Raw genomic sequence first — 60,948 nt, 5'->3', positions numbered from 1 at the left:
TTCCCCCACCCTACCCCCTCCCCCACATACACTTACCTGCTGAGGTGGGTGTCAATGTCTGTGTCTGCATGTCTGTGCCTGTGCGTCTCTCTGGGGGCCTGTTGCGAGGAGCATCAGGAGGGCCGTTGAGACTTTAGGGGGAAGTGCAGGGCACCAGCAGCACTGTGCGGGGCCTTTAATTTTTATCATTGATTTTGGGTTTTTAATCAGAGCATTTGCAATTTCTAACCAGAGAAAACCAGAATTTCTGCTCATGACAGAGGTCACTCCAAGTCTGACCCAGTTGGAAATGGGCACCTGGGGAAGCAGAGCCAGGCGGATGTGATGGTGGTATCAGCGGTGATGGTAGGGGGTGGCAAGGGGCAACTGCCTGTAGGGGGTGCACCACCATGCTCAGGGTGCACGTGCACCCCCTGTGCATTGCCAATGGTCTGCAGTGTGCCTTTTAATTAAGCAGAAGAAGAATCTCTACTGCGTTTTTCAACCCTGATGCTTTACAGTCGATGCCCTTAACAGGTTTCATCGTGAAGCTTAAACTACTCAGTGATGTTCTTAAAGACCTCACTCCCAGATCCAAGGGTCTGGATGTACAGGGCCAGGCAGTACCTATTTCCTGTTACGCCTTTGGTGCCTCTGAACTGCCACTCACCCAGAGACAGCAACTATGATGAATGCCTTCAGCTCTTAGGAGGGAACATGTACATCCCCCAAGGCACAGAACTAGGACACAGACAGAAAGAAACTGGTACTGATTAACTCAAAGCCAATCCCAGAGAGACCAGACAGGCCTCTTCTGCCCTGCTGGTCTGACAGCACTGAGAACTGGCCACAGCCTGCAGCTCCCACACACATAGCGCAGGGGCAGTGACTGTTCCCCATGCCTGCCCCATTGCAACCCCATGGCAGGCACAGAGGGGGACTGCCAAGACCTGTGGTGCAGGGAAGGTGCAGGGAATCTGTGCTGACGGGGTTCTCTACTTCCCTGCAGCCACTTAACCTGGGCACATCCAAGAGGCACAGCCAGCCCAGGTGCCACCTGTGGCCTTCTTGGTGTTCTAGTAGCAGATCAGGTCCTTGAAGATACTAAGCTTGGCACACTGGGGCATCAAACCCCCCAGCAGCACCACAAGGAAGGTCAGCAGCAGCAGCCAGAGGGCACCAACTACCCCCATCATCTCTGGGCCCCTCTGTGTATTGGGACTGGGTTGGGGCTAAAGCTGCAGCATCCAGTGCCCCCTCAAATTCTGCTCCCACCTGGGAGCCTCCCAGACATGAGTCCTCTCTCTGTGTCTCACAGGGCATATACGTGTGTGTATATATATATATATATATATATATATATAACCAGTTTAACTATAGTCTTCCATCTCCTTTTATGTTATGCCCTGTGCTTCCATCTTGTTGCATCCTTGCCTATCCTTTCCAGGTCAGTTTTTATGTTATCTTCCTGTTATTATTACCTTCCTCTACCTTGAGGTCTGATACTTTCCATCTGAGGTTCCAAAATTTGCCTTACACGCTTTCTCTCCTTGGTTCTCACAATTGTCCTGTCCATTTCATTCTCTGCACTCTTATCTTGCCCAGGACATCACATCTTTTGCAAAGATGTGTAGCAGGAGACCCCCACCTCTGCTACTAGAAGTGTGGGAGTGCAACACTACAAAGAGGCTAGCTGTAGGGCAGTTGCTCTTTTGCCAGAGGAGATAGGCAGCAGGTGATGGGAGGTAAAGTGACAGGCCAAAGCAATAAGCTTGGCAATCAGAGTGGAAGAGGAAACCCCTGAACCCGACCCTAAAGACCAGCAGGCAGGTGACCAGAAGGGGGTGGACAAAGGGCTATATAAGCCTAGCCCAGGGCATTTTCAAAGGGGATGGAGTTATGTTGTTCTCAGGGGTGGTAGATGACTGAACAAGAATCAGTGGTCTCAAGTTACAGCAAGGGAAGTTTAGGATAGGTGTTAAGGCAAAAACCCCTCCCCAAAACCACAAAGAGGGTAGAAAAGCACTGAAACATGTTACCCAGGGAGGCAGAAGAATCTCCATCCTTGGTGGATGTTAAGACCCAGCTAGACAAAGCCTTGGCCAGGATGATATATTTGGGGATGGTCCTGCTTTGAGCAGGGGGCTGGATTGGTTGACCTCCTGAAGCCCCTTCTAACCCTAATTTTCTATGCTTCCTGAAGGAGGAAGAAATTATGGAATTCCTCCTCAAGAAAAGTACTGTTAAGTTGTTTATAGCCGGACAAGCAATAGGATAGCTGGGAAGCCATAGGCAGGGTACCTGGGATGCACCTTGAGGTAGGGGAGCCAAATGGCTGGGATCCTGCAAGGGTTTGGGATCCAAGGGGGTGGTGTGGGGCTGAAGTGGGTGGAGAGAGAGAGGCAAAAGTCCAGGAGAAGCATCCTGCTAGGGTTAGGGACCCAGAAGTTTGCATGGGACTAAAGCTAAACAGAAGAGAGACAGACAGACAGACAGACAGAGAAGTGGTACTCTGTACTCCCTTTTCTTATACTGCACCAAATATTTTCCTTAATACTGTTTTTACACTTACAGCCTTCTGCTTTGTCTAATGTTTGGTGTCATTTTATTTTTCTAATGTTGTCTGATGCTGAAATAATTAATAATTGAGCAGCCCGTCTATAGATGTATTAAAAGCTTTGGCACACATTGGCAAAAATGATGGTTTTAGGCCATGTCAGAAAGGTTCCATACTAAAACGATTGTTAATGTTTCACCGTTCAGTAGGGAGCTTGGGTTTGTCGCTGCCGTCGACAACATTCCAAACCTGCATAGAAGTCAGGATTGCTCTGGATAACAGCTCCAGAGAGAAAGGAAACGAGTTCAGGCAGCTCATTAGAATGCCAGGCCAGGTTTGCATACATGTGTCAATACCCCTGTAACTGTTTCAATTAGGGAAGTGATTAATATAGTCTGGTTAATATAGTCAGGACAGTACACTCAGTAGTATATGGGATTATGGAGACAATTTTACTTGTATAATGACTATCATGGTAGTTTTCGCATTTCCCATATGGAAGGTCTGGAGTGTGGCTCCTTGATAGGGGTCAAAAGGTTCCTTGGGAAAGGGGGCATGACAAAGGGTGAGGGAAAGCAGTGGCAGAGGAAACCAGCCACCAAGGAAACTGGCTGTAGCAGCAGCTGAAGGAGGGGGATGAGTGGCGGATTCACTGCAGTAGGGCATAAACTGAATTGGGGCTGAGCCCTGCTTCAGTGACTTCCAGCCTATTAATGACTGCATCAATTAAACTTGCAGCGGGTGGGGGAATAAATTAGGTCATGTCCAGATTGCAAGATTTTGCCAAAAAGTTCCAGGTAGCGCAGGTGCGCCAACCCCACAGCCCAGAAACTGGCATAATAAACATGGAAGAGTTCCAACACTTGTACAAAAACAAAATCACAGGGGTTAGGGCTACAAGTCAACAAGCCAAAGGAAAGGAACAGGTAAGAGATAAAGAAACATCAATAATTGTGACAGCGTATAATCAGTACCTTAATATCCACCACCCCACACATCCCTGGAGGTGTCCCCAAACAAGCTTGTAGTACCAGAGTGCTCAAACAGCAGCCTAGTTGTGCCCCCAAGTCTAAAACTGGCTCTCTCAGAACCATGCAGCCTTGGCTGACCAAGCCAGTGGGATCTCCAGCTGCACTGTACAACCCTCTTGTGTAGGACTCACCAGAGCAGTGGTGTCCAACCTTTTTGAATGTGGGGCTGGATCACGAACTTTTTATCACCCAGTGGGCAGCGAGCCATATTCAAAGACCTCACAGGAAGTGGTATCACATCAGGAAGTGATGTCATGTGACTTTTGACACCAAGGAAGGTCTTAAGAATACATAAAAGGGTCATGAGCAAACTTTAAAAGTGGGTTTTCCTTTAAAGGAGAAAAATATATAACTGTGGCTTTTCATTTGTAGGCTGGCAGAGTTCCCGCCTGCAATGGGGTTACTTGGGCCCCCCCCCGCCCCACACACTGGGCTCTGGGCCGGGCAGCACCTCAGAGCACAACGAACGCAGGCTCCACCCAAGCCCGGGGCTGCTCCACACGGCGCGGTCAATGCCGACAGCCTGGCGGGAGGGGGCACCTGCCCGCGCCGCCCTGCCTCAGCCAGCGACCCCGGGCCGGCAGCCAACCCGGGCTGCCTCTCGCCTGCAGGCGGGGAGTGGTGGCTTCCCCACAAGGTGCTGGGGATGGGAGGAGGCGGGCTGGGTCTGCCTTCCTCTTCCTACACCCACTGCATCAGCAAAGTCAAGCTGATGCGGTGCGTGTGAGAACCTTGTCCCTTCCCCAGCCCTTCAGCAGCCATTAGGAAGCTGCTGAGGGGCTGGGGGAGGGACAAGGGGTGGGAACGAAAGTAAACCAGGTTTCCTTTCATTTCCCGTTGCAGCACCGCGGGCCGCAGAATATGCCGTGGCGGGCCGCACGTTGGACAAGCCTGCACTAGAGTCCACGTGTAAGCTGCCTTTTCTTCTTTCCTCCAGCCCCATGATTCATTTTCCATTTTTTTCCCTAGCCCCATACCGGCAGGTTGAGAGTTGAGTTCCTGGGAGTTTAGTCCAAATGAGCAGTCGTCATAGCTCTTTAGACAGCTGTGATGGAACCCCTGGTTCCACCTGATGTTGTACCCATTACACACGCTTATCTTATTTGGTAGCTTACATGCCAGAAGCCACTACATGGCTGTCTCTTTTAGGACTCTTTTTGACAGTGGTGTGTTGGCAGATGAACCATAAGTACCATCAATAGGAAATTTATGGTAAAATTCACCAGTGTAGTCATTTTCTGCTAATTTGTCTGTCAGAAATGCACAATGCTCATAGACCTGTTACATCACATTTGTGAACATGACAACCTTTGTTTTCAAGTTCAGTCCAGTTTACTTGGGGATTTCAGTTAAAATACACAAGTTGAGCACAAGAGGCAAGTAGACCTGTAGTTGGAGCCGTCAGGGCCAACTCATACTGCAATTGATTCCTCTTAGTATATTTTAAATTCCCACTGGCTTAGTTCAGATTGGTAAATTGCATGGAAATTATTTTCACAACTCTTTGATTTAGTTTAATGCTCTCATACTACTTTTTCTCCTGTCATCTGTATTGGATTAAAATATAGCTCAGGTGATAGTTAACTTGAAGGTTTTTAAGACCTCAGCTAGACAAAGCCTTGGATAGGATGATATTGCTGGGGATAGTCCAGCTTTGAGCAGGGAATTGGACAAGATGACCTCCTGAGGTCCCTACTAACCCTAATGTTCTGTGACTCTATGAGTCAGGCTTCAAATAATTTGTCCATTATTATTGCTTTTGATTTTTTTTTAAGGTCATGGAAGAACTTTAATTTGTTTTCCTAATTTAGAACTTAATCTTGAAAAGTACCCATATTTAACACCCTGAAATTAAATATGGAAGTACAATATCTCTACTTACATTATCAGGGTTATTCACTATTAAAATTTATGTATAGGTCTTTGTATAAGTTAAGCACCCCATTTTAAGATACACAGTTGAAAGATGTGTATTCAATGAAATAAAACATGCCTCAATATCACTATTTGCTACTGTCCCCTATTCTTATGTTCAGATTATTTTACATTTGCCTTTTCCTGTACAGCAGCATAAAATTTAAGATTACCAAACTACTCTCATATTACCCAAAGGGAAACATTTGCAGTCAATGCACCATATTCCTGAACAATTATAGTTTCCAGTGGAAGACACCCAAGGAGAAGAGAAGTAGGGAAGGGAAGAAAAATATTTTTAAAAATAAAATTGAGTTAAAACATGAAATTGGGTAGAGACCACTGTATTTCAGGACTGTCCTCTATTCTTTCCTTGTCCACCCCCTAGGCTAAGATCATGTATAAGGCACATGTTTGCATATAAATTGCTGAAGTGGCAACTAAAGCATCTTATTCATTATATAGGGACATAAAATACAAAAAGGCCAAACATCAGCAGGTCTTGTATTTAATTTTATGTTTTTCATATTAAAGTTGTACAGAGGCAATTCAAACTTTTAAAAGTAAAGTCTGTACATTATTAAACACTCATGTGCATCTCTGAGCAGAACCCAGACAAAGTTTTGTTTAACCCCAGTTTTGATTACACCTACTCCTATTCCCTTTTAGATGGTTTGTATTAACAAATATCCTAAAAGAGGAATGGTATAAATGCTTTTCGATGCTTTGGATAGGAGCTGAATGTGGCTAGGTAGAACTCGTGGCACAAAATGGCAGCCAATGCCTGATTAAACAGTACAAACATCACTACAAGCCACCAAGTCAAGTTGTAAAATCCAAATGTGATGGCTAGGGAGACATATATTAGGAGTTCTGCAAAATAGTGCGGGCAGGAGACCCTCTCAAACCAGTCTCCAAAAGGAATACTGTGATTCAAACTTACAATGTTTCCTGCAATTAAATAGAGGGAAGAGTTAGTTGATAGAATATACATTAAATAAGCTTTAAACGTTAACCCATAATTATGGAGTAACGACAAACACAGCCACTTCCCGGAGTTCAGTGGGATTTGTGGGTGCTTACCACTTGGCCTTAAAACACTTTGCTCCCAGTTTTTGAAAATACAGATTGAAGTAACTACATTGTAAGGCCAGGAGCGGGCACTTTTTGTTTTGGCTTCAGAAGTTACTCAATGCCCTTGAGCTAGATAATGCTCTTTTGGGTTCAACATTCATAAATGAAGATAATAAACATTTATCAGGGCACTGCATCTTAAGGGTTCATAACACATTTTGAAAACATAAATATTTATTTTATTCTAGGAGGCTAGCTGTTAGAACTTTGTTTTAAACTTTGCATGCTGCAATTAACTGGGTATTACTGCCTAAAAAATCTCTTCCACACTCACGCACTGGAAAGTCTTATACGTATTCCCTTCACTGTGTGCATGGAAAACAGTGTTCACTGTGACCTACATTTCTAATGGCAAGAGATAAAATGCATAAAGAGCTTCCAGTTGTGAAATATCTCACCTGATTTATTTTTTCTCAGCTTAGCTAGAATTACATGACATCTGTTGTGATGAATAGAAGCCCAAATGTACAGTGTAATTCCCAGGATGTGACACCAGTGGATTTGCATCCAAAGGCTTTCCCCTGAAATAAAAGGTCCTTCATGAATACAAAGTAGAAAAAAATGCATTAACTCCCATACCACTAATCTCAAAGCACTAGACACACACCTTTTCTAAGAGGCAGTGCCACATCTCAAGTCAAGATACTATTACTATTTTATTCACACTAGCAAGAAAGGAAAACCACTAGATTACAGACGATTCTGACCTGCAAGTCAGTTTTCACTGGCACTATCTCTGTGAAGTTGTAAGGCTAGGCAGGCACAAAATAGGCCAAGCCAGAGCCACCTAAGAAAAGAATGTTTCAAGATTGCGGTCAAATTAATAAAAAAAAAAAAATTAGTGTGGAGAACAAAAGATATTCCACAGATCATTCCAAGCGGCTTAAAAGGCCAAAAAGTTCTGCATCTAGTACAGTCTGCTTTGGAAGAGTTATCCATGGGGAAGGCATAGCTGACATCTTCAGCATTCTGGTCCCGGAGACTCCTGCATGGCCAAGCAAATGGTAGCTCAGCTGTGGAAATTAGTGAGATGTGCTGGCAAAAACTGGTATTCAGATCTCTGTAGTATTAGTGGCAATGTAATTAGTCCAAATAGCAGATTGAAAGGGCACAACATGAAATGTATAGTCAACTGGAAAGTACATATTGTATGGACAAAGAAACTGGCCAGAGTCTGTCAGGTTCATACTTAAAGGAAGGTCCCCAGCAGAAAAGAAACTTCAGCTCACAGTACCCATCTAGCCAGGGAAATGCTCAGCTTTGCTGAACTAGTGTCAACTGGGTATTCTTTTGTAAGGCTGAAATATCACAATTTTGCCATGGAGATGCATCGGCCCTGAAAGCCTATGGGACAAGGTGGCTTGCAGGGAACAATGTCACCCAACTATATGGCAAAGAAATACATGTAGACTAGGGATAAGTATAAAATATAGGAGTGGTCACTGACAGACTACATTAACCATTGGTGACCTGATAAAATGTGTCATTTTAATGCCAATAAGCCCTTTTACAGATTTCATATACTTTCTCTCTTATGCAGGCTAGGTAAAATATTTGGCACACTATCAATTTTCCTTGTATACAAATCTTGTAAAAGGGCAAGCAAATTTAAAAAAACAAACAAACACAATTTCAATACTTCTAAGTAGGTTCTTACCATTCCTGACACTAACTGGTACTTGACATAGCACAGTTAATCCAATGCCAATATAGTAAGCAAGTCCCAAGCAGTAGTACGCAATGTGAATGACGCCATTGGAGAACACACTAATGCAGAGGCACTCTGTTAGTCTTCGGATACTGTGCAGCCATACTAGCAGGAGAACCAAGAAGGCAGACAGGTGCTCATAACCTACAATCAAGCAGATATGAAAGGACTCAAGCTTGCTGCCTCTCTTCATAAACCCAAATGCCTTTGAAGTCCCTGGCTAGAATCTTTATCATTTTTAGGCTCTAAGTCCTTTAAGGTAAGATTTGCTAGTACATGTGGGAGCTCGATGCTGAATTATATAGGACTGAATTAAGCACAGGCTAAGAACTGTTCAATTAAAAACTTTTATTGTTTCACAAAGTCATAAACTAAAGGAGGTCTGTTGGTTCACGAGGTTCCCAAATCAAGCCCTTGCTCTCTAACCCGGAGGCTAGGTGCAGCTGCCTGATTCAGTAGTCTCAGAACTGGTCAACAGCTCATTTAAAAGGAGTCCCTTATCTTTTTTTAGGCAAAAGATACAAAACTGTCCCCATGGTGGAAGCGAGGCATCTAACATAACTTTACTATTATTTATATATGATAACACTTATACATATGCATTTTCTAATTCTTCTATTGGTTATTTAGTTAACTTATCTATATTATAATATCAGGTGATACGCTTTGTATTATAATCATTATGCTTCTTATGTTAATTCTTAATGACCTTTATGTTTCTTATGCTAATTTTCTATAACCTAAATACATTATTCATCTATATGTTTTGCTGGTTTTTGCAGGGTTACAATGTCAAAACTGACATAATATGTGGTTGTTTTTTCGTCACTGCGGTTTAGCCATGCAATTTCCTATTCTTAACAATGTAAGCGGCATGTCTGCTATTTTTATCATTGTTTAAAGGTCAGAAGTTCAGTATTTTTATCTAAGGGTCAGAAAGTGATTACCAGAATGTCAATCGCTGACTCCTCAACCTCCTTGAAGCATTCTGGGAGTTTTAGTGCATTTTTTTTAATGTTAGGCCTTGCTTAGCATAAGCACTCTCTCACAGTACAGAGATGTTATTCTCCAAGCCTGAGTTTTTCTTTTGTTCAAAGTTTGGGAGAGCAAAGCAAATATCCTTACTTCTGCAGTTCTGCAAGTGGATTGGTGCACCTGCTGCTGTGCAGGTGGGCTCTGATCCCTTCAGAGTCCTTCCAAAAATCGACACAATAAACTACAAGCAGACTTGGGTACCTGTAGCCTTGCCTCTGTTTTGTTGGGAGCTCTTCAACCAGTATTCATAACATAAGACAATAACCTTTAGTCCAAACAAACAGAGTAACGTAAACCTTTAGCCTTTTTCCAAGCAGCGGGAGAAGTCCTTTAACCTAGCCCTTCCTTGATTCTAGCTCCTCTGGCCTTCAGTCTGCTTCTTAGCAACAAACTGCTCTTTTCCTTGGGCTTTTAAGTGACAGCTGATCACCTACAGCTTGACTCCTTCTCCAGCTATCTGCCTCCCTTAAACAGTCAGACCATGCTGTTTCAGGTTCCCAGACTTGTGACTGAAAAAACATAGTGCAAGCAAAAAAACTCTTCATCTGCTATATGAAGCCTCTAACAATGAGCTATACAGCTTATTTGTTCCCACAGACTGGATGTGGCTTCTTCAGCAGCTGACCCACCCCAAACAATGGAGCAGCAGTGTCTTGTCAGCGTGGCTTATCTACTCTCCTGACTCCAGAACACAAGGGGAAACACTGCGATCACTCATGCCCCCCTCCACACTCCGGGTTACCAAGTTGTACTAGCAAGACCCAGGGGCCACAATTCAATCCACCAAAGGTTACATTTAGCCTACGGACCACCAGCTGGAAAGCCCAGATATTATACATAAACATATACACACACACACACACACACACACACACACACACACGTATATATTATTACAAAACCACTTGGAACCTAGATTAAACATTATATAAAACCCCCCAAACACTCAGGGATGAGTAGCTGATACATTCTCCACAAAGTAACAACATAGCAGCAAAGTAGAGAGGTTCTGCTTTCTGAGTGCTATTAAGCATGTTTGGACTACTTGCCCTGGTTCTGTGAAGACCCACTGAGAACACTGAGCAGATCCTGAAGCCAAACCGGAAAAGGCCTTTCTAGGAACAGAGCTTGAGTAAGCAGGAGCAGCAAAAAGCCATTCCAGGTCACAGAAACCACATAGAAGTGAGTAAACCACCTGTGGAAAGAAGCAGCAGCAGCATTAGCAGTGTTCTTCATAACACTCCTTACTTCAACACTGGAATTCAGTTCAAGGAACTCAGAGGAAAAGGTTCATTCTCTTTTGACCTGGCCTTGAATGATTTAGGGTCCAAGACCCAGTTTATGGAACTGGATCTACAAGACGTCCACTATTGCCTAACACAAAACTGCCTTCCTAGTTAAAGGTTTGCTTACAATAATAACAATAATAATATACAATCTCTCATCCCGGCACCTTTTAGGCACGGCGCTGAGGCGCAGCCAGGCTGGGCCAGGCCTGAGCCAGGTCCGGATCTTCCCAGAGCACAGCAGCCCCTCGAGGACACTGAGCCCCGCGCTCCCCTGCATCAGCCGTGCCAGCAGCGTCATGAAGGCGGCAGTGGCCATCAGAAGCCAGAGCACAGGCAGTGGCACTAGCATCCTCTACGGCTCCCGAGCAGCGACTCCAGGGGCAGCGCGGCGGCTGCAGAACCTGGTACTGTGCCCGCCCTCGCGCCCGCCCACAAGGGGAGGGCCTCCCCGAGCTCGGACCCACCTGCCAGCCTCCAGGACCTGCTGTGCCTAGGGTGGGGCTTCCTAGACATGCGGGGCACAATTGGAAGGACAAGAGGGTCCACGTATTCTTCTGCCCTCACCTGAGGCCGGTCACAGGTCCGTGTCCCGACGTCGTGTTCAGCCAGGATCACACATGACATGTCTGAGGTGGAAACTCACCTGCTGTCAGGGCAGGTCCAATGCCTAGGGCACCAAAATTTGGGGGGCACCAAAATTATATGTAGAACAAAATAACAGGAACATCATTCTAAATAAGAGCCCTGGCCGGCCACAGCGCCACCTAGGCCTAAAATAGACCTTTTCATTAAGTAGGAGATGAATCTCTACTGCGTTTTTCAATCCTGATGCTTTACAATCGATGTCCCTAACAGAAGATTTCATTGTGAACCTTAAACCACTCAGTGATGTTCTTAAAGACCTCACTCCCAGATCCAAGGGTCTGGATGTACAGGGCCAGGCAGTACCTGTTTCCTGTTACGCCTTTGGTGCCTCTGAACTGCCACTCACCCAGAGACAGCAACTATGATGAATGCCTTCAGCTCTTAGGAGGGAACATGTACATCCCCCAAGGCACAGAACTAGGAGACAGGCAGAAAGAAACTGGTACTGATTAACTCAAAGCCAATCCCAGAGAGACCAGACAGGCCTCTTCTGCCCTGCTGGTCTGACAGCACTGAGAACTGGCCACAGCCTGCAGCTCCCACACACATAGTGCAGGGGCAGTGACTGTTCCCCACGCCTGCCCCATTGCAACCCCATGGCAGGCACAGAGGGAGACTGCCAAGACCTGTGGTGCAGGGAAGGTGCAGGGAATCTGTGCTGACGGGGTTCTCTACTTCCCTGCAGCCACTTAACCTGGGCACATCCAAGAGGCACAGCCAGGCCAGGTGCCACCTGTGGCCTTCTTGGTGTTCTAGTAGCAGAACTGCGTCCAGTTTTGGGCTCCACAATTCAAAAAGGATGTGGAGAAGCTTGAGAGAGTCCAGAGGAGAGCCACGCACATGATCAGAGGTCAGGAAAACAGATCTCACGATGACAGGCTGAGAGCCATGGGACTTTTTAGCCTGGAAAAGCGCAGGCTCAGGGGTGATCTGATGGCCACCTATAAGCTTATCAGGGGTGACCACCAGGATCTGGGGGAACTTTGTTCACCAGAGTGCCCCAAGGGATGACAAGGTCGAACGGTCACAAACTCCTGCAAGACCGTTTCAGGCTGGACATAAGGAAGAATTTCTTTACTGTCCGAGCCCCCAAGGTCTGGAACAGTCTCCCAGCGGAGGTGGTTCAAGCACCTACATTGAACACTTTCAAGAGTAAATTGGATGCTTATCTTGCTGGGATCCTATGAGCCCAGCTGACTTCCTGCCCTTTGGGCAGGGGGCTGGACTCGATGATCTCCCGAGGTCCCTTCCAGCCCTAATGTCTATGAAATCTATGAAATCAGGTCCTTGAAGATACTAAGCTTGGCACACTGGGGCATCAAACCCCCCAGCAGCACCACAAGGAAGGTGGCAGTCAGCAGCAGCCAGAGGGCACCAACTACCCCCATCATCTCTGGGCCCCTTTGTGTATTGGGACTGGGTTGGGGCTAAAGCTGCAGCATCCAGTGCCCCCTCAAATTCTGCTCCCACCTGGGAGCCTCCCAGACATGAGTCCTCTCTCTGTGTCTCACAGGGCATATATGTGTGTATATATATATATATATATATATATATATATAACCAGTTTAACTACAGTCTTCCATCTCCTTTTATGTTATGCCCTGTGCTTCCATCTTGTTGCATCCTTGCCTATCCTTTCCAGGTCAGTTTTTATGTTATCTTCCTGTTATTATTACCTTCCTCTACCTTGAGGTCTGATACTTTCCATCTGAGGTTCCAAAATCTGCCTTACACGCTTTCTCTCCTTGGTTCTCACAATTGTCCTGTCCATTTCATTCTCTGCACTCTTATCTTGCCCAGGACATCACATCTTTTGCAAAGATGTGTAGCAGGAGACCCCCACCTCTGCTACTAGAAGTGTGGGAGTGCAACACTACAAAGAGGCTAGCTGTAGGGCAGTTGCTCTTTTGCCAGAGGAGATAGGCAGCAGGTGATGGGAGGTAAAGTGACAGGCCAAAGCAATAAGCTTGGCAATCAGAGTGGAAGAGGAAACTCCTGAACCCGACCCTAAAGACCAGCAGGCAGGTGACCAGAAGGGGGTGGACAAAGGGCTATATAAGCCTAGCCCAGGGCATTTTCAAAGGGGATGGAGTTATGTTGTTCTCAGGGGTGGTAGATAACTGAACAAGAATCAGTGGTCTCAAGTTACAGCAAGGGAAGTTTAGGATAGGTGTTAAGGCAAAAACCCCTCCCCAAAACCACAAAGAGGGTAGAAAAGCACTGAAACATGTTACCCAGGGAGGCAAAAGAATCTCCATCCTTGGTGGATGTTAAGACCCGGCTAGACAAAGCCTTGGCCAGGATGATATATTTGGGGATGGTCCTGCTTTGAGCAGGGGGCTGGATCGGTTGACCTCCTGAAGCCCCTTGTAACCCTAATTTTCTATGCTTCCATGACTCTGAAGGAGGAAGAAATTATGGAATTCCTCCTCAAGAAAAGTACTGTTAAGTTGTTTATAGCCGGACAAGCAATAGGATAGCTGGGAAGCCATAGGCAGGGTACCTGGGATGCACCTTGAGGTAGGGGAGCCAAATGGCTGGGATCCTGCAAGGGTTTGGGATCCAAAGGGGTGGTGTGGGGCTGAAGTGGGTAGAGGGGGGGAGGAGGGAGCAAAAGTCCAGGAGAAGCATCCTGCTAGGGTTAGGGACCCAGGAGGTTGCACGGGACTAAAGCTAAATAGAGCAGAGAAAGACAGAAGTGGGGCCAAGGGGTTCAGTAATAAAGGGAGACAGTGGTCTGGCCAGGGACAAGGACCCAGTGAGCTAGGAAGACTGAAGCCAAGGAAAAGGGATGGGACTATGGGGGCAGAAATTGAACTCTGCAAGGGCCAGGGGCCCTGAAGACAGAGACCCCCTTGACACACAGTCAAGGCCTACACAGCCACTATTTGAGCCCATAGAACTGCCTGGTACTGGTAGGACCCGGGTGCCCTTGCCATGGAGAACAGTAAAATCCACACATGCATCATATGGCTAGAGGCGAGAAGTTTCTAGAAGTTGCTAAGTCATGACCTACTTTTAAGGTCTGGGCACGTGCAGTGTATGATGGTAATGCAACTGTTGATCAATGCTGGTATGTTAATTATGGTAATATTGCTGGTATTGGGTTGAAATATTTTGATTTTTGACCTTGTGAAGGAACACCTTGAGAAGCTGGATACCTTCAAGTCAGCCGGCCCTGACAACCTGCACCCCAGGGTACTCAAGAAGCTGGCGAGTGTCATAGCCCAGCCCCTGGCACGGATCTTTGAAAACTCCTGGCGCTCTGGTGTAGTGCCTGAAGACTGGAAGAAGGCCAATGTGGTGCTGATCTTCAAGAAAGGGAGGAGAGTGGATCCGGCTAACTACAGGCCCATTAGCCTGACTTCTATCCTGGGGAAGATCTTAGAAAAGTTTATTAAGGAGGCCATCCTTGAGGGACTGGCCCAGGCTAACATCCTGAGGGATAGCCAGCACGGGTTTGTTGTGGGTAGGTCTTGTTTGACCAATCTCATTTCCTTCTATGACCAGGTGACCTATCACCTGGATAAGGGAGAAGAGATTGATGTCATATATCTTGACTTCAAAAAAGCTTTTGATCTGGTATCCCATGATCACCTCTTGGCCAAACTGCCCAGTTGTGGCCTTGGCTCCACCACGATCCGCTGGCTGGGAAATTGGCTCCGTGGTCGGACCCAGAGGGTTGTAATTGATGGCAGTCACTCATCATGGTGCCCTGTGACCAGTGGGGTCCCTCAAGGCTCTGTCCTTGGACCCATACTGTTCAGCATCTTCATTAATGATGTGGACATTGGAGTCAGGAGTGGACTGGCCAAGTTCGCCGATGACACCAAACTTTGGGGCAAAGCATCCACGCCAGAAGACAGGCGGGTGATCCAGGCTGACCTGGACAAGCTCAGCAAATGGGCAGACAAGAACCTGATGGTGTTTAACACCGAAAAATGCAAGGTTCTCCACCTTGGGAGGAAAAACCTGCAGCTTCCTTATAGGCTCGGCAGTGCTACGTTGGATAGCACTACAGAAGAAAGAGACTTGGGGGTCATCATTGACCACAAGATGAACATGAGCCTGCAATGCGATGCTGCGGCTAATAAAGCGACCAAAACGCTGGCGTGCATCCATAGATGCTTCTCGAGCAAATCCCGGGACGTCATTCTCCCCTTGTACTCCAGCTTGGTGAGGCCACAGCTGGAGTACTGCATCCAGTTTTGGGCTCCACAATTCAAAAAGGATGTGGAGAAGCTTGAGAGAGTCCAGAGGAGAGCCATGCGCATGATCAGAGGTCAGGAAAACAGATCTTACGATGATAGGCTGAGAGACATGGGACTCTTTAGCCTGGAAAAGCGCAGGCTCAGGGGTGATCTGATGGCCACCTATAAGTTTATCAGGGGTGACCACCAGGATCTGGGGGAACGTTTGTTCACCAGAGCGCCCCAAGGGAAGACGAGGTCGAACGGTCACAAACTCCTGCAAGACCGTTTCAGGCTGGACATAAGGAAGAATTTCTTTACTGTCCGAGCCCCCAAGGTCTGGAACAGTCTCCCAGCGGAGGTGGTTCAAGCACCTACACTGAACACCTTCAAGAGTAAATTGGATGCTTATCTTGCTGGGATCCTATGAGCCCAGCTGACTTCCTGCCCTTTGGGCAGGGGGCTGGACTCGATGATCTCCCGAGGTCCCTTCCAGCCCTGATGTCTATGAAATCTATGATTGGTCCTTTTAAATATTGCGCAGGTTTGAATTTGTTTGGGTATTGTGCAAAGGGCGATGATTGGACCATTGGGTGAGTGACAGGTGGCAGGATTAGAAACCCATAAATCCTGTCCGAAGCAGGCAGCAGTAGCTCGGAGTGGGGGTTCAGGCTTGCTTGTTCTTGCTTACTCACTATGGTTGGACAGTCCTGACTCAGGGCTCTCAGGAGGTGGGAGTTCATTGAGCGCAGGTTTCTTGCTGTGACCTGCTTGTTGGGTCACTGAGGTTTACCTGTCTTATGTTCTTTCCTTTCAGCTTTGGCTTTGGAAGCTGCAGTTGAGCGAAGTATCACCCTTTCCCTATCTGAGGTGCTGAATACGTCCCCAGGGAAAAGCTAGAAATCCTCAGGGACTGTCAGAGGGTTTTTCCTGCTGACTTGGCCCAGGGTGTTCTTGCTGCCATCTGTGGTTTCTGGGTTGTCTGTGAAGTTGCACAGCAGTTAACTGTGTAGTGACCGAAGCTGATTGTAATGTGTAGTTGATAGGTTGTGACCATGGACATTGGGTTTGGGGTGTGCATTGGGTTATTGTCTCATCGAGTTTATTTTATTGTCGCAGCTTGGGTGTTACAGGAATATTGCGTCGGGTAATTGTTGCATGGGTCTTGTTGTGTAATACAGCTTACATTGTTCAACCTACCTGTGTTGTAGGGTCTAGCTACTCTTCTTAACTCTGAGTGGGGTCAGGCTGTAGATCAATGCTCAGGGAAATTAACTTACTTTAATGCCCCAAACCTGATTACCTGTGGGTCATAGAGAATTAACAATCCTTTGGATTAAGTAGTTAACTGGCATCCCCACAGGTGGTCCTTCAACCAGGTATAAGGGGCAAACAAGAGGTCATGGGATGTGCAACCCAGAGGCAAGGCTTGCAAGTCCAGAGACTAGAAGTGAGGCACAGCCAGGGAACCCACAGGTGAGGGAAAAGCCAAAAGTGTAAGGTCTGGCTCAAGTGGGGATCAGGTTCAGGAGGAGACCGCCTAGGGATAAGCAAGACAAAACAAAGCACCAAGGGCTTGCACTGGTTTCTGAAGTTATGGCAGAAAAATATAGGCCAGTGGCTTGAGAGACCCTGTGGGGCAGGACAGGGATTGGAGTGCCTTTTTTAGGATCTGCCTCCAGAGGACAGCTGTGCTCTTATCCTATCACAAGGTCTACAAGCTCTTCCGTTTTCTCTCTATGCCCTTTTCTTATACTGCACCAAATATTCTCCTTAATACTGTTTTTACACTTACAGCCTTCTGCTTTGTCTAATGTTTGGTGTCATTTTATTTTCCTATGTGGTCTGATGCTTAAATAATTAATAATTGAGCAGCCCATCTATAGATGTATTTTAAGCTATGGCACATATTTGGGAAAATTATGGTTTTAGGCTGTGTCAAAAAGATCCCATACTAAAATGATTTTTTTAAATGTTTCACCATTCAGTGGGGAGCTTGAGTTTGTCACTGCCTGCCAGCAACATTCCCAACCTTCATAAAAGTCAGGATTGCTCTGGATAACAGCTCCAGAGAGAGAGGAAATGAGGTCAGGTAGCTCATTAGGATGTTAGGCAATGTATACATACATGTTTCATACCCCTGTAACAGTTTCAGTTAGGGATGTGACCTGGTTACTATAGTCAGAGCAGTATACTCACTAATATATGGAGTTATGATACAATTTTATTTGTATAATGGTTATCATGGTAATTTTTCTGTTTCCCATATGGCAGCTCTGGTATGTGCCTCTTTGATAGGGGTCAAAAGGTTCCTTGGGAAGGGGGGGCATGACAAAGGGCAATGGGAAGCATTGGCAGAGGAAAACAGCAACAAGAGAAACTAGCTGCAGCAGCAGCTGAAGGAGGGGGATGAGTGGCTGATTCACTGCAGTGAGGCATAAACTGAATTGGGGCTTGAATCCTGTTTCAGTGACTTCCAGCCTATTAAGGACTGCATCAATTAAACTTGCAGCTGGTGGGGAATAAATTAGGTCATGTCCAGACTGCAAGATTTTGCCAAAAAGTTCCAGGTAGCGCAGGTGCGCCAACCCCACAGCCCAGAAACTGGCATAATAAACATGGAAGAGTTCCAACACTTGTACAAAAACAAAATCACAGGGGTTAGGGCTACAAGTCAACAAGCCAAAGGGAGGGAACAGGTAAGAGATAAAGAAACATCAATAATTGTGACAGCATACAATCAGTACCTTAATTTCCACTCTCCACACCTCTCTGGAAGTGTCCCCAAATGAGCTTGTAGTACCAGAGTGCTCAAACAGCAGCCTAGTTGTGCCCCCAAGTCTAAAACTGGCTCTCTCAGAACCATGCAGTCTTGGCTGACTAAGCCAGTGGGATCTCCAGCTGTACTGTACACCCCTCTTTTGTAGGACTCACTAGAGTCCATGTGCAGGCTGCCCTTTCTTCTTTACTTCAGCCATATGATTCATTTTCCATTTTTTCCCCTGCCCCAAAGTTACAGATTGAGAGTTGAGTTTCTGGGAGTTCAGTCCAAACTAGCAGTCATGATAGCTCTGCAGACACCTGTGATGGAACCCCTGGTTCCATCTGATGTTATACCAGCGGTAGGCAAAAATACAGCCCGGGGGCCCGATCTGGCCCACAAGGCCATTCTATCTGGCCTGCGGGGCTCCTAAAAAATTTAGAAAATGAGTATTTCTCTGCCCTTGGCTCCTGTCAAAAATGACAGGAACCAAGGGGAGTAGGACCCAGGGGAAGCCCAGTGGGGCCTACCTGGCCCCACCCTCCCAGCTGGGGCTTCTAGGCTGGGACCACATGGCTGCCCTGCATGAGAACCACAGGAGGGAGGTCGGGGGAGGGAAGAGCAGGGAAGGAGCCCAGGGTAAAGCAGCTTAGGGAAAAGCTGAGCGTGGGAGGGAAAAGCAGCTCTTTCCCTACCGCATGGCTAGCACCCCCACGTTGCAGCCACTCACAGCCCACATGGGGCTGCCTGTGCCTGCTCCGGACAGCCCCACAGGCTGCAAGTGGCCGCAGGAGACAGCAGCTGCAGCACCCCCTGCTTGCTGCGCCGGGTAGTGTTTGCCACTGCCGCCTGTGTGCTGTTCAGTGCGCACTCTGGGTGGCCAGCAGCCAACACTGAAGCAGCTGACAGGTGAGCCTGGAGCCGGCGTGGAGCAGGGGTGAGTTACAAGCTGGTGCTGAGCACAGGGAAAAGCAGCACCTCACTGAGCCTGGGGCCGGTGCCCCACACTGTAGCTGCCCACATCCCACAGGGCTGACTGTCTGCTCAGGACAGCCCTGCGTGGGCTGAGAGTGGCTGCAGCAGGCAGCACTGGCCATGGGGTGGGTGAGGGGCTGCTTTTCCCCCGCACTCAGCACCAGCTTTCCTGCTGGCGAGCAGGGGTCTGGGGCTGTGCACTGCCTCCCGCTTGTACTGCAGGGCTGGGGGGCACTGCAGGTGAGTGGGCAGGGAGCCAGCAGGAGCACAGGGCCTGCACTGGGGGTCCCAGAGCAGGGTAGCAGGAGCGTGGGGTCCCAGCTGGCAGGGGCTCTATGGATACAGGCTAGCTCCCCCTCTCCCTGCTGGTGCAGCCCAGCCTGGCCCCACAGATCCCTGCAAAACTGTGCCCTGCTTTGAGCCCCAGAGGTGCTGGTGCTGTGGCATGGCACCAACGTCTTGGGACCAAAGACATTAGTCCCAAGATGGTGAGCTGGGGGCGGGGAACCTGTCAAGGGGCGGGGCTACCAACGCGGCCCTTGACAGCCTGCCAAAACTGGATAAGTAGACCTCTGCCAGAAATAATTGCCTGCCTGTGTTATACCCATTACACACACTCATCTTATTTGGTAGCTTACATGCCAGAAGCCATTGTGTGGTTGTCTCTTCTAGGACTTTTTCTGACAGTGGTGTGTCTGCAGATGAACCATAAGTACCATAAATAGGAATTTTATGATAAAATTCAGCAGTGTAGTCATTTTCTGCTAATTTGTCTGTCAGAAATGCAAAATGCTTATAGGCCTGTAACATCACAGTGATCATCATAACCCACATTTGTGAACATGACTACCTTTGTTTTCAGGTTCAGTCCAGTTTACTTGGGCATTTCAGTTAAAATACACAAGTTGAGCACAAGAGGCAAGTAACCCTGTAACTGGGGCCGTTAGGGCCAACTCATACTGTGATTCCTCTTAGTATGTTTTAATTTCCCACTGGCTTAGTTCAGATTGCTAAATTATATGGAAATTATTTTCACAACTCTTTGATTTAGTTTAATGCTCTCATACTACTTTTTCTCCTATCATCTGTATTGGATTAAAATATAGCTCAGGTGATATTTAACTTGAAGGTTTTTAAGACCCCAGCTAGACAAAGCCTTGGCTGGAATGATATAGCTGTGGATGGTCCTGCTTTGAGCAGGGAATTGGAAAAGATGACCTCCTGAGGTCCCTTCTAACCCTTATTTTCTATAATTCTATGAGTAAGGCTTTAAATAATTTGTCCATTATTACTGCTTTTGATTTCTTAAGGTAATGGAAGGGGAATTTTTACTTTGTTTTCCTAATTTAGAACTTAATCTTGAAAAGTACCCATATTTAAAACCTAGAAACTCAATATGGAAGTACAATAGCTCTACTAAAATTATCAGGGTCGTTTATGATTGAAATAAGTATGTATAGGTCTGTGTATAAGTTAAGCACCCCATATTAAGATGCACTGTTGAAAGATTCATATTCAATGGAATAAAACATGCCTCAATTTCACTATTTGCTACTGTTTCCTATTCTTGTTCAGATTATTTTACGTTTGCCTTTTCCTGTACAGCACTGTAAAATTTAAGATTACCAAACAAATCTTGTATTAGCAAAAGGGAAACATTTGCAGTCAATGCACCATATTCCTGAACAATTATAGTTTCTAGTGGAAGACACCCAAAGACAAGAGAAGTAGGGAAGGGAAGAAAAATATTTTTAAAAATAAAATTGAATTAAAACATGAAATTGAGTAGAAATGACTGTATTTCAGGACTGTCCTTTCTTCTTCCTTGTCCACCCCCTGGGCTAAGATCATGTATAAGGCACACACTCACATACAGATTGCTGCAGTGGCAACTAAAGCGTTTTATTCATTATATAGAAACATAAAATACAAAAAGGCCAAACATCAGCAGCTCTTGTGTTTAATTGAATGGCTTCCATATTAAAGTTGAACGATGAGGGTCCAGAGGAGGGCCACATGCATGATCCGGGGACTATGGGGCAGACCCCACAATGAAAGACTGCGGGACCTGAACCTGTTTAGCCTTCACAAGAGAAGGTTGAGGGGGGACCTGGTGACAGTCTATAAACTCACTATGGGGGACCAGAAGGGTTTGGGAGAGACCTTGTTTCCCCTAGCGCCCCCTGGCATAATAAGGAATAATGGCCACAAGTTGTTGGAGAGTAGGTTTAGATTAGACATCCATAAGAACTACTTCACAGTTAGGGCAGCTAGGATCTGGAACCAGCTTCCAAGGGAAGTGGTGCTGGCTCCTACCCTGGGGGTCTTTAAGAGGAGGCTTGATGCCTACCTAGCTGGGATCATTTGAGCCCAGTTTTTTCTCCTACCCTGGCAGGGGGTCGGACTTGAAGATCTATAAGGTCCCTTCCGACCCTACTTCTATGATTCTATGAATATATAGATACAATTCAAACTGTTAAAAGTAAAGTCTGTACATTCATTAAAACCCTCACGTGAGTAGAACCCAGACAAATTTTTGTCTAACCCCAATTTTGATTACACCGACTCCTGAGAACCTGTCTTCTATTCCCTTTTAGATGATTTGCATTAATGAATATCTTAAAAGAGGAATGGTATAAATGCTTTTCGATGCTTTGGATAGGAGCTGAATGTGGTCAGGTAGAACTCGTGGCACAAAATGGCAGCCAATGCCTGATTAAACAGTACAAGCATCACTACAAGCCACCAAGTCAAGTTGTAAAATCCAAATGTGATGGCTAGGGAGACGTATATTAGGAGTTCTGCAAAATAGTGCGGGCAGGAGACCCTCTCAAACCAGTCTCCAAAAGGAATACTGTGATTCAAACTTACAATGTTTCCTGCAATTAAATAGAGGGAAGAGTTAGTTGATAGAATATACATTAAATAAGCTTTAAACGTTAACCCATAATTATGGAGTAACGACAAACACAGCCACTTCCCAGAGTTCAGTGGGATTTGTGGGTGCTTACCACTTGGCCTTAAAACACTTTGCTCCCAGTGTTTGAAAGTACAGATTGAAATAATTACACTGTAAGCACAGAAGCGGGCATTTTTTGTTTAGGATTCAGGAAGTTACTCAATGCCCTTGAGCTAGAAAATGCTCTTTTGCGCTGAACATTCATAAACGAAAATAATAAAAGGCACTGCAGATTAGTTTATGTTTTCAAAATGTATTATGAACCCTTAAGATTTATTTCATTCTAGGATGCTAAGTGTTAGAACTTTGTTTTAAACATTGCATGCTGCAATTAACTGGATATTACGCCTACAAATATCTTCCACACACACACTGGGAAGTCTTATATGCATTCCCTTCACTGTATGCATGGAAACAGTGTTCATTGTGACAAATATTTCTAACAGGAAAAAATAAAATGCATAAACAGCTTCCAGATGTGATATCTCTCACCTGATTTATTTTTTCTAAGCTTAGCTAGAATCACATGACATCTGTTGTGATGAATAGAAGCCCAGATGTACACTGAAATTCCCAGGATGTGATACCAACTGATGTGCATCCAAAGGCTATTCCCTGAAATAAATAAAAAGATGGTTCATGAATACAAATTAGAAGGAAATGCATTAACCCTCATACAACTACCTGAAAGCACTAGACACACACCTTTTCTCATCTCAAGAGCTTGTCCCAGGGCACTGTGTTCTCCCTAATGTCTTGATCTGTGCTTTTAAGCCTTGCTCATGCAGACTATGAACCAGTTGATGATTAGAAATAAGGGATAAAGCACATTACAAAGAAGGTAGTTAGGACCTTCACATTCTATTTGTAGTCTAACCAGTTTTTCACAGTAACGGTATACATAAGTTAAAAAAAAATTAGTGTGGAGAACAGAAGATACTCTACAGATCATCACAAGTGGCTTAAAAGGCCAAAAAGTTCTGCATCTAGTACAGTCTGCTTTGGAAGAGTTGTCCATGGGGAAGGCACAGCTGACTTTTTGAGCATTTTGGTCCAGAAGACACCTGCATGGCCAAGCAAATGGTAGCACAGCTGTGGAAATTAGTGAAATGTGCTGACAGAAACTGGTATTCAAAGCTCTGTAGTATTAGTGGAGATGTAATTAGCCTAACTAGCAGATTGAAGGGACACAACCTGAAATGTGTAGCCATCTGGAAAGTACAAAGTGGACGGACAAAGAAGTTGGCCAACAGAGTTTGTCAGGTTCATGGTTAAAGGAAGGTCTCCAGCAGAAAAGAAACTTCAGCTCATAGTAGCCGTCTAGCCAGGGAAATGCTCAACTTTACTGAACTAGCGTCAACTGGGTGCTCTTTTGTGAGGCTGAAGCATCTTGTGGCAAAATTGTGATATATCTGCCCTGAAAGCCTATGGGACAAGGTAGCTTGCAGGGAACAATGGCACCCAACTATATGGCAAAGAAATACATGTAGACCAGGCACAAGTATAAAATACAGGAGTAGTCACTGATGGACTACATTAGGCATTGGTGACCTGATAAAATGACACATTCTAACTCCAGTAAGCCCTTTTATAGATTTCATATACCTTCTTCTCTCTTATGCAGGCTAGGTATGACTTTCCTCTCTAGGCAAAAGGTAACTTACTTGGCACACTATCAAATTTCCACATATACAAATCCTGTGAAAGTTCAAGCGAGAATGCCATTTAAATAGTTCTAAGGAGGTACTTACCATTCCTGACATTAACTGGTACTTGACATAGCACAGTTAATCCAATCCCAATATAGTGAGCAAGTCCAAAGCAGTAGTGCACAATATGCATGACGCTATTGGAGAACACACTGATGCAGAGGCACTCTGTGAGTCTTCGAAGACTGTGCAGCCAAAACAGGAGGAGAACCAAGAAGGCAGACAGGTGCTCATAACCTATAATCAAGCAGAAATGAAAAGTCACAAACTTGCTGTCTCTCTTCATAAATCTGAATGCCTTTGAATTCCCTAGCTAGAATCTCTTAGCATTTAGGCTCTAAATCCTTTAACATTTCTGTATTATCAAATCTTACCCTGTTCCCCAAGCCTGAGTTGTTCTTTTATTCAAAGTCTGGGAGAGCAAACCAAACATCCTTACTTCTGCAGTTCTGCAAGTGGATTGGTGCACCTGCTGCTGTGCAGGTGGGCTCTGATCCCTTCAGTCCTTCCAAAAATCGACACAATAAACTGCAAGCAGACTTGGGTGCCTGTAGCCCTGCCTCTGTTTTGTTGGGAGTCCCCAGTATTCATAACATAAGACAATAACCTTTAGTCCAAACAAACAGAGTAAAGTAAACCTTTAGCCTTTTTCCAAGCAGCGGGAGAAGGTCCTTTAACCTACCCCTTCCTTAATTCTAGCTCCTCTGGCCTTCAGTCTGCTTCTTAGCAGCAAACTGCTCTTTTCCTTGGGCTTTTAAGTGACAGCTGATCACCTACAGCTTGACTCCTTCCCCAGCTATCTGCCTCCCTTAAACAGTCAGACCATGCTGTTTCAGGTTCCCAGACTCATGACTTAGAAAAAATGTAGTCCAAGCAAAGAAACTCTCCATCTACTATAAATAACCTCTACCAGTGGGCTGTCCACCTTATTTGGTCCCACAGCCTGGAAGTGGCTCCTTGGGTGGCTGACCCACCCCGAGCAATGAGGCAAAAGTGTCAAGTCAGTGTGGCTTATGGAAATCTGCTCTCCCAACTTCAGAACACAAGGGAGGAACGCTGCAATCACTTGTGCCCGCCTGCCCACCCCGGGTTGTTGAGTTGTACTGGCGAGCCCCACGGGCCGCAATTCAACCCACCAAAGGTTCCATTCGGCCTATGGACCACCAGTTGGAACTCCCCGATGTTATATATGGAGGATTTGGCTTATATCTGCAGCACCTGCTCAACCAAGGACCAACTTTTTCCTCTGATAAAAGCAAATCTTTGCCCTGTAGTGAGCGTATTTCCAGGGAAAGGGAGAACATGCGTGTGTATCAGGGCATATGCTGTTGACAGCAGCAAAAGAGCAAGAAGACCTGAGTGAAAGCAAAAGAAAGTAACCAACCATTAGAAGTGATTTTTTGCTCACTAGGTAAAAATAGTTTTACACAGAATCATAGCAAAACCACTTGGAACCTAGTTTATACATTATATAAAACCCCCCAAAACACTCAGGGATGAGTAGCTGATACATTCTCCAAAAGTAACAACACAGCAGCAAAGTAGAGAGGTTCTGCTTTCTGAGTACTATTAAGCATGTTTGGACTACTTGCCCTGGTTCTGTGAAGACCCACTGAGAACACTGAGCAGATCCCGAAGCCAAACCGGAAAAGGCCTTTCTAGGAACAGAGCTTGAATAAGCAGGAGCAGCAAAAAGCCATTCCAGGTCACAGAAACCACATAGAAGTGAGTAAACCACCTGTGGAAAGAAGCAGCAGCAGCATTAGCAGTGTTCTTCATAACACTCCTTACTTCAACACTGGAATTCAGTTCAAGGATCTCAGAGGAAAAGGTTCATTCTCTTTTGACCTGGCCTTGAATGATTTAGGGTCCAAGACCCAGTTTATGGAACTGGATCTACAAGATATCCACTATAGCCTAACACAAAACTGTCTTCCTAGTTAAAGGTTTGCTTACAATAATAATATATAATCTCTCATCCCTGCTTATAGTTATCTCAGGTAACTGGAATAGAAGAGGACTGAGTAGGGATCATACAAAACTTGAGTATTCCTCAAGGCTTAAGAAATAAATCACAGATCACTAAGTGACCATGTAATGCTGTTTTTTAAACCCAAACAACTAAAAGGCTGACAACAATAATTTTCATTGCACAGCTTTAGGCCTCACTGAAACATTGATCAATATATATACAATACTCACATAAAGGGTTTGCTAAAAAATTGGCCAGCATAATCAGGACCAGAAAACCTGACCAATGGCATGTACTCCTTACGTAAGCATAACCTCACTTATGGGCCATATGGGCACTCCTGCCAGAAGCTAGGAGGAGGAGATAGCTGTACAAGTTGTAGGATCTCCCAGTACCCGCATGATCTGACTAGGACAGGGACATCCAGGCCAGGATGTTGAAAGAGGCTAATGATACAGGATGATCTGAGATATTCAAGATGCAGAAAGAATACAATATGTAATTTGTTTTGACAACTGTATAAGAGGAGGGTTGGAAAGTATCTTCTCTTCTGGACATATGACTAAGAGGTTCCACCAGTTTGCAACAGTCTGTTGTACAATCACCCACAAGCCTCATGTACTCCACTGTACAGTGCAGTGTTTGGTCTCTTTCCAAATACATGAGTCTTTATATGTACTGCAGAAAATGGGAGAGACCTCTTAACAGGCATCAAGGCAAGACTGGATGCCTTTCTGGAAGATATGCTTTAGTCAGTCACAAGTTACTGAGCTCAACAGAGAGGTAAATAGGAGTTAACAACCAATGTTATACAGATGCCTTTATAGTCCCTTTGCCCTTAAAAATAAATACTTCAAATAATAATAAAATGAAAAAAACCCGACTCCTGGCAACATCTGCAATAAGATAGATGTATAAGAAGAGTGTGCTCAGCTTCCTTTCAGCTCTACTCCCAGGATGACTATACCAGCAGAGCTCCAACAGTGCGGTCAAGACAGATTTTACATAGCTTGAGAACATATTAGATCCTACAAGGACTGTGCAGGCTGCCATTCGCACTTGATAACTTCTATTTTTTTTCTTAAATGAATGACTTTGGGAAGTCATGCAGGAAAGGAAAGGACTTCATTCTACAGTGGCAAAACCTTGGTGTCTAGAACCTTCCTTAGAGTTATTAAATGAGACCTTGAAGGTAATGGGAGCAAATGAAGCAAGTTACTCCCAGACAGTTAAAGTGGGAATGTTTTGTCACATTGGCAAGTCTCAGAGGGCAACATTAATGTCTCTGGATGGACAACAGGTCTTCTAGTTCAGATTCCATGCAAGAGTGCTGGGCTGACATCCAGCGTTGACACCATCTGGGAGCAGGGTATTGGCCACTGAGAAGGAAAGTGAGAGCAAAAGAGAGCACACTGTAGGACGCTGATAATTCAATCAGCAATAATCAAACCTACTAGCATGGAAGCTAGAAGCCTCGGTATACAGACTGAAACCCTTTGTGCCAAACCCTTGTTGGCAGTCCTAGCAGGTATAAGATTCATGTCCTTCTCAGTCTAGTCTCTGAGCAAACAAAACAGCTGCAAAGTATTCGCTATGTAGCTTGTCACAATAAAATAGCACTAGTAGCTTAACCAAACAGAATCCAAACTGCTATGCCTGTTCAGAAAGGCAGCTCCTGCTTAACCTGTCTTCAGGTCAAACTGAATTTTAATCAGCTGACTCTGGCCACACACAGGTGCTCTCCCAGTAGGAAGTACAAGCACTGTTACATGTGCTCCAACATGTTCCAGTTAGAGTGCATCATAACAGACTGGATTAACAGAGTGCTCTAATCCGAGCGTGCTGCAGCATCTGGTGTATTCAGCATCCCCAAGCTTCAGAATAGCCACAGGAGCTCTTTAACTAAAGCTTGTTCAAGAAGCTTTAGTTAAAGTGCCCTGCTGCCATTTTGAAATGTGGGATCCTGAATACACAAGATGCTGTGGGTGTTTTAATCAGAGTGGCTCTTGGCAGCCTCTCTAATTAACCCTCCCCCTCCCCTGCAAAGCATGTGTTCAGAAATCCCTTGAACATGTAAGCATTAGTTTAATTTCTCCCAAAGGAAACCCATCCTCTGGGAAGAAAGGTCTTCCAGGTTGACACCTGGGAAATCTCCCTTGCAAGTTTCTCTTCCCAGAATGGATGCCCATATACATTAGTTGATTTTGGGGGAAAAGACAGGGAAGGGAGAGGGGACACCAAGCAGAGTGCACTCCACTGTAGCTTAGTCAGGTCTCAGAAGCTTTATCACAAGAGGATGAGGCAGTGGGCTGGGCAGCTGGTACACCAAGGCCTCATCGCTAGGTGGCAGCTGGCTCTCTGCAGCATGCCACGAACCTGACGCTTTGAAGGCAAAACTCCTAGTCGCAAGTTTCACGTGGAGCCTCACAGCGCTGGGGGCCCTGGTGCAAGGCCGGGAGCTCTCGGGAGGCAACACAGGGACGTCCCGGGAAGGGAAGGGAAGGGAAGGGAAGGCCAGGTCCCGCTCCCCCACCCCTCCCCGGGGATGAGCCCGCCCTGCAGGCCGGTCAGCGGGGGACCCTGCTGGCGCCACTCCCCGCCGCGCACCTCTTGGGCACGGCGCCGAGGCGGAGCCAGGCCGGACCCGGCCCGCAACAGCTCCGGGTCTTCCCGTAGTGGAGCAGCCAGTCAAGGACGCCGAGCCCCGCGCGCCCCAGCACCAGCCGCACCAACAACGCCACGAAGAAGGCGGCGGCCAGCAGCAGCCAGAGCGCGGGCAGCGGCGCCAACATCCTCCGCGCGCATGCGCCGCCCCGCCCCACCGGCCGGCGCCCGGACCAAGCGTTATCGCTCCGCAGCGGCTCACCCGGAGGAACTAAGCAGAGCTGTTTCCGCAGCGACTGAAGTTCGGGTGTACCGCGAAGCAGGGATGTTGCCAAGATCCGGTGCTAAATTAGAGAAAGTCGTTAAACGTGCTCTTAGCTTTAACCTCAGCACACTAAATAAAATCAAGGATTACGGATCTGAAATCCTTCTAAATTAAATATCGCCTGAATTATAGTTTAATGCAGAGCAAAAAGAGTAGGGAAGCATTGTCATTGCTAGTGATACCTCTCCAGGGTCTTGAGATGACAACAGTGGATCATGTCTGTTGAGGACAGTGGGGGTAAGGAGTAGGTTGTACACGTGGATCTTGGTGTCTTTTTGCTTGGTTTCAAGATCAACAAAACACGCTTAAGCAGTTTTCCAAAGGAGGCACTTGCACGCTGAACCCTGTGCTGGATCTCCTCATCGGTGTTCACTCTCTGAGAGAGGTGCCCATGGAGGTAAGTGAAGTGGGTGACTACCTCCCGGGTCTTCCCCTCAATGGTAATTTCAGGAGGGGCATCACCTTCCTGGCCTGGAGCAGGCTAATACAGCACCTAAATCTTCTTGATGTTGAAACAGAGGCCCAAACTTGATAGGCTTCTGCAAAGAGATGTGTGCAAGTGTGTGGAAAATCAGGAGATTTTCCACACTGTATGCAAGCTTCTTGATAGTTGGGGTGTGCTGCACAGACAACACAAATCATAACAGCACCTAGCTCAATACAAAGGGCAATAGGAAAGGGGGAGGTGGAGTGTCCCCTCAGCTCATCCCTGGCTGGCACCTGAGACCTAGTGCCCAGGCACCTCTCCCCCCTTACACACACACGTGCATATGCCCTCCCCCCCAGTGCATTCTACACCTCCAAAACTCCCAACAGAGCAGGGGCATGCAGGGAGCAGACTGTGGTTCTGCCCTTGGCCCTATCCTCGTGCTGTTACTGCCCTGCAACGTCACCCTGCGATCCCAGCCTCACTGGCCCATCCCACTCCCAAACACCACTCCTGTCCACCTGCGGCCCCATCCCACATAGGGAGTTTTGGTGAGTTGTTGTGGCGGTCGGGGGTGGTGGAAGGGTGTGCTGACCTGGCCGGCGACAACTTAAAAAAACTCCGTGTGGCCTCTGGGCCCAAGTAATTGCCCACCCCTGCTTTAGTGTGACTGCTAAACCTGTCAATTTACACCTGCATTTTAAATGCTTGTGAGAGTCAAGGATGTCTTAGGGTGATATTTTTATTGGATAATTTCTGGACCATTATATGCATAATTTCTGGACCATCATGGCTACGTCATTACTTTTAAAAGCTTGTCAGGCATCTGCTGATACTGGGTGAAATTTCTATATTGTGGAGTAACGTATATACAGAAGAAATGGGCACTGATACGCCACAAGATTTAGGCCTTGTTACACATTGCACTTTGAGCTGCTCAAATGTTGATTGGTGTTAGTGCTAGCTTGAGTTCAGAGCAGTCTCATGTTAAGTCTCAAAACCTTCTGACTGTCCCCCACCTTACATAGCTGGGACTTGCCCCTTGAGGGCTGATGATCAATGGCAGGACTAGGACCTACAGCTGTAAATTGCCACTAGAGGGCTGGTAAGCCAGGACAAGCTGATCCCTGTTCTAGGTGGCAGTGTGTGTGAGAGGTTGGGGGGAGAAAGTGGGGTGGGAACATGAAGCTAGGAGTGTTAATGGGATGGGCTGAATGGGTGGGAGGCAACTGGGAGCTGGAGCCAGAGCCCCATGCACTGGAGAGAAATAGGAGGTGGAAAAGAAACAAGGGTGGGGAAATGAAGGAAGTCAGCCACTGAAGGATAAAATAAAAAGAAGTGTAAAAAAAAAAAAAAAGGAAGTAAATTAAAGAAGGTCTCATGCTTTATGAAATTGGGATATGGGATTGTGGTGTGCAGGGTGCTGGTTGTGCTTCCTGGGGAGGCTGGCAGGTAGGAGGGGTGATGGAAGGTGCTTTTGGGAGAGTTACTGCCTCAGTCCTGGGAAGGGAGCCCCAGTTTATGGGGACCTAGTCTGTTCCCCTACCTTGCTCCCCCTCTTCCATCCTTCCCAGTTCTGGACCTGTCCATACCCTGTGACCAAAGTAGCTGGCATGTGCCATGCAGTCTGCTTACACAGGTTTACACCTGTGGGTGGGAAGGTTGCACCCCCAGGGGTGGGATGGGAAGCTGGCTTAGTGTCAGAACCTCCCCTTGAACAGTAGAGTTGAAGGGGTGGAAAGTCTGTCCACACAGAACAGGAGGGTGGGGAGGAGACACTGCATCCTGAGATGCTGGAGGATTGCAACTTGAGTAGCTCTTCTGTGTGTAGGGGGGCGCACATTAATGGAGCATGAGGTAGGTAACACGGATCAGAGCTAAACCTGCTCTGGAGTGGCATATCTTTAAGCTGTCTAAAGTGTGCTTAAAACTAGCTTCAGGTGTTAATGTGTAGACAATCCAGGGGTTAAAAGCTCCAGGAGCTGCCTAAAATTAATGCATAACAAGGCCCTTATCTCTTTTAGTACTTGATTCTTACTGAAGAATTAAGTAATCCTCCTTACTCAATAGCAGTTTCAGTTGTATTGCATTATAACTTTGTGATAATTATCAAAGGGCTTAGGTACCTTAAGCAGGTCTTGGGCAAAATATACCTACATAAAAGATTGTGAACCCTCCTTGCTCAGCTGCCACCACCTTTAGAGGCATGTGAACTCATTGGCACATCCCTGTTTCACTGGATTCTGCATGCCCAGAACTGTTACAGTGTGAACAGCTTCGTATCTATGCAATCAGGATTCATAAACTAAGCATTCATCTGCCTCCGCCTCTGAGGAGCCCAATCCAGTGGAAGTTTTCTGAGAATGCCTAGCACAAGCACAGGACCAGAGTCTATAAAAAATGGAATTATGAACACTTTCTTTGAAAGTATAGCTGGTATTGGGGCCAGAGGCATAGCAGGTAGCCTGTGCACCCTGGACAGCAGCGATGCACAGGGTAGCTATGCTGCTACTGTGTGGATTGCCGTGGCACAGCCAACCACCAGCTGTGACAGCAGTCATTTTTGTGCCTTCCTCCCAAAGGCAGCCCCTGGGGTTTGTGTCCTGGCTGCCCCCCTCCAGTTAAATTACTTGTGGTGTCACTGACCACATTTCCACAGATCTCATCCAGAATGTGAAAGGTTACTGAGTACTAGGCCTTCTTCAGCTGGAAGGGATTCAAGTTCATGCGCTCCCAAGACAATTCCAGAAAGTGCCCTAGCCATGAGGTTGTTAGCTAATACAGAAGGTGACAGAGACTTTCCCTCCTGTTGAAGCTGGGTAACAAAGAGTTCCAACATTCATTGGGCCAGAGAGAAAGAGCACTTGAAGGAACGTGACTGTAGCCAAATAGTTATATAACACATCTGAGAGAGGGAGGTTCCATTCTCTGCCCCAAGGACTGTATATGAATTTTACTTTAAATAGTCCTCTGAGAAAATACATAAATAGCCCTTGGAGCAGAGAATAGAACCAACAACAGCCCCTCCCTCCTCCTCCTCCAACTGTATTCTAAATCAGAAGAACAACAGGATTTGATGCTATGGTCCCCTCCCTGTAGCCCTGAATCAGGCATCTAAGCTCCAGTGAGAGGTAGGTAAGCCTAAACACATACCCATTTTCTATTGGCTAGCTCTAGCTGCCCCCTTCTCAAAGTGCAGGTTCTCTTGGATTTATCCTGAGGTGCCTAACTTTCCCCACATACTATATGCAGAGCCCCAGTGCCTAGAACAAGGTTCTGGATTCTATTCAGAAAGGTTAGACATGGGAATATCTGGATTTGAGGTTTCATAGCAAATTAGCAATACATGAATGTGATGCTGTGATCATTCTGTGCACAAGAATCCACAGCGCAAGCTCTAAAATGTAACCAATACCAATGCCAAGTACAAAAGGATTTTGACAGTCATGGATCGAATCATTTTGATAAATGTGGATCAAATCAGATTATTCTCTCAACTCCACCAGCATGTAGGGATAGAAAGGCGCAGCAAATTATAAATGATTTTCAAACTTTCCATACAAGTAACAGTCTCCAGGTGGCACCAAAACTCTTCAAGTCCTAAAAGCAAGTCATTCTCTTGAATTGCTTATGGGTGTTCTACATAAAATATAGGATTTCTGTGGCTTAACATAAGAAAGTTCAGACCATAACTTATCTGAATTTGAGCTGATAGTTTGTAGAAGCTCCTCTTTCAGAGATACTGTAGAAATTATCTGGCTAAAATATAGAATCTCTAGCTAATATTTCCAATTGTTTAAAATTATGAATGATTAAGTTTGCATACTATTCTTTGCGCCTATTCTTTCAATTCAATATCAGCTGTTATAGAATTGGTCATAGTTTAAAATGTAGGCTGACACTGATAGAGTTGCTGCTAGCATTTGGTGAATCTCAAAGCATGAAGTATAAAAAAATGCCTGATTATCCAAGATTATCTAGACCCTTTGACCTAGAATTGGGTCTTTTCATGACTCTCATGAAAAGAAGCTTTTGGAGATCAGGAAAAGTTTTTTATTTTCCAGGAGCTTTGGACAAGTCAGAGGGACTTCTGGTTTGTCAGGTTTCCTGCCTGCTAGAAGAAAACAAAGGGAAGGGCTCTGTGATGTTAGGTACAATAGCACTGATCTGCTGGTTGCAGAGGAGGCTAAGTAGGAATGGAACAAAGAAAACTGAGCAGCCTCAGATCCAGACTGGGAAAAAAAATGTGAGTGTCAAGCAGTAGAAATTAGGTGGGAGGACTAAACAGCTAGTTGATATGAACCGCATAAATGCCCTAGAGAAAATGTGAGAGCTAGACAAACTGTGTCACTGAAACAACAAGGTATTGGAAGTATGCCTCTGAGCTCAGTAGCATAATGATTGGGTGGGTGAGTGGGACATGAACCGCAGGTGCTGCCCATAGTGGGGGGCACTGGAATGGCACAGGGGCTGGGGGTGTATGTCACCTTCCCTTCCCTTGCTTCCCCCTACACCCTGCACCTTTCCTGCAGGAGCTCTGGCTATGGCAGTGGGGAGGGCAGAGATGCAGTAGCAGCGTGCAGTGCAGGAGCAGCATCTAGTGGTTTGCTGCTGCTGGGGCAGATGTCACCTCCTTTTTTGCTGCCACTGCCCAGGACACAGTACTAGCCAGTTATGCCCTTGAGTTTTTCAGTGACAGTCATAAAGTTCAAAGAAAGTTATCTCTGTCAGAAAGGCAAGCAACAAATAAATGTATTGGCCAGGCCAGAGTAAGTTGCATTGAAATATCTGGATACTTATAAATTTAACAGCCTGTGCTGCAAGATAGAAGGGTGTTTTGGTGGCAGGGTTTGGAGAAAAGAAATGAGACTGCAGTCGGATAATTCGAAACAGAATAGGAGGGGTTTTTGTTATTCAAATAGTAAAAAAAATTGCAAAATGACAACTGGCACTTTCTTGATGATTTCTGCTAAATACATTTCATTTTGATATTTCACTTTGGTTGCAGTCTTTTAATAGCAAATTAAAGCCCCACCTTAAGCAGTCATAAGCATGCTTAAAGTCAAGTTCACATGTTTGCAGAATCAGCAGCTCAGCTGCTACTACCACTTCTGAGTAATTTGATTTATAAAGAAAATTTAGATTGGTTCAAATGCAGACTTTCAAAGGCAGGTAGCCTGAAGAAGAATGCACTGCATTGAAAGCTTGTCTAAGTCTATCCCAGCTATGTGGTTGGTTCAAGAAAAGGTATTGCTTACAAAAATCCTTGTACTATAAAGTACTGTTCAAACTAGCTCAGTGTGAAATAATAATTTTACTGGGAGTTTCAGTTCTGTGATTTGTTGTGATTAATTTAATAGCAAGACAAATAATTTTAAATGATTCTACTAGGCCCAGAGATGCTTCATATGTGTCATTTGTGTCCAGAACCTAACACAATGCATACTACTCCATGACTAGGGCCCCTAGCCCATGGAGTAATAAATACAAAAATAACATGTATATAAACACTGGCCTAATCTAGATTAAAATACAAATTAGGATTTCAAGCAGAGAAAGCACATACTGTACCCTTTCAGAAAAACATAGGGAAAAAAGTTCCATGTAAAAAAATGGATGTTTTTGGTAGAAATTCTTCAGAGAAATTAGAGCCTTCACAAATCTTTGCATACCATAGTTATAAGAAGAGGTAAAAAGGAAGGTGTTAAGCAATGACTTTCCCTGCAGCAGTGTATTTTGGTTACTGAAGCACTGAGCTACAGAAAATAACTCAATGAAGGGGAATGTACACTGCAAGCAAAATACTTATCTCAGTTTCTTCTTTGGATATGCTTTGTATTTAGATTTGGATTGGGAAGAAAATGCTTTTCCAGAGACTTTGGTAACGAATTATTAGTCCTTCTAAAAGAATATTAGGACTGAGGAAGTTGCTCTCTCAGAAGAGAAAGGCCTCTGTATTTGGAAGCAGCTTAGGGTGGTTATTTTTTAACGTGGCTGTCAGCTGACAGGTGAAAAGTACAGGTAAAATTGGCACGCAAAAGGCTAGTTCTGTTTCATAGATTTCATACACATTAGGGCTGGAAGGGACCTCGGAAGATCATCGAGTCCAGCCCCCCACCCAAAGGGCAGGAAGTCAGCTAGGGTCATAGGATCCAAGCAAGATAAGCATCCAATTTGCTCTTGAAGGTGTTCAATGTAGGTGCTTGAACCACCTCTGATGGCAGGCTGTTCCAGACCTTGGGGGCTCGGACAGTAAAGAAATTCCTCCTTATGTCCAGCCTGAAACAGTCTTGCAGTAGTTTATGACCATTCGACCTCGTCATCCCTTGGTGTGCTCTGGTGAACAAACGTTCCCCCAGATCCTGGTGGTCACCCCTGATAAACTTAATAGGTGGCCATCAGATCACCCCTGAGCCTGCGCTTTTCCAGGCTAAAGAGCCCCATGGCTCTCAGCCTGTCGTCATAAGGTCTGTTTTCCTGACCTCTGATCATGTGCGTGGCTCTCCTCTGGACTCTCTCAAGCTTCTCCACATCCTTTTTGAATTGTGGAGCCCAAAACTAGACGCAATACTCCAGCTGCGGCCTCACCAAGGCCAAGTTCAGTGGGAGAAGGACATCCTGAGATTTGCTTGAGAAGCATCTATGGATGCAAGCCAGCGTTTTTGTTGCTGTACTAGCCACAGGATCGCATTGCAGGCTCATGTTCATCTTGTGGTCAATGATGACCCCCAAGTCTCTTCCTTCCGTAGTACTAGCCAGCGTAGCACTGCTGAGCCTATAAGGATGCTGCAGATTTTTCTTCCCAAGGTGGAGAACCTTGCATTTTTCAGTGTTAAACACCATCGGGTTCTCATCCGCTCGTTTGCTGAGCCTGTCCAGGTCAGCCTGGATCACCCGCCTGTCTTCTGGTGTGGATGCTTTGCCGCAAAGTTTGGTGTCATCGGCGGACTTGCCAGTCCACTCCTGACTCCAATGTCCACATCATTAATGAAGATGTTGAACAATATGGATCCAAGGACAGAGCCTTGAGGGACCCCACTGGTCACAGGGCACCATGATGATTGACTTCCATCAATTACTACCCTCTGGGTCCAACCACAGAGCCAACTTCCCAGCCAGCGGATCGTGGTGAACCCAAGGCCACAATTGGCCAGTTTCACCAAGAGGTGATCATGGGATAACAAATAGAAGGCTTTTTTGAAGTCAAGATATATGACATCAATCTCTTCTCCCTTATCCAGGTGATAGGTCATAGAAGTAAATGAGATTGGTCAAGCAAGACCTACCCGCAACAAACCCGTGTTGGCTATCCCACAGGATTTTGGCATTGGCCAGTCCATTAAGGATGGCCTCCTTTATAAACTTTTCCAATATCTTCCCTGGGATAGAAGTCAGGCTGATGGGCCTATAGTTAGCTGGATCTACTTTCCTCCCTTTCTTGAAATAAAGAACCACATTGGCCTTCTTCCAGTTTTTGGGCATTACACCAGAGCACCAGGAGTTCTCAAAGATCTGTGCCAGCGCCTGGGCTATGATGCTTGCCAGCTCCTTGAGTACCTTGGGGTGTAGATTGTCAGGGCTGGCTGACTTGAAGGTATCCAGCTTCTCAAGATATTCCTTCACGAGGTCAGCATTAATAGAGGGAAGGGGATCTCCCTCACCTGGACCTCCCTGTCCCGTAGCGGGCATGGGCATCCTGTGGGACTGATGAAAGAGCGACGCAAAGTACCCATTTAATAGGTTGGCTTTTTCCTGGGTGTCAGGTGTCATTTGTACCATCTGGTTCAGCAGGGGTCCAGCGTTGCTCTTGCTTTTCCTCCGGCTCCCCACATATCTGAAAAAGGACTTTTTATTGTCCATGATGCTCAAAGCTAGTTGGAGTTCAGTTGCAGCCTTGGCTTTCCTGGTTTACTCCCTGCAGGACTGGACCAGTGCAGAATAATCCTCCTTGGAGGTGAATCCCATCCTCCATCCTTTGTAGGTCTTTCTTTTTAGCCTCAGGAGGTCTGCTAGGTCCCTGGAGAGCCAGGGAGGCTGGTGTGCCCTCTTGCTGCCTTTCCTCTGAGATGGAATAGACTTAGCTTGTGCATTGAGTATCGCTCCCTTGAGGAGCAACCGCTCTTGTTGAACTCCCCTCTCCCTGGGGTCATGGTCCCTTAGGGCCTGACTGACAAGCCTCCTGAACTTTCCAGCTTTCCAGCGGATGGTGAAGGTGATCAGCTCGTGGTCGCTGTCACCCAGCTTCCCATCGATCACTAGGTCGCCTATTAGGTCATCCCCAGTAGCCAGTACCAGGTCGAGCAGCGCTTTGCCTCTTGTTGGTCCATAGACTTCTTGAGTCAGGTAGAGGTCATCCACATACAAGAGGAAGCTTTGCGACCTCTCAGATTTTGCTGAGTGATCCTTCTGCGAGATGTCTAAGTAATTGAGGTCACCCATGACAACCGTGGTCCTGAACTATGCAGCCTCAGCCAGTTTATAGGCGAACTCCTGGTCAAGCTCAGGACTTTGGCTGGGAGGCCTATAGTAGACTCCCACTGTTGTGCCCCCTGTGTCATGTTCCCCACGGATTTTAACCCAGAGGGTCTCCAGTCGTCCACCCTGGTCGTTAATATCAGCCTGCAGGGAAGCGTAGAGAGAGAGCTACAGCCCCGCCCCTTTTATCTACACAATCCCTCCTGTACAGGGTATAGCCGTCTATACCCATGGTCCAGTCATGGGTGGAGTCTCACCAGGTCTCTCTTATCCCTATGATGTCATAATTATTTGCATTGAGCAGGAGGATGAGCTCCTCCTGCTTATTCCCCAAGCTCCTGGCATTTGTGTACAGGCAGGCAAGTGTCCCTTTGGGGGCTCTTGCCTTGCCCACAGTTTGTACCAGGGCTGGGGCAGGGGTAGGCTCCCTTAAGCGCCTTGGCCTGCTGGCTTTGCAAAGGTTGCTTGGCGGGCCAGCAGTGGCAGTAGTTCCCCCTGTCCCCAGGCGGGCTTAGTTTAAAGCCCAGTGGAGCAGGTCAGCCAGTCTGGCTGAAAAGAGCCTCCTCCCCAGGGGAGAGAGGTGGAGGCCATCTCTTCCCAGCAGCTTGCTGCCTCTCTCGCTAAAGTGCGGGCTGTCGTCATGGAAGCCAAAGCCTTCCCGATGACACCAGCGCTGCAGCCTTTGGTTGACTACATGGATCCTCCTCTCCCTCCTCAGCCAATAGCCTGAGACTGGGAGGATCAACGAGAACACCACCTATGCCCCCAGACCCTTTAGCCCCGCTCCCAAATCCCTGTAGCGCCTCATGACCCAGCTGGGAGCGCTCCGAGCCGTGTCATTGGTACCCACACGAATAAGGACCATGGGATAGTGGTCTGTGGGCTGGAGGAGCTTGGGGATCTTCTCTGCAGTGTCCCGGATGTGGGCCCCTGGGAAGCAGCAGACTTCATGGGCTAAGGGGTCGGAGTGGCAGATCACCCCCTCAGTCCCCTTCAGGGTGGAGTCTCCCACAACAGACACCTTACGTTTTGTCTTGGGAGAGTGTGGATGGTAGCTGCAGTTGAGCCTGTGTTGCCTGTGGGAGCTGGCAACTCAGCAGGCTCTGCTGGAGCAGGAAGAGGTGCGTACCTGTTGCTAAGCTCCGGCAGGGCAGGGGCCTTGGTGCAGTGGGCCTTAGGGCCCTTGACCACCTTGGTCCATGTCCCTGACTGGACAGAGTAGGAGGTCCCGGAGTCCTCCTTTGTCTCTTTTATCAACAGCTATGGCTCTGAACTGGAGAAAATACAAAAAAGTCGCCAAGGAAACAAAGGCCCTCTGTATACTGCTTTATATACTCCATGGATGCGGGGAGGATTAGTGGCCCTTAACTGATCCTTCTAGACCTTCTAAATGAAATGAGTGGTGTCAGAATGGTAATCCTTCAGTGAAGCTTATCTGTGAAACATGAGGGGATTCCTGGACCTGGTTGCTCAGGTGCAGGATGGTCAAGTTGTGGCTGGAGAAGTTCTGGGCAAGTAAAATTAGTAGTGATGGGAGTCGTGGTGGGGGAGAGGGGGTTAGAACAAATCAGTAGAGAATGTTTTGGTGCAAGACAATGTCCAATAGTTCGAGCATGTTCCCACATCAAAACCAGCTTTTGATTTACAGGAAAATATTTTGCAGTGATGGGTAGTAAGAGCTCCTGCAGTTTCTGCAAACTGGTATGAAATAATGTTTGCTACATAAAAGCTCTTTCTCACTTGGAGTCTACCATTAAAACCTCTTAACTTTGAATTTCTTTTTCTGGTCAAGGCTAGAGAGAGAAGCCCTGGTGCTACAGATGCTGAGTTAAGTAGGTTTCAGATGTGAACTCAGGTTAGCCAATGAACCAGGCCTGCAATTTCTAAGCAAGTGTTTTGAACACTAGATGATTATGTAAAAAATGAGGAGTACCACCGACTCGGTGGGGTGCCTGCCCTTAGAAGAGCACCCTGGGTTCTCTGGATTCCAAATGGACAGAGGTGCCTAAATTCTGGAGAGGGCAAGAGTTCAGATGCCTACCATGGTTCAGATTTACCTATTGCTGGTTTCCTATTCAGCATCTGGGCTCTCTGAATTGTCCTTAGGAGGTGCCTAACTCTCCCACTTGACTGTGTCAGGAGTCCAGCTATTGATCTCATTCTTTGACACACCCTTCTAGACCAGGGACCTGCTTTTTAAACATGCCATAGCCTAAAATGGAGGCACCTGAAGCGTCAATCTGTATTTTGCCCTTATGCCCATACATAGGCAGCTAAGTAAAGTGCCTCATTTCCAGATCATCATCCTACAAAGTTTTCTCTCTCTCTCTCGGTGGCTGATACCCTGCTCCCAGATGTAGTGTCCACACTAGATGTGAGCCCAGCACTCTTGCAAGATATATGAACTAGTATACCCACTGTCCATCCAGAGATATTAATCTTGCCACCTTAGACCTGCCAATATGACAAAACATTCCCATTTTAACTGGCTGGGAGTAACTTGCTCCATTTGCCACTGCTAGATTGTCTCCAGGCATGCCCCTGCATCCACGCTGTGGCGCATGGCAAATTGCCCCGGATGGGGTAGGGGAGGCTGGGGCCAGCACCTGAGCTGGCCCCAGCAGCTTTATTTGGGGGCTCCTGGGACTGCAGCAGTGCTGACCGAGGCATGCAGAGCCTGGCCAGCATCTGGAGTGTGGCTCTGGCTGCCCAGGCTCTGGTTTCGGGTGGCACAGGCTGCAGCCACGTGGGCTGCCCCACCTTTTTTTAGTGCAGCTTTTTTTGACACCAGGATCTTTGTAACCCTTCTTTCTTCTGCAGCTACATTTGAACTTGTTTCTGCAGCCCACTAGCCAATACGCTGGAGAAAAAGACTTCAGCTCTGAGTAGTACTTCCCTTGTTGGCACAGTGTTTAATTTTTTTCTATTCCTTTCTTTCAGATGTTTGGTTGATTTTTGTTTCAGTGTATTTTTTTAAAGAAAGAAAAAGGCAGTGTGCTTCCTGTCAGAAAATCTTTAGTAAATATTTATTGAGAAAATGTTATGTTAGTAGTTCTCCCAATAAATATTTATTAGAGGATTAGACCTACTAACCCCTGTACAATTATGGTAAATATTGACTACTGCCAATAGAAAACCGACTCTGAGATACAGTGAACACTTAAGGTGTGGTGGGACCCAGATAAGCTGAGATTTGATCTTACTTTTGAAGTCACATAGTAATGGCCTCTACTTGATGATTATTATGCTGCAGGACCTTAGTGAATTTGCTTGGGCTGCTTATATTGAGGAAAGGGTCATTGAATCAGATTGAGGTACACAATTAAGGGCAAATTTTGCTTCCAAACTGCAAAACATTCTGGGAAAATTCTCAGCAGGTGTAAATTGTCATTACTCATCACTGAATTAATGGAGTTTATACCAGCTGAGGGTCTGTCCAAGCTGTTTTTCCTCTTTGGATGATGGTATGTGTTTATTTACTAGAAGGAAATGAGTTTCTAAACATGTCTTGTTTACTTTTATTACAGGCATCATCCTCATAATGATGGATTATGGATCTCATGTGGGCATCGCAAGCCCACATGTGTTTATGTCTTTAAATACAACAACCCCCTGCTTCACAAAAAACATTCATACAGTTACAGAGGGCTGTGTCACTCACATTAACGTTACTGAAATTTACTGCCCCATCATCCAACAGAGATGGGCATACTGCAGCATTTAGCATTAGTGTCCAATCTCATTGCTTAGGTTCATTGTTCAAAATGCGGTTACAGCTTCCACTGGTAGTAAATATTTCACTGAATTTTTTTAAACCTGAAAAAGATAAGGAATTGTCTTTATGTGTAGCCAGATTTGGATAGAATTATATGGGTGTTTGTGTGTGTGTGTGTGTGTGTGTGTGTGTGTGTTGCTTAACATAAAGATAAAAAAATAAGTGTGATAATACCAATTAAAAGTCCATGAGTAAGTTAAGTGTTTATAAGACCTTAACTAATGGTTTGTACTAACGTAAACCACTGTGTTGCCCTAAGAATTTTGAAGGCTAAAAAAATAAACCATTATGAAAGACTTGGTATGGGTTGGGGCATTCAGGGTCTCTGATAATAAATAATCTAGACCTTTGTGTTTGAATACTGAAGGAGGCTTCAGCTAATGCCACAGCTTGCTTGCCAAACTCACTGTGCACTTGTCAGCAATCAAAGTACCCTGGATAACATTTAACAAATGTCCATGCTGTCCTGATTCAAAACAAAGGCGATATTCATTTGGGGCTGGCATGGTTACCTGCTAAACAATGTGGACGATGTTATTTCTCCAAAATTGTTATTTCTTCACTATAATCATAGGACAGTTACCATGCAACCTGTGGTGATAATATCATATCTAGTCTCAAAATATGCATTGAAAAAATGCAGCAACTTGTAAGTAGCATCTCAACTGATATTTATAATCTCTTAGGTCAGGATATTAGATATAGGTCATGTTTTCCTTGTCCTTTGTTTTGTTGTTTCCTTCATGTAAGGAACATCATATAACCACATCAGTAAGAAGATTAGAGTTGAGACTGATGCACCTTTCTTCACTCACTCTGCTGTGTCTGGGAACTGCAGAATTCAACGACATGTCTGGAACCTTATGAGCTACGGTGTTTAGGTAAAACAAGATGGACTGAGGCTAGGCTATCAGCCTTTGTTATAAGCCTCATAACTATTGTCAAATATCGCTTCTCTTCATTTTGTCAGTGTGTCACAAATTGTTCATTCTTACATACAAAATAACAATCTTCCTTCTGTATAAAATACTGCAGTATTTTACCATAGTCACCTCAAACACTTCAGTATCTGAATAAAGAAATATCAAAAGATATAATTTTTGGACCATTGCCCTAAACCACTCTAGTACTTTGATATATGTGATTAAGTGTAATTTTTGCTTTGATAAAACGGCTACAATTTTAAGAGCAAAAGTAAGGCAGGATTATGACACATCTAGGGGTAGAGTATCCAAGGACATGTGTGGCCTGAAGAGGACAGTATCTGTTGATCAGCACCCCCTCTGTGCAAGCAATACCAGTACTGCTAAGGAGGATGAAAGTTGCAGAACAGGAGGGCAGCAAGCTGAAGAGGAGGGAAAAGCTCTCACAGCAGGGACCTACACTGTAGCATAGTGGTCTCCAGCCTTTTTAAGTAGGATATCACCTTGTGAATTAAGAAGCAACCCAGGATCTACCTTATGGAACCCCTCTCCCCTCCCCCCAATTAGGTCAGTATGTGGGGAGGGGAGGTGGGGCAAATTGAGGCCGAGAGAGAAAAACCATATTTTGGGGTGCCCCTCCAGCAGGTAAATCTGTGGGGGAAGGGGAATGGGTCATGGAGGGGGGAGCAGATCAGGGCCCCAGTGGTGAGGGAGGGAGTGGGGCACAGACAGGAGCAGGATATAAGGTGAGTGGAGGCCTGGCCAGGCTGGGTGGTGGGACAAGCGGAGGCCTAGTGGGGCCCTACTTACCTCAGCCACTGCTCCTACCTGTGCCCCGCTCGTTCTCTTACCACTGGAGCCTCAATCTGCACCCCCCCATGGCAGTGAGGGAGAGAGTGGGGCAGAGTGTGGAGTATGCCCAGCACGGGGAAGCGGGGTGGCTCCTGCTGCTGTATGCACACTGGGAGGGCATGGGGGCCATATGCCTGGGATCTGCATGCAGAGGAGGCCTGCTGTCACTGCAGGCTAGGCCAGGGCTGCTCTGGGCTCTTCCTGGCTCTTCCTCCCTCTGTCCCTCACTGTGGGCCCTCGGTCTGGCCTCCACTCCTTTTCTCCTCCACAGACTGAACTGCTGAGCTGGGGGGTGGGGGCAGCTTGTGCATGCATGTGCACATGTGCTCAGCCCCTCTTAGCCTCAGATTGACTCTGGGAGCAGGGCTCAAGGGATCACGGCCCCCCAGGTGGTCATTTCCTCTGTGCTTCCAGTGCCTGTTGTAGGCCACAGTCCTAAGAGGGAAGGATGCATTGAGGAAGTCAACTGACAACTCAGATGGTGGTGTCACCAAGAGGGCTTCGACTTCCTCAACCACAGCATGCACTTCCGGGACAGAGAACTCCTGGGAAGGGACAGCATCCACATCACACAGAGAGGCAGGCAAGTCTTTGTTCTCAGCCAGGATGGTCTACCTTCTAGATACAGCTTTAAACTAAGATTGCTGGGGGATGGGGAAACACCGACTGGAGCTTGCCTGGGGCCCAACATACAAGAAAGCTCCATAGATAGGGACACTAGTAGAGCCACTTTTGCGGGAGCTGAGGAAATAGCTCTCCTTCAGCATGACAGGAAGCCAAAGGTCTCAATAGGAGGACTCAGGTGCCGGTGCACTAATGCCAGGAGTATGGGGAAGAAGCAGAGGGAGCTAGCCCTCCTGTTCTCTGGTGGGCATTAGGACCTAGTAGGGATTACGGAGACCTGGTGGGACTCCTCACATGATTGGAGCATAGCCATACAGGGTATGCCCTTCAAAGAAGGGACCAGGTAGGGAAGAAAGGTGGAGGGGTAGTTCTCTGTGTGGGAGCAGTACACCTCCTTGGAGGCCGATATAGGCTCCAAAGAAGAATGCTTGAAACCCTCTGGGTCAAGCTGAGGAGAGTGGGGGCAGGGCCTGGAGAGACCTAACTGTAGGTGTTTACTACAGACCACCAAAATGGGGAGGAACTCAATCTAGAGTTTGCCCAAGAACTGATAGAGGCTGCATGTGCATGGGACATGGTTGTCATGGGCAACTTTAATTATCTGGACATCTCTTGGGAGGAACACTTGGCCAAGTCAGACCAGTTGCATTCCTTCCTGACCTGCTTTGAAGAGCTCTTTCTGGCTCAGAAGGTGCACAGGCCAGCCAGAAGTAATACTCTCCTAGACTTGGTCCTGGCCAAAGGAGATGACCTGGTGACTGACTTAAATATAGAGGGTAGCCTGGGCGACAGCAACCGTGAAACCTTCACATTCACTGTCCATCACAAAGCAGTCAAATCTGATAGCAGGGTTGAATTCTTGGATTTCAAAAATGCAAATTTCAATAAGCTCAGGTCACTAGTAGGGGAAATGCTGCGGGACTAGGGACCAAAGGCAAAAGGTGTGCATGAAGAGTGGTCATTCCTTAAAGACATGATCCTTGAAGCACAAAGGAAGTCTGTTCCCATGCAGAGAAAAGGTAGCAGAAGGACTGAGAAGCCCTTTTGGCTAAACAGGGAAATCACGGTCCTCTTAAGAAAGAAGAAAGAAGCGTACAAACAAGGGAAGCTGGGGACAGGCCCCAAGGATGGCTATACAACAAAGACCCACACTTATAGGGAACAAATTAGGCCAAGGAGGTGACTGAACTTAGATTAGCAATGGGAATCAAGGACAGCAAGAAGTCCTTCTTTAGATATGTAGGGAACAGGAGGAAAACAAATGGAAGTGTAGGGCCATTGCTCAACAACTCAGGACGGCTGATTACTGACACTCAGGAAAAAACTGAACTCCTGAATGACTACCTTGCCTTGTTATTTTACTGGGCCAAGGGGAAAATCATGACAGATAGGGTACAGAATGAACAGGGCAGGAATGACTGCCCTCCTACTATTGCCATAGAACTGGTGTGTGATCAGTTAAAGAAATTGGACATATAAAAGTCAGCAGAGCCAGATGACCTTCATCCAAGGTGCTGAATGAGCTGGCTGAAGTCATCACAGAGCCCCTGGCAAAACTGTTCCAAAACTTGTGGCACTCCAGAGAGAGCCCTGGGGACTGGAAGAGGTCCATCTTTATGCCCATCTTCAAGAAGGGGAGGAGGGAGGACCTGGGTAACTATAGGCCATTAGCCTAACTTTTATCCCAGGTCAAATCTGGGAAAAACTCATTAAGGAGCCTATGTGCAATAGGCTTGCAGAAGGTAGGATTCTGAATAACAGCCAGCATGCTTCATCGTGGGCAGGTCTTGTCTTACCAACCTCATCTCCTTTTATAATCAGGTACCTTGCACCCTGGATAAGAGAGAGGATATTGTCATTGTATACCTTGACTTCCAAAAAACCTTTAATTTGGTATTTCACGATGTTCTTGCAAAAAAATTAGAGGATTGTGAGCTTAACTGCAAGACAGGTGGGTATGAAGCTGGCTGTGGCATAGGACCCAGAGTCCTAATGAATGGATCTGTGTCATCCTGGTGAGAAGTGGCCAGTGGTGTCCCACAGGGGTCGGTGCTTGGTCCACATCTTTATCAATGATTTGGATGTGGGGGTGAAAAGCTCATTGGCCAAGTTCACGGATGACACCAAGTTATGGGGAAGCATGGTCACACTTGAAGATAGGTTACAGATACCAGCAGATCTAGACAGGCTAGCAAGTTGAGGAAGTCAGAAACAGATGTAGTTCAACACTGAGAAATGTAAAGTGCTCCATTTGGGGACAAACAACCCCCTGCACACCTACAGGCTTGGCAGCGCCAAACTGACTAGCACCACAAACGAAAGGGACTTGGGTGTAATAATAGTCCACAGTATGACTATGAGCCAGTAGTGCAATGTTGTTGCCAGCAGGGCAAATAATACCCTGGCATACATCAATCAATGCATTTCCAACAAAACCAAGGAAGTGATTCTTCAGCCTGAAAAAGGGAAGGCTGAGGGGACTTGGTAGCAGCTTACCGCTACATCAAGGGAGTACTTCAAGGGCTCAGTGAACAACTGTTCACCAGGGCACCCTTGGGGGATACCAGGAGTAATGGCCACAAACTCCTGGAAGATTGTTCAGGCTCAACATTAGGAAAACTTCACAACTAGGGTGTCCAAACTGTAGAATAAGCTCCCTCCAAAGGTGGTGCAATCACCTACCCTGGAAATCTTTAAGAGGTGATTGGACAGTCACCTTGCTGGGGTCACCTGGCCCCAGCCATCTTTTCTGCCTGGTGCAGGGGGCTGGACCTGATGATCTTCCAAAGTCCCTTCCAGTCTTACAATCTATGGGGCCCATAATGTATAGAGAGGCAAGGTCCATTCATGGAACAATAACTTGCTAAGGAACAGCAGCCATAAATGCTGAGATGCAACTTGACTGGGATGGCTTAGTAAGGCCTGCCTTAACCAGAGGAAGTTGGACTAGATGTCATCATGATATCCCTTCCAGCCCCATGATCCTATGCTGCTCTGATATAATTTTTAAAAAATGGTTCAGCTCCCATTAGCTCCAATGAGCTCTTTTACAGATCTGGCCAATTAATCTAAGTGTTTAAATGGGGGCTGTTAGGTCTTAAGCAAGTTTGAAAATTGGCCTGGTGGGAGAAACACATATCTAATATTCTATTTCTTAATTTCAACCTATTTCTTAGTCTGAGTGTATCATACTCTGTGTCTAGCCTCACAATGGATTAAATGGCATATTCTGAAGTTGTGTTATGTAAGATCTTTGGGAATGCTGCAGTTTATTTTTCCCCTGTAAAGACTAGATTGATTAGTAGAGTTTTAGGGCTGACCTGTTTTCAGCATTTCGAGGGCTACATTTATTTTCATCCCTTTCTTAAAGAGCAGCTGGACATTTTGCTGTGTTTGGATTTTTCCTTTTGCCTACCCAGAGCATCTGTTTTTATCGACAGCTGAAGACTGTATAAACCGACAGTACAATAAATGTCTTAATAAAAAGAGACAACTTTGGAGAAAAAAAGAAAATTGACACTCAGTTGTTCTCTATGACTGTTTAATGACTTATTCTAAACAATGTACAATTACACACAAGACAAGTACCAAACTTCTATGCTATAGGCTGTTGAAGTGCCAAAAGGAAATTCAGGACATTCAGAGATGCAATCATTTTTTTCCTGGAGCTTTCAAATGTATGTAATTATTTTTAGATAATGCTATATGCACACCAGGGTTGATACTGCCCCTCATGAGAGTTAGGTTGGGATATGGTCCATTGTGCATAAATATACAGAGACCATATTCTCATTTACACTAGGTTACACTGGCACTATGGTGAAAATGGGCGTTAATGTAAATGAGAGTCAGACACAAATAGTCCATGGGAAATTACTTTATTGCCTCTAATTTTACCTAAGTTTCTTTCTACTACAAAAACAAAACTGCATGTGAAAGAGACTGGGGCTACTAGGACTGCTACTACATTACACATATTAAATGATAATGATAATGGGACAGATTCTTAGCTGATATTAATCAAGATAGCTCTGTTAATTTGAGTAGAGCTATAGATATTAGATTTGCTCTATTAAGTTGCTGCATTTAACTTTCATGTTGAACTATATATTTTTTTCTTTCCTGTGCAAAATCTCCCCCTCTCGTTTTTTTTAAAGCCCTGTAGGAAATGTTTTTCAATAAAGAGTCAAGAGACTCACGTCTGGAATTTGTATGTACACCAGAAACCTAAATGAATGGTACAAGCTGATAGTGAATAATCCTGCCACACCTCTCTTCTTTCTTTAAAAACTTTCTACAAATATCTGATTTCAGTCTTAGATTTATGGCATAAATAAAAAAATTCTACACTGTAGAGACATAAAGATGTATCTTGGAAAGTGAAACAAAAATATTTTGTTAGACTTTGGAACATTTCTTAGTGAAACAAACAAACAAACAAACAAACATAATATTCATATTTCACAAGCTGCTGTTTTTATATATAGATATCAGTTATATATATAGAACCCGGTCCTGCACCATCAACACTTTTATTGATCTCCTTTGGAGTTATACATACTGAAAGGAATGCAGGATTTGGCTTGTATGTAGCATTTGCAATAAATTTAGGGGAAAAGCTTCAAAAGCTTCTGCACAGTGGGTGCGTCTACATGTGTTGCTATAGTGATGTTACTGCGCTGTGATTTAGTACTTCCTTTTGGAAGTACTAAATCATGGCTCAATAACAGCCCATACTGCACAGTGTGTGCTGCACATAGTTATTTTTAGCAGCTACTTTGTTGTAGTGGTGCACTATAATGGGGGAATGCATCACTACACAGAAATAGCTGCTGGTCACGTGTAGACACCCGCGGATGCTACATCACTGTAGCGCATTACTATGGGGATGTAACATTAATGTATAGATATGCCCACAGTGTCTTAAACTGAGCAGAGCATCTAAAGCCGACTGGGATTTCTTTATTACAAAAAAAAAATAAAAAATCCCTCAATAATGACCAATTTCTTGCACATTAAATATTTTATAGAAATATGTCAATTTTGATGAATTTTCATTTTGAAGAAAATGCAATACACTTTGGACCTCTGCCGGAAAACAGTTTTTGTTATATACTATGAAATAAACAATTTAAACAAAAAAACATTTATTGAAATAGAATTGAAACATTTGGATTTTAAGGGAGGATATGCTTACAAACCTGAAACAACATTTTGCCCAACATTTTCTTTCTTGGGAAATTTTGAATTATTTTAGCTTGTTTAATTTTGGAATGAAAAAACCCCCCAAACAACCAGCAAATGTCTTGTAAAACAGAAAACCCATTCTCTCCCATTCTCTGTGTACCTGTCAATGCCTATTTGTCACCTGGAATATGTATAACCAATCTCAACTCTTACAGACGTTTAGGGCAAGAAACAACTTTTATAATCTTTTATTCTGACTGCCTGGCCATGTGTACATGAGACGCTGACCACACAGTTGTTACTGTGCAGTCATTTAGTAGTTGAATACTCAAGAACTAAATAACTGCTCAGTAAATAGCATTACTGTGTAGTAGCATCTGTGCACAGCTTCCTGGTGATGCTGACTGTGGAGTACCTCATTACTACTGAGCAGTAGCGTCACCACATGGTCCATGCCCTGCGAGCATAGGCCCCTCAAAATTTTTCATAGACCATAATGCTTCCTTGTCAGCACAAAAAGTCTGAGAATTTTCAATATTAAACTCTACCTAAATATATGTGGGTCAACACCTTGTTGAAGTCAATACAGAGATTACACTGGTTTTAGTAAAGAGGGGATTAGGTTTTATATGCATTTTTAAGATTAGGTACCTTTATTGGCTCTATTCCTTATATATGTACTATTGTTTGACCTCAGTTTCGAAATTGGAATAATAGGAAGGTTTATATAAGGCAGAATCTCAAAATAATGCTTTTGAAAAATGTGAGGTGCGAGTCCATTTGACTTTACCTGTATGATCCTGCTGAAGTCAATGAAATTACTTATGCAAAGAAATTGTGGCGTATTTGGCCCCAAACAAGAGGACTAGAAAGTTGAAAGTATCAAAACTAAGATGCAGAGCACAAACTAGTTTAAAATATACCAATAGTCACCAATAACTAGGGACCTACCTAAATTGCAATTTTGAGTGGGCTCCATGAAAAAGCATGGGCTTCATGCTTTTGACAGTCTCTTTGAACACCCCCCTCAAAAAAAAAAACTTACTGAAAATAAACTTGTGGCTGCTGTGGCCTGGCTGCACAGCCCACTGGGGAGGGAAGGAGGAAAGGGAGCTGCTGGCATGGCAAGATGGCTGCCACCTCCACCCCTCACAGCTGATTGGCTGCAAGGGCTATCTGCCATCTAGCCCCATCCCTCTCCACCAATTGGTGGTGAGATGCGGGGCTGTATGATGGACAGCCCTCACAGCCAATCAGCAGCGAGGGGCAGGGCCACTGGTGTGGAGGTGTGGGGGAGCCTCTGTGCTTGGTTTATGACAATGGCTGCCAGCCCCATGGTTTGCCCACGAAATTGGCCAGCAGCCATCCTGAGTTTGGTAGACCCCTACTCATAGCCTGCAGTCATAGATGTGATGGTGATTATCATTGTCTTTTATGAAATGCAGTGATGATCTCAGTTAATTTCCTAAGACAGCTGTCCACACTGCAAATCCAAAATGACAACTGCGTACAGACAAATCTGTGTTCAGGGGTGTAGGTTGTAGCCGTGTTGGTCTAAGGACATAGGCAGACAAGGTTCTTTGAGTAAATCTGATATCTTGTATTAGACCAACTCAAATAGTCGGAAAAATTCTTCTTAGCAAGCCTTCAGGTTTAAATACCCTTCATCAGGTTGAGGAAGCATCTGCAGTTGGTGTGTGTGCTCTTTCTGGATGGAATGAATAGTAAAGAAGCCAGAGACTGGTGTGCATGCAAGAAAGGCAGTCTGAGTAGGCATCTTCACAGAAAGCTATATAGACAGAGAAAGGATTACATAGCTATGGACGCTGAACAGTACACTTAGTCCTGAGACCTCACCAAGGGTACTGGATGCCCAAAAGCTTGTCTAACAACTCTCCCAACTATACATTGATCCAATAAAAGAATCACTAAACGTCCTTGCCTTTCATAAACTTATCCTTCTATGAATACTTGTCCAGGATAAAACTGATCCACATTAGTGAGGAAAGGTAGGGAACATTACACTGCTATTGTCTGTGGATAATATTTTTAGTTTTGAAACTATGGGTCTGGTCCCTTTCAAGAGTACTAATTTCACTTAAAAAACATTCAGATCCAAATATAAAATGTAAACGGGCCCTAAGAAATGAGATTGCTATGAAGAATTATGTAACTCTAAAACCTGACCTCAAGCTTATCCAAACCTTCAAGAGCAGCCTCATCTTTACAGGGATCTACTTAAAGCCTTAAACTACCCATGGCTCTGTAAGTTTGTTACAAGCACGTAGTAAATATGTCCAAACATAGCTACTGTCCGGAAGTTAAATAGAGTACTAGTAGGCTTTAAAAAGTGCATTGATTTCAATTTTCATTTTCATGTTTTAATACTGTAGTAACTGGACAAAATTTAATCATTTTACTTACATTAACTACTAAAACTTATTACAATTCTATATAGCCAATTAGCACAAATATATAAGGTGTTTAAAAGTACAAGTAAAAACCAGTATAAAAATAAAGCATTATTGATGCTCATTACATTTAATAAAAATAAACTTTATGCAGTCAGCCATGGTACTGCTGAATAAATATATTAATATAGTTGCACTGTTATGGTCTGCTTCTGTGGTTCCACTTTAACAATGATTTCCCATTAACACATTGATGTTGACAGAAAAAGACCAAAGGAACCCTTATGACTTTACCAAAATGTCATAACAAAATGAAAGCTTGACCTGTTTCTGAAGGATCGACTTTCAAGCAGGAAACTGAGTTATTTTGGAAACTGAGCTAATGACACTGTTATTATATCTCCCAAGTGATAAGGCTGATGGATATATACCACTTGTATTTTGCCTAATCCTTTTCCCAATGCTGAGGACCTGTCACTTAGTGATCATCCAGTGTGACTTATCTATGTATGACCTATCTATGCGTATAAATGTTCTTGCTCTCTCATTTTCATATTTGAAAATATTTCAATAGAGCCATCTAGATCAAAGCATAATTTTTTTTCATGGGAAATAGATAAATTCTGGTCTTTTCAAAGGGATACCAGGGAATCAGGCATTCAGCTCTCATTAGGCATCTCAGAAATCCAAGCCAAAAGAAATAAATAAGACCTGCTGCAGTGTAATATCACTTCATGTCTCCCTGGAGAGCGTGAGCTTGTATACAAACAAAGTACATGTGTAAGGACTCCTGAACAGACCCAGGAAAATATAAAAAAGACAAACAATAGTAGCTATTACAGGTGTTTCAATTAAACTTCCATTAAATTTACAAGGGTCCAAGTTTTGAAACTTAAGCTACACTTAAAGCATAAACTATTACATTTAGTATCTTGTTAGAAGCAACAGTAGGTTACAGAACTCTGCAATAATTGTTTGCACTCCTTACATGTTTTAAATTATATTTTTAGCTGATGGTGAAAAGTTTCTACTTGAAAGAAATGTGCAATAAAAACATGATTTTACCATCTCCCAACACTTCTTAAAGGTCAGAAGGGCAGATAAACAACTTCCTGCAGCTGTGGCTACATCTGGCACACGACTGCTGTAGAAATGTGCTTTGGAAAGATAAACATATCAGGTTGTATCTACTTGGTCTCCTACACTTTGGGATAAAGCTTAGCGACTGAACTTGACCCTATAGGTCCATCAGTAATTAATATAAAAAAACTACTTTGACACTAATGAATCAAACTCAACTGAGATTGTATACATTTAAAATCAGCTTGGCCCAGTGGTTGAGTTTCCTTGATCCTCCTGTGGATGGGGATAGCCATTTGTTACTCCTCTACAACTCATCCTCCTGGCATACTTCTGGTGATTTCCTCATCTTATATCTACAGGAATGGTCAGCTCCAGTCTGCCATTTTGTGTTTCAGGGGATCCATACTGTTTGTTGATGTCTTTGAAATTACAGATATGAAAGTCTCATGGTTTGAAGTGTGGGAAGCAGCTCTTTTCTTAGATGTAGGTGAATAGAAGCTTCCCTTGCCTGAGTGAAAAGAAGTTCTGCTGGTTATTTGGAGGCCTCTCTCTTTGCACGTCTTAAATCTAGTAAGCCATGTTGGTTCTTTATTGAGAAATACTATGAAACATATTGTTTCTTTCCCAACTAAACTGGTTGTTCTGCTGAGGGCTCCATGAATAACTGTTATTTTTGCTTCAGTGGTGAAACAAACTAAAATCCATTGTTTGACATACAGTGTGAATCAAAGCAATTAGGCTGAGTTCAAATAAAAAGTGTCATTTGGCTCAAAATGAATGGCTTAATTTTGTTTTCAGATATTTTTAATCAAACCAAAGAACTAACCACACTAAGGACTAGCAGGAAGGAATTGCTTCCCCAATAGCCAACTTGCAAACATGCTTCTCTAGAAAAACAGAGACCAACATTTCTGGTAGGCATGATACAGATTAGCTCTGCACCTTTCCTTAGTGGCAATGCCTTTCCCTTGACCAATCTGTGCCTCTGCTTTCTGCTTCCTACCCCTATGCTCCCTGCCTGATTTCCTGCTCTGCTTCCTCCTCCCTGCTTTATCTACCACTGTGCTGCTTGTCTCCTCCATGACATGTGGTATGTCACACAGAGCCATGCCACAAATTGGCCATTCCTGCTCAAGAAAACAATATACCGTACCTAGATTCAAATCCCTTTTCTTCCTTACAGATCAAGAACTTGAAGCAAGACCTCCATCCCCTCAGGAAAATGCCCCAGCTGCTGGATAACAAGGCATTCTAGGATGGAGTTCTTTTAGAGTTGCTCACTCTGTGTAAATAGTTATTTATTGGAGGAGTATCCTACCTCTAAGGAGGTTGCCTTCGCCAATATAATACAAAGTATGCTTATGTGAGCTTCTCTCTCACTTTCCTCTTGAATATTTAAATATTTCTATAAAATATTAAAATACTATTTGGGGCAGAGAAACAGCATGACCTCCAAGCCCAAAAATTAGGGCAATCTTCTGAATAGTGAGAGATGCTTGTTCAAATTTTTGCTGTGAATAAGGAAAGTGAGACTATATATCTGGAGTCCAATGAGTATCTCATTGACATCCAAAGAGTATCTTAACCACTTGGCTATGGGGACACCTTGTTCTTGTTTGTTTGTTTTTAATTCACCTATTTTGAAAAATCCAAAGGTAATTTTTGAAAGCAACAAATAGGTTTGTTCCAACACATCCACTTTTTCCTGCATTTTTGCCTCTTATAAATTATTTTCCAGGTTCAGTCTGAATCTAGGAGTTATTTTGGATTGACTGAAACTGCATTTTGGCTAATAAATTATTCACGAAAAACAAATTTACCCAGCCATAATCATATCTTCTCTTCACACAGAATGACCCAGAACAGGAAGAATTGTATTTCTGTTTATTTTTTATGAATACATATAAAATGTGCCTAGCTGTACTTCTAAGTATGTGTACAAAGTTGTCCACAGTTATAGGCATATGTTCAAACAAAATACACTTCTCCCCACTTAATCTCTTCATATCCCAACCAGAGAATCCAGGGAGACGAATGAACTTTGCAACATTTCCTGATTGTCAGCAAATTCCAATTCCTGTGGAACACTGTGGGAGGTGAAGAGCATATTTCAATAAAGAAGACTTTTCTTAAAAGTCTGTACCACCAGGAACAGCTATTTCAACCCGAGATGATTAGCTCAAATGCCGAGCTGGTCTAATCGGTATTGGTTTTATCTATAGATAAGGATTCTTTAAGCTAGTTAAGATTCATAAAAGTGATCAGCATTGCCATTTGTAAGTCCAAACTGATGTCTGGAACTGTTTCTAGATACAAATCGGCAGCCAGTACAGATTCTACAGCTGAAATATAGTCCCTTGCTGTAGCACCAAGACCACACACTGCATGAGCTCAAGTTTCCATTTCCATACTGTTGGAATTTAATGTTGAATGGTAAAGACCTTTTTAAAGGAAAACATTCATTTCTTGCTGCTGGGAGGTGTCAAGTGCCATCAGGGCCCCCTGAAGTCAATTTGCAAAACTCTGTCATTGCAGTGAATAGCAAAACTCCTATGATATTTTAAGGGGTGATGCTTTTCACCACTTGGGTTCACTCCCAGTTGCTCATTATTTTTTTGATGAATCAGTGAGAGGCAAATGCTTGACCTATGGGAAATTAATGAACATTAGGAAAGGATAACAAAGACTTGTTCCTGCACACAGAGGAAACTGTTAGTTATGAGATTACAGATCTCTTCCCTGAAGCTTTAGTTCAAGCTAGAGGGCTGGTCCAGACCAATTTAAATAGTTCAAGACATGGCTTTATATTTTCAATGTTTTTCTTTTTGTTAAATCATTTTCCTTACTGGCTGACCCCAAAATTCAAAATAAGTCAGATGATTTCCTAGTACTCGAATTTGAGCATATGGCCACTATGGAAAGGGGTTCTTAATGATGTGAATCAAGTGAAAATGATCCACTTAATGTCTTCCAGTCAGGCTTAGTTTTCTCTCTCTCTCGCATGTAAATTTGAATCCATGTTTATATGGTGTCAGCTGTGTTGGACAGGACATATCATAAGGATGCCTGACAACGGTCTCTCCAAACAGGTCCTATACTCCCAACTCACTGATGGCCATTGCTTCAGAAGTGGGCAAAAGAAGATATTCAAGGACACCTTGAAGGCAAATCTAAAGAAATGTGATATTAAAAACAATACCTGGGAGACACAAGGACTGAATCATGTCTGGTAAAACAAATAATTGATCATTTGAGCAAACTCACCTTGGTAGGGAGGTAGGTAGAGAAGGACAAAGCAAAAGAGCTGTGACTCAACATCAGCAGGATCCACTCCTTCCTTTGAGAACTATTTGCCACTTCTGCAGTTGAACATGCAGATCTCAGATTGGTCTCTTTAAGTCATCTCCAAACTCAGAAATGACTTCCCTATACACTGAAAGACTATCTTTGTATTGAGGGACTGTTACCATTGCCAGTGATAATACCTAGATTCTTCCCATGGGTCAAAAGATAGTGTTAGCAGGCAGAGAGATCCAAAAGGCTGAACACCAAGTAGCAACTGTTGTGGTTCCGATTCTCAGCTGAGCCCAGTGAAAAGTTATCTATATCCATATGGCTGCTGGGTAGAGCAGACTACCTGCACTTACTTGGGGTGGGATGTGGTAATGAGCAGGGTTGAGGCAGAGTGCCATATCATCTGAAGACTTGTTACCCAGAAAGCAATAGTTGTGGCTAGAGGAGGCTATCCTCCACCAAATCATGTATGCCTACTGGCTTCAAACACAGGTGTCCTCTGGTCAGCCAAGGACATGACAAAGAATTAACTGATTCAGCAGCTACACCATGGCTCTGGATAGCAGGAAGTTCCACTGGAGATGGTTCTGTCTGAAGTCTGACCAGTCATGGTGTTCTCAATGATGAGTCTTTGCAATGTGTGCACTCTCTCTAGATGGCTAGGGCTTTCTCCTTTCACATAGATAAATTTGGGTTCATGCATTGTTCTGTGGGCTGCTCGGTACACTTCTGTGGGGCTCTGACTGACCCACAGAAATACTCTGATACCCTGAACCTGAAAGCAAAATGATTTTTCATTGCAAAATGATTCACATCTCTATTTTGCTACAGGTCAACTTAGAACAGCACTTTTTCACATTTCAGTTTCAAGAACAGCTAACAGATCAAACATATCAGAAATACTTGTAGCTGCTGACAGTATAGCAATCATTCAGTGTTGCTTATTTCTAGGCCTCTTCCTAACAGATAAATCCTAGAAAATGTATTGATTATAATTTTCACATCAGGGTGTTTCTGTCAAATTGCTGATTGAACACTTTGCAAACTCACAAGATCACAGGAGGTTCTGTATCTTCAGATTAGCATTTAGAGACCCTAGACAACTGGGAAGGAACTGCAGGAGACCAAGAGACTGCCATCGTCAAGGGTTAAGAGAGGAAAGAGTCAATCAGTGACTGATAAGGCTTAGCAATGATAAATCACAAACACAACACCAGGCTTAGGAATTCACAGCACAGTCTGTCATTAAAGCCCCCACACTTACATCTGATTAGCTTTGGCCTTTTTAAATGATCAATGGAGGAAGCAGGAAGGAAGAATAAACTACATGCAGTGCCTGGCAGTTGTTACTGTTAGTAGCCTATAGATATGTATGTGAAGATTTGGTTGCTAGTAGATCACAGCCAGAGGAACTGTAAACTCCAAAGGGTTTTGGTGATAGCTGCCTGTTAATAAAATATGGAGTCTTGTATTGGAAATGTTTGATATGGAACTGCCAAGCTGTGACAGTCTGAAAGAGGGAGAATTTTGAAACACTGTAAGATTTCCAGTGGCCCAGGGAATCATGTTACAAAATCCTTTGGCATTTTGGAGGTTTAAAAAAAAAGACTTAAAATTAAGAGGGAGCAGCTCTTCAGTAAAGCAAGGTTTGCCTTGTATTTTTGGACATGTAGCTTGGATTTGTGAACTTGTCCTAAGCTTGATCATAATGTAACATAATGTCTGACAAGGGTATTTACAAGTTCTGACCTATAACACCACGAGGGGAAAAAAAGGCCACTGGATGACTTCAGGATATTTCTTTATATGCTGTGGTTATACAAAACAGAATTTCAGTGGCAGGGGTTTTAATTCCTCATAGTCAGTGTATTGGGGAACTATATTTACGTGAAACTAAACTCAGTATTCAGCAGTTACAAATGATGGATACCTCAGGTATGTGCTTATTAATGCTCAGGTTTTAGTATCATTACTCATGATAATTAATGTCCACTTCCATCTGTTGCAGAATAAAGCAATGCTCAGTGGACATGTCTCCACATTAAATTTACTGTGGAACTGCCTAATTAGCTCTGCAGTAAACATCTCAGCATCTACACATGCAGTGCTATTAGGAAGGAGTAAACTAATAAACTCCACCGTAGGTTAGTACTTGTAAATACAAGTACTAAACTGCAGCAGTGTTGTTTAATGCACAGCAATGCACATGTGGATACTGATAGGGTTGGCAGGGGCATGAGGTTGCTTCAGTGCAGGGGCTGCCTGCTGGCTAGACCCACACTGAAGTAACCTCATGCCTCAACCAGCCCCTCTACAACATGTTGAGTTGGGTCAGAGCATCCCTGGGCTGGAAGGCTGACCCCCCAAGCCCTCTGCCAGATGGGACCACTCTAACCCAGCTCAATATGCTGTGGTCCCAGGTGCATGCTCAAACAGTGCACCAAGGAGCAATAAACTCTGGTGTGACATGCAAACCAATGGTTGCATCTACATGTACAATTAATTTGAAGCAATAAACTCCAGAGTAGTTTGAGCCAGAGTAAACTACTCCCAGGTGTACATGCAAATGCTGCTCCCAGGACAGCAGCAATTTGAACACAAGGGTACTGAGATTGCAAAGCTGTGTGGCTAGGCAGCAAACAGGAGTCTGGCCCCCAGCTGGCTGGGAGCAATTTATATCTGTGATCAGCATCTACGTGTGTATTTAATTTCAGTTAAATACCCCACTGTAAAATAGTACTGTCCCCAACAGTACTATCATATGGCAGCATTAATTAATTTACTGTGGCCTAATAGCATTGCATGTGTAGATGGTGATGCTTTACTCTGCAACTAATTAGTCTACTCTGCAGCTAAGTGCATGTGTATCCATGGCCAGTGTGAGTGAGGCTGGCAAAATTCTCATTACTGATGTGTTTTGTCTCCTTATTGTATCCAAGTGCATCTACATTCCACCTTTCTCTTTTTTGGGTCATGCTAACCCGCATGTGCAAGGCAGTCAGCTTTATGGTGGGAGCAGGGTCTGACCCTTGCTATACAAGCGTTTGTTAACAACGGTTTTTTTAACAGATTGGTGTCTTCTTTCACATATTGGTGATCAGTTACTCTTTTGCTGATCACAAGCATGTGTAAGGGAGTCAGCTAGTGTCCCACTTGTGCCATCCCCCCGCCTCCTCTCCCCTCCCCTGGTTATGCTTCTGGATTACTCTTGTGAGTAACTGATTACTGATCAGTGCAGGATTTTATATACAGCCAACAGCAGCTTTGAATCTAGATTTTGTTTGCTCTTACTATAGTAAGTACTTTTCACGTCAGGGGCAGCCAGCTCCTTTCCCTGACTTCTAATCAAGGCAAGTCTACCTGGGTAAAAAATATTTGACCAGGTTTATGCTGCAAAGGATCATAGAGCATGCAGAAATAGAAGAAAAAATGTGGGGAAAAACGAGACTAAAATATAGAAGCAAGAGGGCAGAATGAGAGACAACTACAGGGGCACTGTTTAAAAGGAGCAAAAGAAAAAAAGTCCAATATGTAAACCATACCAAGGTTCAGACAGATGTCAGCCTAAATTTATAAACTTACCTGAGTTAGGAAAATCTGTAGGTTTTTAAAATGTAAATCTCCTTAAGACTGGGTTAAAATGACAGGGAAAACTTGGTTTATAAACCTCAGAAGTAATCTAGGATTTATTAAATCCCACAATTCACAATGCTCATCCATCTCTATATCACTAATATTCTGGTTTATCACTATATTGTTTCATGTAGCCATGGTATTTTGGCATTCAATAATTTAATGATATACTATAAAGAATGTTTAAAAAAATATGGAGAGGAGACTTTTAATTGAATTAATAGATTTATACTTCAGTATTGTTATAATAATATACATTTTACAGTTTAGGTTCTCTCTTTGTAATTGCAAAGAAATTCTTCAGATGCATGTACTAATATATGGCAATGTTAGTGCTAGATTGTTGTTGGCACTAGCTATGCATGGTGCTTACTGTTATTGAACAATAACACATGCCCTGGGGTGTCTTTTGGTTTTTGATTAAGCTCCCTGAGATTTTAGCTTGTAGATTGGGTGTTACAAATGTAAAGGCAGAATAGAGACTTGATCTCCTCTGCTCCAAGGGTGGTACAACTACCTTTCCTGGCAGGAAGTATTCAGATGTCTTTGCTGACAATAGGCAAACAGACAGTGTTTTTGTTTATTTTCTCATAAAGTGCTGATGAACAAATGAGGCAGATGCATTAAGAAACTCAAGCTGTGAGGAGTGGTTTGAGTTTATCAGCTGTTTCTTGAGACTGTAAATATTATGTACGGTAAATGCATAAAATGCCTTTGTAAGATGGGAAGGTTAAGTTTTATTTCAAAGAAACAAATACTTTAAGAGCTGCCTTGCCCTTCAATCAGTTCTGAATACTAAATGTCTTGTCTTTAGAGGAAATAACACAATGCCATTTATTTTTTTCTTTAGCTTCTTTAGCATGGTATGATCACAAAATGCCTCACAGCTGGCATTTTATAGTCCAGAGACAGACTCTTGTTAACAGTTTAATGAGGAGATGCAGCCAGAAGCATAACATGTTGTAAGAAACATACTCACAAATAATTCATCCAATAATATTAATGAATGTTTCAAGCACTGGTTCATAAAACCTATACATGAAACATGATATACAAAATTAAGACCTGACATTAGTTGCACTGAAATTATCAAGAGCAGGGCTAAACCTTGAATTATTCTGTACAAAATTTTGTATGGTAAAATTATGAAAATAATGACCCAGTCTGATCACACATATCACATGTACAACTTGATCCTACTAATCAGTGGTGCTGAAGGCACTGGAACTATAAATGGTACAAGCAATCATTCTACTCTTATTATATAATATCCTTATATATGATATTATGATGTGGTTCAGTAGAGAATTCTCCCATAATTGAAGAATCATCCTGTTGTGTTATATAAACCGCCAAAGTGTAGCTTAACAAGTACGTTCACTATAGTTTTCTTGAAAAACTTGGAATTGCTTTGTTAATACAAGTTTAATTGTTATAAAAATGGCTATTCCACTAACATAATTAAAAAGTCAGTGCT

At 44.5% G+C, this 60,948-nt stretch overlaps 2 protein-coding genes and 1 long non-coding RNA gene across 3 annotated transcripts; 1 reads left to right on the top strand and 2 right to left on the bottom strand.

The window, feature by feature from the left end:
* Positions 1-5,962: 5,962 nt before the first annotated feature.
* On the bottom strand, positions 5,963-12,551 carry LOC149870284 (polyprenal reductase-like). The gene is made up of 5 exons (XM_090034702.1): positions 10,812-12,551; positions 10,408-10,553; positions 8,273-8,467; positions 7,014-7,136; positions 5,963-6,432 (listed from the first exon to the last, which is right to left on the bottom strand). Exons 1-5 carry the CDS (start codon positions 10,994-10,996, stop codon positions 6,173-6,175), a joined length of 909 nt encoding a protein of 302 aa, XP_089890828.1. The 5' UTR covers positions 10,997-12,551; the 3' UTR covers positions 5,963-6,172.
* An 8,548-nt stretch (positions 12,552-21,099) lies between these two features.
* Positions 21,100-28,669, bottom strand: LOC149870283 (polyprenal reductase-like). The gene is made up of 5 exons (XM_090035945.1): positions 28,466-28,669; positions 25,479-25,624; positions 23,929-24,123; positions 22,670-22,792; positions 21,100-22,097 (listed from the first exon to the last, which is right to left on the bottom strand). Exons 1-5 carry the CDS (start codon positions 28,648-28,650, stop codon positions 21,838-21,840), a joined length of 909 nt encoding a protein of 302 aa, XP_089892071.1. The 5' UTR covers positions 28,651-28,669; the 3' UTR covers positions 21,100-21,837.
* A 377-nt stretch (positions 28,670-29,046) lies between these two features.
* On the top strand, positions 29,047-41,601 carry LOC149870282 (uncharacterized). The gene is made up of 2 exons (XR_016440707.1): positions 29,047-29,184; positions 41,217-41,601. It is a non-coding gene; the product is annotated as an uncharacterized LOC149870282 (long non-coding RNA).
* The last annotated feature ends 19,347 nt before the right edge of the window (positions 41,602-60,948 follow it).

The sequence above is a fragment of the Crocodylus siamensis genome, chromosome 2, assembly GCF_052110815.1.
Source record: "Crocodylus siamensis isolate JL-2025a chromosome 2, ASM5211081v1, whole genome shotgun sequence".
Taxonomy (NCBI): Eukaryota; Metazoa; Chordata; order Crocodylia; family Crocodylidae; genus Crocodylus; species Crocodylus siamensis.
Note: the sequence above shows the minus strand (reverse complement) of the source record. Positions and strands in the feature narration are given on the sequence as shown.

Coding starts and splice junctions, on each gene's coding strand:
- LOC149870284 (XM_090034702.1), bottom strand. CDS start 10,996: ATGCTAGTGCCACTGCCTGTGCTCTGGCTTCTGATGGCCACTGCCGCC. Junction 7,137..8,272: donor ACCAGTTAGTGTCAGGAATG/GTAAGAACCTAC, acceptor CTTTTATTTCAG/GGGAAAGCCTTTGGATGCAA. Junction 6,433..7,013: donor GCTGAGAAAAAATAAATCAG/GTGAGATATTTC, acceptor ATTTAATTGCAG/GAAACATTGTAAGTTTGAAT.
- LOC149870283 (XM_090035945.1), bottom strand. CDS start 28,650: ATGTTGGCGCCGCTGCCCGCGCTCTGGCTGCTGCTGGCCGCCGCCTTC. Junction 24,124..25,478: donor TGGGTCTTCACAGAACCAGG/GCAAGTAGTCCA, acceptor GCTTGATTATAG/GTTATGAGCACCTGTCTGCC. Junction 22,098..22,669: donor GCTTAGAAAAAATAAATCAG/GTGAGAGATATC, acceptor ATTTAATTGCAG/GAAACATTGTAAGTTTGAAT.